The sequence below is a fragment of the Amborella trichopoda genome, chromosome 13 (assembly GCF_054954075.1).
Source record: "Amborella trichopoda isolate Santa Cruz 75 chromosome 13, AtrichopodaSantaCruz75HAP2 v2.0, whole genome shotgun sequence".
In the NCBI taxonomy this organism is placed as follows: domain Eukaryota; kingdom Viridiplantae; phylum Streptophyta; class Magnoliopsida; order Amborellales; family Amborellaceae; genus Amborella; species Amborella trichopoda.
Window position 1 is genome coordinate 9,742,098 of NC_142348.1, and position 72,089 is coordinate 9,814,186.

The 72,089-nt window shown below is 34.5% G+C and overlaps 3 protein-coding genes and 2 long non-coding RNA genes across 20 annotated transcripts; 2 read left to right on the plus strand and 3 right to left on the minus strand.

The window, feature by feature from the left end:
- Positions 1 to 4,105: 4,105 nt before the first annotated feature.
- On the plus strand, positions 4,106 to 5,049 carry LOC18432192 (thiamine-phosphate synthase). Its single transcript, XM_006842302.4, has 2 exons — positions 4,106 to 4,449; positions 4,662 to 5,049. The coding sequence occupies exons 1-2, from the start codon at positions 4,282 to 4,284 to the stop codon at positions 4,893 to 4,895; spliced, it is 402 nt and encodes a 133-aa protein (XP_006842365.2). The 5' UTR covers positions 4,106 to 4,281; the 3' UTR covers positions 4,896 to 5,049.
- A 1,590-nt stretch (positions 5,050 to 6,639) lies between these two features.
- CRS1 (maize chloroplast splicing factor-like protein) lies at positions 6,640 to 30,702 on the minus strand. 15 transcript variants are annotated; one of them, XR_016046833.1, is made up of 11 exons: positions 29,658 to 30,702; positions 29,390 to 29,562; positions 16,359 to 16,428; positions 15,163 to 16,209; positions 13,927 to 14,371; positions 13,697 to 13,831; positions 8,306 to 8,656; positions 8,032 to 8,188; positions 7,574 to 7,866; positions 7,041 to 7,100; positions 6,640 to 6,965 (listed from the first exon to the last, which is right to left on the minus strand). XR_016046833.1 is itself a non-coding variant. In XM_020665970.2 (10 exons), exons 2-10 carry the CDS (start codon positions 16,371 to 16,373, stop codon positions 6,930 to 6,932), a joined length of 2,535 nt encoding a protein of 844 aa, XP_020521629.2. In that variant the 5' UTR covers positions 16,374 to 16,428; positions 16,538 to 16,719; the 3' UTR covers positions 6,640 to 6,929. The 15 variants fall into 15 exon arrangements, 7 of the variants coding, with proteins under 7 accessions (XP_020521629.2, XP_020521627.2, XP_020521626.2 ...); XR_016046834.1 differs by lacking the exons at positions 29,390 to 29,562; positions 29,658 to 30,702 and adding an exon at positions 16,538 to 16,719; XM_020665970.2 differs by lacking the exons at positions 29,390 to 29,562; positions 29,658 to 30,702 and adding an exon at positions 16,538 to 16,719 and having other exon boundaries at positions 13,701 to 13,831.
- A 5,681-nt stretch (positions 30,703 to 36,383) lies between these two features.
- Positions 36,384 to 41,545, minus strand: LOC105420491 (uncharacterized). 2 transcript variants are annotated; one of them, XR_966603.3, is made up of 2 exons: positions 41,105 to 41,545; positions 36,384 to 36,709 (listed from the first exon to the last, which is right to left on the minus strand). It is a non-coding gene; the product is annotated as an uncharacterized LOC105420491 (long non-coding RNA). The 2 variants fall into 2 exon arrangements; XR_002280601.2 differs by having other exon boundaries at positions 36,384 to 39,769.
- Positions 41,546 to 43,752: 2,207 nt separating this feature from the next.
- LOC148779020 (uncharacterized) lies at positions 43,753 to 49,425 on the plus strand. Its single transcript, XR_016046837.1, has 3 exons — positions 43,753 to 44,245; positions 48,011 to 48,619; positions 48,716 to 49,425. It is a non-coding gene; the product is annotated as an uncharacterized LOC148779020 (long non-coding RNA).
- Positions 49,426 to 65,684: 16,259 nt separating this feature from the next.
- On the minus strand, positions 65,685 to 68,996 carry LOC18432189 (endochitinase). The gene is made up of 3 exons (XM_011624304.3): positions 68,673 to 68,996; positions 68,415 to 68,565; positions 65,685 to 66,181 (listed from the first exon to the last, which is right to left on the minus strand). The coding sequence occupies exons 1-3, from the start codon at positions 68,956 to 68,958 to the stop codon at positions 65,809 to 65,811; spliced, it is 810 nt and encodes a 269-aa protein (XP_011622606.1). The 5' UTR covers positions 68,959 to 68,996; the 3' UTR covers positions 65,685 to 65,808.
- Between the last annotated feature and the right edge of the window lie 3,093 nt (positions 68,997 to 72,089).

Here is a 72,089-nt window from a genome sequence, read left to right on the forward strand (position 1 = left end):
ATACCTTTTGTTGTATGTTCTGACGTGTGAAAATGAACCCCTTCAAAACTCATCCACCATCAATGTTCTTATATGTGGTGAACCAATCCCGATAAGGGCACATGTGATAGGAATATCCTAAATCAAGAACTCACGAGTCTTTAGAGTTATCACAATTTGTCGAGATCGACAACACATTATCTATTCCACTTACCGAGCTTCCATCAACTATATTGGTTACTTCAGAAGCTCATCTTTCTTTCTCTTTGAGTTTCCAAATCATTCTTAGCATGCCCTTTTTTCTTGCAGTAATTGCAATAAATATTATTTTTTCTTTATTTGGATTTGGATCTAGACCAGCCATGTCTTTTATGTTGCTTTCCACTTTTCTCAACAGATCTCCCTCTAGACACTAAACCATATACATGCGGTTGAGCATTATCATGTCTCTTTATCAAATCGTTAGAGAGAAGAGTAGAAGTCACATCCTCCATCTTTATGGTATCTTTTTCATAAAGCAACGTTGTGACTAGATGTTCATACGAATGAGAGAGTGAGAAAAACAAAATTATAATTTTTTTCTCATCATCCATTTTAACACCAATATTCAATAACTCACAAATAATTGTATTAAAATAATTCAGGTGTTCATGGATATATGTACCTTCATTCATCTGTAGGGTGTACAATTTTTGCTTAAAAAACAGTCAATTTGTAAGGGACTTCGTCATGTACAAACTCTCAAGCTTCAACTAAAGATTTGATGTGAATCCTCATTGACGATATTAAATAGCACTTCACTTGATAAACATAATCGAATAATGCTCATAACTCTCTCTTCTAAGTCTTCCCAGTCCTCATCAGACATGAATTCTGGTTTATTCAACTTTCTTTTTAGCGTTTTATGTAAACCTTGTTGCATTAGAAAATCCCGAACATTAATTTGCCAAATTCCAAAATTATTTTTGCCATCAAATTTTTCCACCTCAAATTTTGCTTTTGAAATTTTTACCGTAATACCGACAACCCCAAACATGGTTATGATACCACTTGTTGTGCGTGGAAGCTCTAAATCCAATAGGTTGATTTGTTGGCAAATAAAGTACGAAAAAAAAGAATCGATAAAAAATAAGCAATAAGCAACAAAAATAAAGCAGGAAATAAATAACGAGAAAAGAACATCAGGATTTATGTGGTTCGTCACAATTGTGACTACATCCACGGGCGAAGATGATTGATGTTTTTAACTACATCAACGAAAGAAAATTACAAGAAAATTTACATGAGAGAACTAGATACTCAATCTCCCACAAAGCATTATTCTTTACAATTTTCTCTCTTCAAAAGCCCCAAATATTTCTCTTTATTTTTCTTTATGCACTTTCTCTCTCTACCATATATCTCAACAATAAATCTCAATAAGAGAGGACGCAGCCAAAAGTGCATTCATCGTATGGCTACTTTTTCCACCCATGCTTTCTCTTTCTAGAAAATCATATTTATATAGAGAATAAAGCCCCAAAGACAAGTACGGCAAACCAATCTCAACTTTTTTAACTTTATAAAAAAAAAATGAACTTTATCCTTATCCATATAGACTCAAACTCTCATCTTAATCTAAATACGACTTATCCACAAACTTAGATCCCCTCATCCTAATGTAAACAAGAATTATTCACAAATTTAGATTCTAAATAATAGGGTTCTACCCAAATAAATAGGAAACCTAAATTAAAGAAAATCAATCCCTTCAAATTAAGGATTCAAGATAAATATCAACAAGATATAGGTAAAGAAAAAGGATCTTGAGAGAGAATATAAAAAGTGATAATGTTCAATTAACAACACTTTGGGACCGTTGGGATACTTGAAAATACATTTCCAAAAATGTATTTTAGTGGAAATTGCACATTTTTGGCAGTTGGATCGAAATTTTGGAACTTAAATATATATCCGCCCATTGTTGGTTTCTTCATTTCAAACTAAAAAATAAAGAACTTTGTATCATTGTTTTTACCCTCAAAAATTGATTTCCAGCTCGATTTCCCCTTATAGGGACATCCACTTTATAAAATATAATTAATTCCATAAAAACATCCCCACGAATTAGAGAGAGGAACTATATCAAATTTTACGTTTTAGAGAGGGAAAGTATATTAAAATTTTGGAAAAAAACTATTTCTAATTTCAAATAAGGAAACTATGGAAATTTTTTAGAGAGACAAATTAGCTCAATTTTTTATAGAGAGAAACTATTGCAAACTTTAAGTTTTAGGGAGAAAATATTTTAAAACTTTACTGAGAGAAACAATATCAAATTTTAGAAAGAGATGTACCAAAAAATATTTGAGAGACAGAAACTATCTCAAAAATTTTAGAGAGAAAACTATCTCAAAATTTTAAGTTTTAGAGAGAGAAAGTACTTGAAATTTTATAGAGAGAGAAATTAACTTAATTTCTTTAGTCAGAGAAACTATCTCAAATTTCAAGTTTTTATAAAGAGAAAGTACCTGAAAATCTTAGAGAGAAATTATTTCAAAATTTAAGTTTTAAAGAGAGAAAGTACAAAAAAATTTTAGATAGAGAAACTATCTCAATTTTTTTAAAAAAATAAACTATCTCAAATTTTGAGTTTAGAGAGAGAAAATATCTTAAATTTTAGAGAGAGAAATTGATCAAATATTAGAGAGGAAAACTATCTCAAATTTTAGAAAGAGAAAGTATCCCAAATTTTAAAGCAAGTACTTAGAAAGTTTTTAGAGAGAGAAAATATTTCAAAATATTTAGGGAGAGAAACTATATCGAACCTATCTCAATTTTTAAGTTTTAGAGAAAGTACTTGAAAATTATTAGAGAGAGAAAATAGTTTAAAATTTTTAGAGAGAGAAACTATCGTAAATTTTAAGTTTTAGAGAGAGAAAGTTTTGAAAAGTTTAAAGAGAGAAACTGTCTCTAATTTTCAGAGAGAGAAAATATATCAAATTTTAAGTTTTATAGATAGAGTATCTCAAAAATTTTAGAGAGAAAAACTATCTCAAAATTTTTAGAGAGAGAAACTATTTCATATTTTAAGTTTTAAAAAGCAAAGTATCTTTAAGTGTTAGAGAGACAAATTATATCAACTTTTAGAGAGAGACAGTACTTAAAATTTTTAGAGAGAGAAATTGTTTTAAATTTTAATTTTTAGAGAGAGAAAGCATTTAAACATTTTTTGGGAGAGAAACTATCTTAAAATTTTTAGAGAGATACTACTCAAATTTTAATTTTTAGAGAGAAAATATCTTGAAAATTATAAAGAGAGAAACTGCTTAAATATTTTTAAAGAGAAATTATTTCAAATATTTAAAGTGAAAAACTATCTCAAATTTAATAATAAAACACATTATAATGAATAATATATAAAAATAAAATTAACGACAAAAAAAAAAAGCATGAAAATGTTATGCATGTAGCATCCAAACAGCTGAAATCTGTTTCATAAGAAATGCTGTTCTCAAAATATATTTCAATAAAAACATATTTTTCCAGGCAATCTATTTTCATAGATCTAAACGGCTAAGCTTTTAAAGTACTTAATGGGCTTAGGAGATAAATATACGGGGCGAGAGAGATGCGATAAAAATTGTTCACGAATCCGAAGACGAATTTTCTAGAAAATAATTATAAAACATGACAATTATGGGACATCTTCATTAAAAATTTAGGGACAAATATTAGGAAGCATACTACTTATCTATGTAAAAGAGAATGTTTATCTAAAATTAAAAGGATCTTGTATGCAAAAGTTAGATAAAGGAAAAAGTTTATTAAGGTTGCAACTTTAAAATGTAGAATTAAAGATGCACATAAAAAATCTATTAGAAAAAGTTATTTTAATGTTGAATAACTTTTTAATTGATTATCTCGAGATTCAAATGTATAAATATAAAAAAATAAAATAAAATTTGAATCTAAAAAATAGTGCATCTTGCAACACATTATCTAGACCATCTATTTTCAAGATTTTTAATAGATCTACTTGATTTTAACCATTTTTGAAATTTAAAATTTTACAATTAGATGTAAAAATAGGTTTTGAGATAATCCTAAAAATATTTTAGACCAAAATATTCAGTTGTGTCCTTCATTTTCTCTCTGATGTGCTCATCTCTCTCCCCTAAACAACGCCAGCAGTGAAGTAATAAGAGAAGAATATGAAAACGCAACGCCAGCAGTGAAGTAATAAGGGAAAAGGGCGGGAGAGAGAAAGAGGGGTTGCGAGCAAGAGAAGAGAGGTGGGTTGTGGAAGTTGAGCGCAGAGAGATGTTTGCAACAGTAGTAAGGATGATGGCGAAGAAGCCCAAGCCAAAGATGAAACCCATACAACTCAAAACACCACCAGAGCAAACTCAAACAATAACCAGAGTCATATTCGACATCGTCAAAGAGCACGGCCCCCTCACCATCGCTGATACTTGGGAACACCTCAAGGCACCATTAACCCTAAATTCACTTCTTCATTTCTCTTTTTATCTTTTTTTTTTTTTTTTTTTTCTTTCCCCAAGATTTCCATTTTCACCCAGTTTCCTAATTCTTTTATCAGCACCTAATTCTATCATCAAATTTGATTCACTTTGGCATTTAAACAAACACTTCTGCAACATCATTTATTTCATTAATGGCTGGTTCATTCCACATTTCAGGAAGTGGGTCTTAGAGGTTTGGCAAGCAAACGACATATGAAGATCTTGTTGAGGTGGATGAGAGAGAGGCAGAAACTGAGGCTTATTTGCAACCACATTGGCCCCCATAAACAGTTCCTATACACCACCTGGTTCACCAACCCCAAAATTGCCATGCCCCTTCCTCCAAAGCTTCGAGGGCATAACACAGCTTCCAAACCCAAAACTGAGTCTTCAGCCTCAAAGTTGCCATGATTTCATATCACTGTAATTAGGGGTTGAGATTCTTCAGAAGGCTTTCTCCATATTTGCTTCTTGTAGTAAACTCTCATGGAATACCTAAAGTTGGTTACTTACTGTAATGAATGAAGCTATCAACTGATAAAGGAATGGTTGAAAGCTTTGACTCTTTGGATGATTTTTTTTTTTTTTTGGGGTATGTAGAAGAAGAATTTGAATGACATATTAACTCCAAAAATGAATAATAAATTAATAATTCACTAAGAAAATAATAAGTTCCTATTAAGTAAATAACTGAGGATAAATCTGATAACCAGAAGCCAGAAGTTCCCGCATAATGTACTACTCCCATATTTTGTGAAAGATTTACGAAAAATTGGCTTTAGGAAGTTTTGGAAAATAGGAAAATGGAGCTTCCTCATTTATCTTATATTAGAATAAGTTCCTTCTTCCCTTAAATCTCCCTAAGTCGTTTTCTCTCCTACCATTCCCTTTCTCTCTCTCAATCCACTCTCTAACCCTCCTCTATAGGGCAAACTTCCTATGCTTCCCCTATAATATAAAACTTATATATTTTCTTTTACCCAACCCTCCATTTTGAAATAGAGCGTTAAGATTGTCCCAATCACAATGTCATGTCTCTACACTATTTTATTTTTAATTTTTTTTTTAAACTATTTTGACATCAAATCTTGAACGTCTAATCCTCTATTATAATCGCACTAATGAAAAATATTTAAAAAATATTTCCAATAAAATAAAGGATTTTGTTAAGCTATACCAATTGTGGTATAGACCTTTAAAGTGCTTAGTTTTGAACATTTAGATACCCTTATTCTATAGTAACTTTTTATTTAAGAGTATTTTAAGTAATTAGTCAAAGGTAAACTAAAAATTCCTAATAAAAAATAATAAATAGTGGACAATGATATCACCGATATGGTACGTGACATCATCTATTGTTTTTAACTACTAATAGAATGCTACTATTTTATCATAAAAATATCCATTTTACCTTTCTAAATGACAAAATATGTCCATATTTTACAATTCAATGGTATTTTAGTGTGAAAAAAATATTGAGCACTTTAAAAGTCTACACTAACAAAACCTTAATAAAATGACCAAAATACTTTTGAAAGTTTCAAGAGGCATTTCGATTATTATATTTTATCAAAAAATTATTTTAAATATTTTTTTATAGGTGTGCCCCAATGAGAAGATGACACATACCAAATTTCATATTCATACAATTTGTATAAAAAAACTAAAACTAAAATACTTTGAGATGTTGGATCTTAAGATCAAATGATGAGTGGCTCTCTTAATCAAAATTGGACCTAGATGGTAGGAGAAATATAGATCTTCTATGCTGTAAATTGTACCCTGGATAGCAAGGGAAACATAGATCTTCTACGCTGTACGGGAAGTATAGAAACCTTTCTCCTTTTCTCTCTTTAACTCATTTCTCTCCCGTCTTCTCTCTTTAATTCTCTTTGACCGTTTCTCTCGATCCTCTGTCTCATCGTGCATTTCCCTCTAGTTATTGAACCTAATCTATCTAAAAGTTTGTTAGATCAATGTGAAGCCTGATCTCTGTACTCGAAAACTTTCAGACACATTATCAGTAAAGTATTTCGGAACTTCCATATATCAACAATTCCTAACTAAAACATTCACATTCCAGGGAATTCCCAACTTCCAGTTAACATAGCGTAGTACATACATGGCATTCCCAACTTCCAGTTAACATAGCATAGTACATACATGGCAGTGACTTATGATTTATTTATCAAATAAAATACAGGGAAACAAAATTATTTCATATTTTGCACATACACGGCAATGGTCATTGATTAAAGGCCAGGCAAGGCCACATTTTACAAAATAAATAAAATACAAATTGAATGGGGTACATATAAAAATAATGGCGCATGAATAGCCAGAAACACAAAAATCTTGGGCAATTTTCTCAGCACTTAAGAAGTTATTTCCAGTGATAATCTTCACATTATATTTACAGTGTAAAAACCCATGCATCGGAGGAGCTTATACAGCTACTTCTGCTTGTTTCTGCAATTTCTTCTGCAAGTTTCATGAGTCAGTACAAAACGTTGAGAATTTTCAGTTCTATATGTGCTAAAAGTTGAGGATGCATACCAATTGTTGCTGTAACTTCCATATCGATTGTTCTTGTTGACAAATGAAGTACTTTAGACTCTGAATAAATAAAATCCACAACATTTAGGAACAGAGCAAAAGCAGAACATATTTGCATGATGGCCTTTTTTGCTTATTTATTAGTCACATATTACCTCTTATGGTTAATAGCCAAAAGTTAATAGGTGAGAATAGAGCAACTAGTTTCTGCAAATTACCCATATAGATAAACTTGGTTGTGCATCATGGCCAAGCTACAACAATCAATTGAAATTAGTGGTATTTTAGCATTTTAATGGAAACAAGCATCATTTCGGTAGGAATAAGAAAGTAAGAGATTCAACAATTTTGAATAAACAACAGAAGGAGAAGCATATAACTCGTGTGAAACAACAAATGGTCACTTGCAAGGACTAAACAGAGTGCAAAACCATGCTACGAAGTTGTATAAAGTTCCTAATTCTGCAAGAACTATAATAAGCAAAAAACTAAACAACCACGAAGAAGAAACAAAATAAGCCAGGTGTTATTACCCCTCGTCTCTGTATTTCAATGGAACGATCAAATGCTTCCTTCTTGGACAGAAGATTATCAGGAAGCAACTTTGGTGGGCGCCTGTAATTTTTTCCTCGATATAAAATGATGGCATGTCCTTTTCTTAATTTAACAACTGCAATTAGTATACCCCCACTCTCAGTTTCAAGCATCCTTGCTGTTCTCGTGACTTCTTCTAATGTCTTCTGCATGCTAACTAATTTCACCACCTCTCTGTGCTTCCAGTGTTGATGAATGCTACCAATTACACCATCAAAGACACCACGCCGGCCTGTGAGTGAGAGAGAGAGAGAGAGAGAGAGAGAGAGCAATTGTTATTGGTGATTTTGAAGCTCGTCATATTCTGTTTAAGACCACCCTGGAACTAGCAACAATGCTTGTAAATTTGCGGAGATAATAGAGTTATTTGTTCATGGATAATAAGAAATTTCCTTACCAAGCAACAAGACCTCATCCATTTTCAAGCCAACCTTTCGAAAATTTTGAAATTCCTCTTTTGTTATTGTTTCTTGGTCTGCCTCCCCCTTTGCTGGTTGCCAAGCTGAATTGAGCTTGGCCATCTCTTTCTCTGATCTCTCCACCTTCAATTTAAGCTGTAAACCAAAGATGCACAGCAATATCGACACTTTAGAAGATGCTAACTTCAAAGCCATGTAAAAGAAAATGAAAGAAAAAAGATCAATAAAAAAACTGAAAATTTCGGAACCCACTATGGAAAGCATGTGCTCTTGTTTTCTCAATTCAATTTCCAATTTCTCCTTTGCTGCTTCCAATTTAATGTTACTCTCAGTTTGACTCTCATTAAAGGGATGGGAATGCTCCTGAATTTCCTGGAAATCTGATAATGTCCCCGTTCTGCTGGTGGTTGGTTGTGTCTCATCAGGAGAGAGGAAACCTGTAGCAGCTATTGATCGTGCATTTTCTTCATGGATTTGCAGGGTCTTGAGTGTTGTTTCTCTCTCCGCAATTGAATTTGCAACTCCTGGAGGGAGAAAATCCTTGCCTCTGTAGAGCAAGATGAAGAATTTGTTTTGAAGAAGTAGAACCCCTCCAGTTAGATGCTGTATTTATGGGCAGAAAATGCAACACTCAGTGGAGCTCTAGGAGAATAAACCCAAATAGCAAAACAGACATTGGGTATCAGATCAATAATAATATGCATGCGATTTTAGAGAAGTGAACAAATAAGGTAGTTCTTTTGGAAGTCACCCATCGAAGGCCCTGTTTCGATGCACATATACACAAATCAGCTTCTATGCACACACCTGCTTGGTATGGAGAGTATAAATGTGCTTCACAGGTTTTTATCTCAATAAGGCATGCATCTGCAATTACTGCTATTTTCAAAAAAGGTATTTTGCTTCCATTGCCAATAAGCCATCCATTTGCAGGTGGCTTCACAACACATCCATATAGGGCCCAAGTAAATATTAGATATCCTTCAAAGATCAGTAAGCCCATTGATAACAAGAGCAGGGATTTCTTTTTTGTAACCAGGAATCAATTACTGAGTATTTAAATAAACAGATCATCAAATGTCATGGAAAGTCAGCAACTATTAACACGTTAGGAGTTAGTTTTGCTACAAATGAAAGATATATACATATTTATGCCCCAATCATTGAAGAAATATTCAAGAAACCGCTATCCTTGGCATGGATTCAAGAATACTTATAGGAAATTGCATTTATAAAGCAATCCCAGGTTTAGGTCCTAAACGAGAAAACATGTGGGACATGAAAAGTTGGATGGAGAAAAACCTTGAGGGAGTAACTTTTTACATGTTTTGCTCACACAACTTGTGTTGGTAAGATACCTCGTGGCGTCATCATCATCCTCTAAGCCTTTTCCCAACTATTTGGGGTCGGACTACAAAATAGTTATTTACGAACAATTTATTTATTTCTCTTCTTCTATTACTAATTGAAAAGCAGGCTGGAAAAATGCAACAAGGAAGGTGGTCGAATCCTTGTCCAATTCCTAACCATGATATACTGAGATCCATGTGGCATCGATAGCTTGGGATATCAGCTGATTACAACATCTTTCTCCGATAGACCAGCCAGCTGGTCGATGCATATCTGTGCATGTTCTGGCTCACCAGCCATTAGGGATATAGTGGCATACTGAGGTGAAGGAGGGGAGAAACCATGGAGCTTTGTAGGCTCAACTTGCAACTTCTACTCAGTAGGTCTCTTCTAGAAAGTGACTTGGTTGTTTCACTCCCTCGAACACGGACTCGGGAGCTCTCCGATTATATCTGTGACTGGCACAATCCAATCCTACCTCTTCTATCCTGCTCCCTCAGACAGACGAGACCATTAGGAATGAAGGCATGACAGGACAACTACCAGACTACGACTACAAGCAGCTTTGCTTTGTAGATTTGATTACTCTAGCACTGCATGCCTGCTGATAGAATACAAGCACAGCAAGCCTGCTAACTCTAGCATGTGTTAATGCTAAGGAAGGGGCCATAAGAAAGATACTACTCTAATCTACTACAAAAGGCTAGGTTGGGGTAAAGAGGTATTCAGGAAACAACTTCCATTCAAGCAAAGACTGTCCAATACACAGTAATGACAAATAGAAAACCATGAGTGAAGCATTGAAGAGCATAATTGCGAAAATCTCAGAAATGAAGAGGAGAATGGTTTGTATAGCTCTACTCGTTCAGTGTGAAAAGAGTGCCCTCTACTGGCTCTCTCTGTGCTTATGCTGCTATTTGGAAAACCCTGTGCTTACACACTTCTTTCAGCTGGCTTCTTTCTGAGAGGCAAAGGGAGCTTTACCCACAGCATCCAAGACAGTTGTGAAGCAGGATATCATGTGTGATGAGCTTACTGCATCATACCGTGTTTTCTGTAGCATTTGTACATATAACCATTTTATTGGTATTCTTATTGCCATGGAAAAAAATTCTTAAATAGGCCTAGCATTTTGCAGCTGCTCCCAACTCTGACCTTGGTGGAGGCACTATGAAGATCTAAGAATATGAGTAGTACAAAATGAAAGGCTCCCATACTGCTTTTAGGACAGGGACAAAGATTCCAAACCTTACCCCTATCTATCATGGTATTCCTTGCAATGATTATATTTCTCCTGTATCCAATCAATTAATCCCCTAAACCAAATGGGGAAGTTCTTGTGTTACAAAGAGGATACTGACTTGAAATTTGAAGGTATACAGATTGGAATGAGATTTAAATAACAGAACTTGTAAAGGTGGAGATTAATAATATGACTGATTCCCAACCCATCCAACTAGGAAATATGAGGAACATTCAAAACTCACATTTGTATAACCCATCAACTAGTCCTAAAGCTGATCTCAAGAGAAATAGCAAGTAAAATAGATTTAGGAGGTGTCTCCTAAAGACTCTAGAACCCCCATTCAATATGTATGAATAACAGAATTATAATAAGTTGATGCCATCCTTGATATCTTATTACTGATTAACAATATTACAACATGCAAATAATCAAACCACCAAGAACAAAATTCTGCACAATGTAGCCAAAGAAGCAATTCAACACAAAAGAAGCATAACAAGCTGCAAAATTTCTTCTACAGAAGAAATCAATAAAAAAAGTAAAATATATGTCTCCTCTCAACTCTCTAAGACCCTAACAACATTATTTAAATAAATTTGAACCCAAAAAACGTAAGAGAAGTTCCTATAAAATCCTAACCAGCCATAAGGATTGAATCTCCACCATTCACATTTATAACCCTACTAAACAAAAGCAATTTAAATGACAAAGTAGAAACCCGAAGAAAACCTAATTTTCCGCGTGCGCCCGCACACAAACACACAAAGGCGAGTCCAAGTGGACTTGCACGAATCCTTCCCAAGCCCAAAAAGGACAAAAACAATGAAAAAATTAAAAACAATATTGAAAAATCTGAAAAAAAGAGACAACAATAGAAATTCGAAAAATGCATACCAATCAGAAAATGCATATAAAACATGAAAGAACGAAAATTTTGATTCTATTGGCTTGTAAAAAATATAAAATATGAAAAATGAAAATAAAAAAGAAATAAATCATAAACTTATAAGAATATAAAATTAAAAAATTAAAAAATATAGCGAAAAATCTGAAAAAAAGAGAAAAAAATAGAAATCTAAAAAATGCGTACCAATCAGAAAATGCATATAAAGCATTAACCAACGAAAATTTTGATGCTATTGGCTTGTAAATAATATAAAATCATATACAAAACAAATTATAAATAGATTATAATTGTAATATTAAAAAAATCAATTTATAATTAAAATTGAAAAAAATGAAACATACCCAAAATTTCGAGGCCGATTGGCATATCCTCGTATTCAGTGTTAATCAAGGCTATAAATTCTTGCAAAGCTTCCTTGTGCAGCCCCAATCGAAAAACCAATTTTGGGTTCCTATTGTGGGATCAAGGAGATCCAAGCTTTGAAAATTTTGGATATATCGTGAATCCGAAATTCAAGACTAGAAAATCCTAATTTCATTTTTTTTTTTTTGGAACAAATAGCCTATACTTGTATCAAGAACATAAACTTAGGCCTAGGGTTTGATTTTCATCGAAGATTGACCATCTATTTTAAAAAATTGAAAATATCATAATCGGGCAAAAACCTTCCATTTCTTCAACCAACAAAATTCTATGAAATCTAGTGTTTTTCCTAGAATGGAAGGCTTATAATAGGTTGATCTAGTGAAAATCTAGCCTAGGTTGAAATTTTGGATCAAAACATGGGGTGTATTTTGTCTTTTTTTTGTCTTTTTCTTTTTTTGTGGGTGGGGGGGTGTGGGGCAGATTGCCACCACACTTTTATTTTTTCTCAATGGTAAGTACTCAGGTGAGTACCGTAATGATTTGCCCAAGTACTATGGAACTTACGTGAGTCTGCCCAAGTCACACTTAAGTCCTATAGTACTTATGCGAGATAGTGCATTACTTGCCCGAGTACTGAACATGTGCACAATCCCCTGATATTGTCTGAGGAACTCACCTCAGCACCTGCCGAGTCCGAGTAACTCAGCGGAGTCCAAGTTGAACGGCTGAGTTCTTGAGCACTGCTAAAAGACCAAATCAAGCCCTAACAAATCTCGAAAATATATCCCTTAATCCCCAATTAGTCACCAGAAAAACCCAAATTTGTCCATCTCATGCCTACATCACCACTACCAATTAAAATTAAAGTTGATCTGATTACAAGTAGAGGGGAAAACTAAAAGAATTTGAAACTTGACACTTAATCGTGTGAGAGATACCCTTCATAGATAAAATGCATTGTATTAGACAGAAAGTATAAGAACAAAGTGATAAATTACTCAATACTTTCCGATGAGAGCATGTCCGAGTCCTTTAACCTTATAAAAGGCTTCCAAGCACTAATAAAGGGCGTCCACCCTATCAGTTTGACACTTGGGCTTCTCTTGCGTACATGTTTTATCCATCTTAACAGTAAGCTAGTAGCTCATGACTAAAGAAAGAGGAACTCCATAATCAAATAGAGGACCTTGCATCCTTACTGTTTGGACAGTAGGCAATTCAAATTAAATGAGTTTAAAAACCAAGCTAAAGCAGCTAAATATAGGTAGATTCCTTGTGTTATGTAAGACATGGTTCACTAGTCTAGGATAAATCAAGAATATTGTATGGATAGTATGCTGCAGTAGCAGAGACAAAGATAGCCAATTTCCAAAAGACAATGGCTCCTCTAGGAATCGTATCAATTCATTTCCTGATTGTGCCAACAAAAGACACAAGTAAACCCAATGTCATACATGACAGAGTGCTTGGCCATAGTAGTAAAATAACTGCTTTCACGAATTGAATCTAAATATTAAATACAACTCATGACGAATTACATTTGGGGTTACGTTCACAATTTTTATTTCCTCGTTGAATATAAGGGCTCAACACTCCAGAACTAATCAATTTGTTTGGTTTAGGAGAAATTAATATAAAATATGACATTATAGAAGTATATGCTTACATAAAAGTAAACTATAGCAAATTACCATCCTAGAGCATGAAACATTCTCAATTCTGTCGAATCATTTCTCAATTCTGCAAAAGAACTGGAGAAAATAATGAACCTTACTTGCCTTGAGCTCATATGCCATTTGTTGGTGATTAACATTAGGGATCCCCCACTTAATAGCTATCTTGGCTATCAAACTTTTCTCCCATAACTTCAAGATGGCAGCTGCCAGGCCTTGAAGCTTTGTATTTTTCCCTGACAATGAAGAAGGAAAAAATAAATTCGATCCAACACCAAACAATAAGGCTTTTAGCATCAGCCATAAATAGAAAGAAATAATTGTAGATTACCCAGGGCAAAGTGAGTTGGTAGATGCTTTGAAAACTTCCTTAAGTATGTCAATTCTTCATCAGTAAGCTTTGATTGCATATGAGGAGGGCAAAGCCTTAATGGAGGCCTGAAATTTGGAATTACTTCAGGAAGCAAGTCAGCATCTACAGGCAATGGTGTGGACCACCACCAATCAATAAATCGTGGTCCTAATTCATCCAGTAATCTATTAGCTTCCCTCTCAAACAGCGTTTCCTTCATTAGGCCATCTGAGCCTGCTTGATATATCATAGTGTCATCCTTGAAATTCAGAAAGCCATTTGGTGCTGATATTTTATTGTCATCAAAAAGCTCAAGAGACCAAGGATTTGTTTCAGAAGTTTTTGAAAGTGAGTGATAATTGGTTCCTCTGTACACAACTAGGGTACCTTTCTTTCTCCAAACAACCAACCCTCCAGTCTTAGTCTGCAAGAAACAACAGAACTAACGCTTATCTTCTGCCGATTATTAATATCAAGCAATTTAGGACTGAAAATAACATAGGCTTTCAGTGGCTGTTGATTAACAACTTAAGCTTTCATCTACCAAATTAGGATCCACAAGTTTTGGAGAACGCTCCAACACTCCATATATCGAAAGATCAAAACTCAAAGAATCAAAGGATTTATGCATTCTTATCCATTAAAAATTTAAAGAATAATCCAATACCAAATGAAGAGATGAGCATAGGATTTTTCCATTCTTAACTGTCTTTATAGGAAATGCTTTCCAATGTAAGGCCACCACTTAGACAGAGTCCCTACATTCATAATCTCACTAAAACACACCGTCTGATAGGATGTCCTCATAAAAGTATAATGAAAAGCATAGACATAATAGAACCTTCTCGTCATTTCAGTTAATTGAATCTCAATCTGTTCTAACCAACTTTGCTACCAAAAGAGCATGTCTTTCATTTTGACGACCTCTTGAGTTTGGTCATGTTACTTTGAGTTTGACAAAAATTCAGCTTACATTTTTGAAGGAAATCCTGTAAGTTCAAATATTCTGATCGCATAGGCACCATGTCCATGCACATCCAAAAATGCTCTAAAACTAATCATACATTGTTCCACTAAATTAAATAAAATTTTACTACTTGAACTCTGAATATGCTCTACACACAACACAGAGAGAGCTCTGATTCCTTCCCATTCATGTCTGACATAATAAAACAGTAGAAATAAAATGCATAAAACGGAGCCAGTTTAACAAACCTCCACGATTTCTGTTGCTCTATCCATGTTCCGGCATAATGGCACATCAAACTTGAGCATAGCAAGTTCCCTCTTCTTCCAAACAGCATATATTTCATTCATTACTTCTTGAGTCACACCTGCCTTCTTCACCTTAACCCATTTTGTCAATGTCCGACCTCGATCTCTCAACCTTGTTAGAAGAGGCTTGGGTAAGCTCAATTCTGCTTTAGTTGGAGTCTTTTCCTTCTTCACTCTTCGGAAAACATTCTTTTCAGCCATTGTCCATGGCAATTTGGTTTCCATAGCTTGGTCTTCACTAACAGATACTTCCTTCAATGGTAAATTAAACCCGGCCTCTATTGATTTTGTGGCCCCCTCACTAAAACTAGAATTAATTTTGCTTCGAATGTCCACTTCATCTGATAAAACAATGTGGGTTTCTTTCTTTTGCTCATTTTCTTCGTGAATCTCCTTCAGTTTTGTGATGTTTTCCATAATTAAACGCATCGCATGCTTGCTCCTTCCTCCCCGAACTCCTCCAGTAAGAGCTTTATCATCTGAATTCTTTTCATTGCTTGACTTTTTTCTACTTTTGGATAAATCCAACACATCATCAGCAGGCAATAGAAGTGGGCCTCTCATCCATGGAGCAGTAGGCATTTTAATTTCATTATGATGCCCAATCTTTCTTAGGAAGGAAAGTGTAGGTAACCCTTGTTGCCCCTTCGTCTTTTCGGGTCTTACCAAGCCATTTGCTGGGCCCTTTGATGGTGGTGAATTTCCAATTGGGTCAGATAAATTATGCATTTTTTGCCATGGGAGTTCTGAAATAGTGTCATTTTCCTTAAATGGAAGGTTCATTTCGAACTGCTTTTTAGGTATTGTTTTGAGGGGAAGCGGCACATTAACGGGAGAAGTTGGTGTGGCACCATTGAAATAAGAATCTTTGCAAGGTGGGTCTTGCAAATACTTCTGCTCACGCCGTGGAAATTCTGAACCAGAGCTACTTTCCTTGAATGGAAGTTGTTCTTCCACCAGATTATTGGGTACTTCATCAAGGGGAGGCTGCACATTACCATTTGAACACGATACTGTACCATTTTTAGCATTAATTCCACCAAAAATAGACCTAGCAACTGAACGTAAACTTTTGGGCTTTCTGAAACTGTTTTGGGATGGTAAATTTGCAGAAATGGAAATGTTCATGAGAAAACCTGGAGCGAGTCCATGCTTTGAAGGAAAGGCTTGATTGGTATCTAGAGAAACCAGTGAAGAATTCGTGGCCTGAAGAAAAATCGAAGCCATTAAAGAAAGTTTTTAGAGGATTTCACAAAGCTTTTACCTGATATTCAAGGAAAGAAGGGTGCATTCAAAACTGTATCATTTTTAGAACCTGCATCAAAGGGGTGTCTCAGAAGCCACTCCGGTAAGCCGGAACGTATACTATGATCCCGTGGGAGCATGTGGTATAGTGATTCCTCCAGCACATGACTTAAAAGATTTTTTTGTATGAAATTTTGGAAACCACCCAATAGATGATAAATTTTTTTTTTTGGAAACCACCCAATTGATGATAAATTTTTTTTTTTATATAAGGATGCTATCTTATAATGTAGAACTATGGATGCTCCTCAAAAATCTATTAGTTTTAATGTTTAAAAACCATTTGATTGATCATCTCGACATCGAGATGATGATTATGAAAAATAAAAAAAGTTAAATCTCAAAAATAGTACATTTTACAACATATTATCTACATCGTCTATTTTCAAGATTTTCATATGTTTATAGATCTATTTGATTTTAGCTATTTTTGAAATTTAAAATCTTAAAATTAGATATAAAAATAGATTTTGAGATAATCTTAAAAACATTTTACATCAAAATTATATACCATGATAAAATTTGAAGGTGCACCTTACCTCTTACCTCTACACCTACGGATGTATCCGTATGCAAACTGCACCCATAGATGATTGCATTCAAAAGAAAAAAAATTGCATCTTGATATTTTTCTAATACTTAGATCTCACCATGAAAAATTGAAAGTTTCTATTCAATTTCAATGTCTTACTTTCTTCGAGCCAACAAAAAATGTATTTTGGATTTTTTTTTTTAAAGTAATATAGGTTGAAGAAGGTTATATACTCTTAAAAGTACTTGGATTAAGTTTTGTCGAAGGATTAAATGGGCATTGAACGCCCTCGGGATCATAACCTCTTTTGGCATTTCAAAAAAAGAAAATATCGATCTCTAGACGAATCTGAGAAATGGATAGAGTACCCCCCCAATTTATACCAAAATAATCGCATCTTCCAAGCAAATGCCGAGATATCCATATCAATGTGCATAATGGACAATTTCACATCCAATAGTCAAGATTAATTATTACTACTTTGTGTCAAAGATAAATGGTTTCATTATATACATTTTCATATATGTATACAATGAGACCATTTATCTTTGATAGAAGATGGTCACAACTAATCTTGACCATTGGATGTGAAATTGAGTTGCTGCATTTATTTCATTAACCAAGCTCAAAGTTCAAATTTTTTTTTCTTGAACTTTGTGACATACCCAAGCTATCAAATTTCTCATCGGATGGTTGTAAGTAATTGTGACATTCCTATACCAAAGTTAAAGAACAAGCTTTCTATGCTTCCCCTACAGATAAAAATTCCATTCGCCCTTTTATCCAACCGTCCATTCGAAATAGAGGAATAAGATTGTCTCAATCACAATTTCATGTCTCTACACTATTTTATTTTTAATTTTTTTTTCTATAAATTATTTTGACACCAAATCTTGGTCGTCCATTCCTCTATTAAACTCGCACTAGCGAAAACTATAAAAAAAATATTTTCAATAAAGTAAAATGACCAAAATACCCTTAAAAGATTCAAGGGGTATTTTGATCATTATATTTTATCGAAAACTTATTTTTAATATTATTTATAGGTGCGCCCCAATGAGAAGATGGCACGTACTAAATTTCATATTCATATAATTTGTATAAAAAAAAACTAAAAATAAAATATTTTGAGACGTCGATCTAAGATCAAACAGTAAGTGGCTCTTTTGATCAAATTGGATGGCTGGATAGTAGGGGGAGGATAAAATTTCTATGCTATAGGGGAAGCATAAAAACTTTTTTGGTCTCATTGTATATAGTCTTATATATAAAAAAATTATCTATAGAGAGATCATTTATCTTTTGTACATGGAGTTCACAAGCATTTTCACTCATTAACTGTCAAATTGGATGGCTTAGGGTGAGTCAAAAAGTACAAGATTTTTTTAACCGCTTATTTTGAAATTTCATGGACAAGAATGATTATACCTCCATGTACATAACATAAATAGTCTCTTTATAGATAATCCCTAAAAACAATATGGGCCCTAAACAAGCAAGTTGAGGTGCACTTCAAAAATTCACTAGAAGAGGTTATTTCGATGCCCAACAATCCTGAAATTGATAATCTTGACCTCAAGATGAATGGATATGAGAAAAAATGGATTTCAAATCTTGAAAATAATGCATCATGTAATGTATTTTCTAGACCATCAATTTTCAAGATTACCAAGTGTTCATAGATCTGCTCGATCTATTCTACATTATATAAAGGGATTGCCTACAAAGAGACTATTTATAATTTGTATATGAAGGTCACAATCATTTGTGTCCCTTAAATTTCAAACTGGATGGTTGTAAGAATATCATTGAATAGACACAAAGTTCCAAAAAAATTTCTCAGACTTCGTGACTCACCCTATGCCATAAATTTGACATCTAATGAGTGGAAATGATTATGACTTCCATATACAATTAGAGATGAAAATTGTAAACAATCCCATTTTTAAAACTTTAGATTTTATAATTAGAGATGAAAATAAATTTTTTGGTCATTACAATGATTTTTAGTACTGAAACAACATCTTTCACACCAATTTAAAGATGCGACTTACTTTGATTGTACGGAGCTTAGCCTTATACAAACCACACCCATATCTATGTATCTCTATATAGGAAAATATTTATATAAAGTCAATACCTTAAAATGTAGAAATAAGGTGCAACTAAAATCCTTTGACAAATGTTGTTTTGATCTTTTTAAAACATCTAATTGATCATCTTGACAAAATTGTAAAGATATGGGGAAAAAAAGATAATTCAAGTCCTAAAAATAGCACATCTTGCAAAAAATTACCTGCACTGCCTATTTTCAAGATTTTCATGCATTTTATAGATCTAGTTGATTTGACCATTTTTTAGAGTTTAAATTATATAATTAGAGATAAAAATAGATTATGAGGCGATCCTAATAATTTTTTACACCAAAATTGCATCTTATTAAAATTTAGAGGTACGCTTTAATTTGATTGTTTAATGTATTGTACACATATTACAACTATATATATGAACAATTGTTTCATGCGGGCTGCACCGCATTTGTACAAATAGGTGGTCCATCTAAAAACAATTAAAACTAACGATCAAAATGTTTTCTTAATAGAATTATTATTTCTACTTTTCAAAATTTATTTATTTATTCATATTCATGATCTCCTCGTTAAAGATTATATATTCTCTAAAACTTAGGATCCAATTCTATTTCAAAAAACAAAGTATTAAGGGTCCCTTATTTCTACATGTTCGAGCTTAGCCGCATGCTAACCACATCATATATATATATATATATATATATATATATATATATATATATATATATATATATATATGCTGCACCACTTATGGTGTAGACCCTTAAAATGCTCAACTTTTTTAGACATTTAGATACCCTTATCCTATAGTATATTAACTTATTGTTTAGGAGTATTTTACGCATTTAGTCAAGGGTAAACTAGAAATTTCTAATAGAAACAAAAGCATTTATTAACAATAATGGACAATGACATTACTGATATGGTATGTGACATCACCCACAAGATGCAATAATTGTTTTTAACTACTAATAAAATGCCATTATTTTTTTATAAAAATTTCCATTCTATCCTTCTAAATGACCAAAAATGCCCATACTTGAAAAAATTTGTATTACAATTCAAGAGAATTTTAGTATAAAAAACTATTGAAGACTTTAAAGGTCTACACCACCAAGTGGTGTAGCCTAACAAAACTTATATATATATATATAGGAAAAAACTTCTGAGAGTGGGATCACATAATAGTGTAAGCCCAATGACCCAGATTGAATTTAAACCGATCCAATGATCACGATTATATTTCGTAATTGAATTTTGATTATTTTATACAAATCAAAATTACTTGAAATTTGGCGTGTCTATTATTTAAGAATAGTAGAATCTAATAAAAATATAAAAAAATAATTCGCATAAATTAAAATGATTAAAATACCTCTGAAAATTTTCGTGGGTATTTTGGTCAATTTATTTTATGTGAATTATTTTTTTTAATATTTTTATTAGGTGCGTCTTGATGAGAAGAGTTTATGCTCCAAATTTCATACTATTTAGATTTATATAAAAAATATTAAAATTATATTACTGATATACAGTCTTGATCGTCAGATCGGCCCAAATTCAATCTGGGCCATTAGACTTATACTATTCCATCAGTTAGTGGGCTCAACCTAGCATCTTATATATATATATATATATATATATATGAAAGATACTACAAAACGCCTATAGGCGAAAATATAGTGCATGAAGAAGATGCAGTTAATACATTAATCTATACTATAACCCTTCATTTTGTGGGAAGTACTGCTTTACTAGCAACAAGGTCTGAAGATTTATTATTCAATCTTAGGTGTCCAACACTCTCTCATTAGAAATGGTACAAGGATGTATTCTTCTCAAGACTTCTGTCAAGAGAAGACAGTAAATCAGATCATTGGAAAGAAAAGCTTATTGCTGGTTTACCACATCTCTTTGTCGAAAAGGTAAAAACCAGACTCAAGCACAAACATGGGGGACTCATTCCATATTATTTGTATACCCTAGACAAATTATCCGTAGAAATTTGTGCTGAGGGGCTCACTTTGTACACAGACCTCAAGCGTAGAAGACAATTAGATAAACAAAGAATAACGGGGAGGAAAGAGTTAGGAGATTTTTGTGAACAATTTGGATTCGATAGTTTACCCCCTTTAAAACCTTTTCATAAAAGAAAACATGAGATAGTCAAGAAAAAGAAATTTAGTCCTTACCAAAAAACCAAAGATAAATTCTCCAAAAAATTCTTAAAAGACAAACCATCCTTCAAATACAAAAGAAAGATGAAACTTCCTATTTGCTACAACTGTGGCAAAGTTGGCCATTATAAAAACAAATGCAGGAAGAGAAAATTAATTCTTTAAAATTAGACAACCATATAAAAAACAACTATTTGAGATACTCCAAATAGAAATTGAAATTTCAGACTCTTCTGAATCAGATGAAGAAGTGCTAATTGGAGAAATCAATGATGAAGATATCATTTTTAATAGCTCCGATTCAGATTCTGAAAAAGACCTAGAAAAAGAAAAAGATGATTGCCAATGTAATTATTATAAAGCAATAATAGATATGAATGGTTTGAAGATCAATACCCTTACAAAAGAAGAAGATCTAATTATAGACCTTATTGACAAAATAATAGACCCCAAAGTCAGAAAAAAAACTCTAATAAAATATATCAATATGTTAAAAACCACGTCAAGAAAACCTAACTCTTCTCTTGTCCCTACAAAAGAAGATTATAGTTTTCAAGACATTTTAAAAAAGGTACAAAATAAAACCCATAAAGAAAAAGAACCTTTAATATCTGAGCTAAGATATGAGATAAATGAAGTCAGAAATGAGTTAATCTCTCTAAAGTCAAGAGTTCGATATTTAGAACTAACCCAAGAAACAAATGGAGAAGGGAATATAGAAGAAGAATTTGATCAATTGATAACTGAGCATAATATCCCTATACCACCAGAAGTTGAAGATACCCTTCCAAAATCAAAAACTTCTAAAACTGGTATGAATATAATAGAAAAGATTCAAACTTGTGAATATATAAATTTGGTAGACAAAATAATAACTAAAAAATGGTTTACTAATATTACAATAGTAGTACAAAAGAATACAACTTCCAAACCACTGCTTAATAGATTCTTTAAATTGTATCAATGAAGGATTGGTACCAACCAAATATTTTAGTAAAACTACTCAAATTCTTAACACTGTAGATGGTAGCAAAATGCTCATAAACTATAAATTAACAGACACTGCAGTTTGTAATAATGGTGCTTGCTTCAACTTTCCATTCATAATGGTCAAAGGTTTAAGTCAACCCGTTATCTTAGGGACTCCATTTTTAAACATGTTCTATCCAATAAAGATAGATGATACAGGGATAGAAGCTGACATTGAAGGGTATAAATTTAAATTTACCTTTATTGAAAAGTCCAGAGTCCATGATATTAACAAAATCAAAGACACAATTTATTCCAAAGAAAATTTGTTATATCACTTAAAAGAGGAAATAAAATATAGAAATATAGAAGAGAAAGTGTCTCTTCCTGAGACATAAAACAAAATAAAATTTTTTAAAATGAATATGGAAAATGAAATATGTGCTGATATCCCTAATGCCTTTTGGGATAGAAAGCAACACATAGTAAAACTACCTTATAAACCAGACTTCAGAAAAGCAAAATCCCTACCAAAGCTAGACCCATTCAAATGAATAATAGATTGCTTGAAATTTGCGAAAAAGAAATACAAGACTTATTAGAGAAAAAACTTACCAAAAAAAGCTCGTCGCCATGGAGCTATTCGGCCTTTTATATAGAAAAGGCCTCTGAAATTGAAAGAGGAACTCCTAGATTGGTGATAAATTATAAACCTCTTAATAAGGTCTTAAGATGGATTAAATATCCAATTCCCAACAAAAGGGATCTCCTGGATAGACTAGTCAAATGCTTGTATATTTTCCAAATTTGACCTTAAATCCGATTACTGGCAGATTCAAATTGCCGAAGAAGATAAATATAAAACTGCCTTTAATGTCCCATTTGGGCAGTTTGAATGGAATGTTATGCCATTTGAATTAAAGAATGTACCGTCTGAATTTCAAAACATAATGAATGAAATCTTTAATCCCTATACTAAATTTATAATTGTCTATATTGACGATGTGCTTGTCTTTTCAGAAACAATTGAGCAGCATTGGAAGCATTTAAACAGTTTTATCAAAGTAATAAAAAATGCTGGCTTAGTACTCTCTGCGAGAAAAATAAATCTTTGCAAACAAAAATTAGATTTCTTGGGTATAATGTTTTTCAAGGGAGAATTATTCCAATAGACAGGGCAATCGAATTTGCGTCCAAATTCTCAAATGTAATCTTAGGTAAGACTGAATTACAAAGATTCCTTGACTGCCTAAATTATATTTCGAATTTTTACAAAGATTTAGCAATTGATGCGAAACCTCTATTTCAAAGGTTGAAAAAGAATCCTTCAGTATGGAAGGATGAACATACTAATGCTGTGAAAAAGGTTAAGATTAAAGCCAAAGAATTACCATGTCTAGCACTTTCTAGTCCTTCAGCTTTCAAAATAGTTGAAACTTGAAACAGATGCTTCGAAACAAGGTTTTGGTGCTATCCTCAAACAAAAGGTGAATAACTAGGAACAATTGGTTCGGTTTACATCCAAAACCTGGAACCCCGCTCAGCAGAATTATTCCACAGTCAAAAAATAAATACTTGCAATAGTCCATGCCATTACTAAATTCCAAAGTGATTTACTTAATCAGTCATTCCTTTTAAGGACATGTTGCAAAGCAGCTAAAGACATCATCCAGAAAGACGTTTAAAATCTCGTGTCTAAACAAATTTTTGCAAGATGACAAGGTATGCTTTCTGCTTTCGAATTTACTATTGAACATATTAATGGTAAACATAATTATCTATCAGACTTCTTGACTCGAGAATTTCTGTAGGGAGGACAAACAAGGCAAGCAATCCCAAAATCAGGCCATGGACATAGTTCCTAGCCCAGGCTTATCATTGGCATCCCTTTCAACACTAAAGTCCCTAATAAGAAAACAAATTCAAGACATTGATCTGTCCCCCTCTCAAAATCCAATATGCACTCAAACTCTTAGTGCAAAATCAATATATCTAGACACAACTTATATTCCATTGCTGGTCATTGAAAATGAACATCAGTCCAAACATTCGACTGAGATAGCTGCCTTATACCTCAGGCACCATATGCATCCAAATAATGGAGAAAAAACCAGAGAATGGTATGAGTATACTCTCATAGAAACTGAATCAGTTTTTATAATCCATCACTCAAGAAACAAGGACAACGAAATAGCCTATTTAAAATTTCAAATTAAAAAGATCATTACATACGAAGAATGGGGACTGGACCCTTTAAAACCGAGAATTCTCAAAACTAAAGGATTTAAAATCAGATCCTACCATTATTATGAATATATGAAGGGTTGTGATGAAGTCTTCACGTACCAAAATATGAAAAATTCCCACAGTTGGTACATACAGTTTAAATAACTGACCCAAATGATTTCATCAACTGGTTTAAAAACTAGTTCTCCATATGGGGATCCACAGACCAATTACTTTAAACAGAACTTCAAATTTCTCAGAGAAAATTAAGAAAAGTTCAAAAAGAAACTTTCATATATATATTTTATGGCCCTTTATCAAATCTCATGGATCCTAAAATAAGAATATCAGATCTCATTAGATGACATGGACCTTTATGATTATATCCCAGAATTACACCGCCAAATTGCCATTAAATGGTGGGATAGTTACAAAAATGATTCTTGAACTCCTAATACTATCAAAATGAAATCCATATCCCCTTCTCCACCTCTAAAAATAGATATTTCCAATTATGTAACCCTTCTTCAGCAACAACTCCCATCCATGACCAAAGATGAGCTTAAGCTCAAATATGAGAAGCTCTTGAAGTCACAGATGACAACATGTCTACCCAAAGTGAAGACCCTGAAGACTATACTCCCCTAAATGAAGACGATTATTATGGTATCAAATTTTCTTCAACATGAAGAAATTTTTGGGGGCAAGCATAACCCAAACAAGTAAAAAAAGCAACTCGTCATCATCGCTGATAAAATAATATCACCTTTACCGACAAACTGTAGCAGATTCCTCACGAGTGCGGTTACTGTATCCACCGACAATCACTGTGGTAGATTCCTCACGAGTGCGGTTACTGTAGCCACCGACCCGTCATCATCACCGACAAAATAATATCACCACCACCGACAAACTGTAGCAGATTCCTCACGAGTGTGGTTACTGTAGCCATCGACAGTCACTGTAGTAGATTCCTCATGAGTGCGGTTACTGTAGCCACCGACCATCACTATAGCAGATTCCAAACATTTGAAGTATGCAAAAGTCTATAAAAGGGAAGGACCTCGACCCATTCAGGCATCTTAGAGTTTCCTACACCTCTCTGCTCTCTGTTCTGCTCTCTGCTCTCAGCTCTCTGCTCTCTGTTCTGCTTTCTGCTCTCTGCTCTCTGTTCTGCTCTCAGCTCTCTAATCTCTAAATAATACTCTTTGTAATCTCTCTGTATATCGGGTGGTGTATCACGCCATCTGACTTAATAAAAGTGTGCTATATGTGATAGTTTTTGGGACGAGGTTCCTGCTTATATCCCGGAACAGTTAAAGCTCTTTACTAGTTTATGTATTTGCCGAATGTGAGTATGCTTCCTGTCTAAATATTGTTACTGTATTGTTTGTCTATGATCTATTATAAGGTTACTGTATACGTATGTTTCTACTTTATGATTATTTCTATTTTATTTGACTGTTTTTGTAACTATCCCACCATTTAATGGCAATTTGGCGGTGTAATTATGAGATATAATCATAACGGTCCATGTCATCTAATGAGATCTGATATTCGCATTTTAGAATCCATGGGATTTGATAAAGGGCCATAAAATGTATATGAAAGTTTCTTTTTGAACTTTTCTTATTAAAATTAGAGAATTTTCTCTGAGAAATTTGGAGTTCTGTTGGAAGTATTTGGTCTGTGGATCCCCAAATGGAGAACCAATTTTTAAACCAGTTGGGGAAATCATTTGGGTCAGTTATTTTAAACTGTATGTACTAACTGTGGGAATTTTTCATAGTTTGGTACACGAAGACTTCATCCCAAGCCTTCATATATTCATAATAATGGTAGGATCTAATTTTAAATCTTTTTGTTTTGAGAATTCTGGGTTTTAAAAGGTCCAGTCCCCATTCTTTGTATGTAATGATATTTTTAATTTGAAATTTTAAATAGGCTATTTCGTTGTCCTTGTTTCTTGAGTGATGGACAATAAAAACTGATTCAGTTTCTATGCGAATACACTTATACCATCCTTTGGTTTTTTCTCCATTATTTGGATGCATATGGTGCCTGAGGTATAAGGCAGCTATCTCAGTCAGATGTTTGGACTGATGTTCATTTTTAATGACCAGCAATGGAATATAAGTTGTGTCTAGATATATTGATTTTGCACTAAGAGTTTGAGTGCATACTGGATTTTGAGAGGGGGACATGTCAATGTCCTGAATTTGTTTTCTGCTCTCTGTTCTGCTCCCTGCTCCCTGCTCTCTGCTTTCTGCTCTCTACTCTCTGCTCTCTATTTTGCTCTCGACTCTCTACTCTATGTATAAGACTCTTTGTAATCTCTCTGTATATCGGGTCGTGTATCACACCATCTGACTTAATAAAAGTGTGCTATGTGTGATTGTTTTTGGGACGAGGTTCCTGCTTATATCTCGGAACAGTTAAAGCTCTTTACCAGTCTCTGTATTTGCCGAATGTGAGTATGCTTCCTGTCTAAATACTGTTATTGTATTGTTTGTCTATGATCTATTATAAGGTTATTGTTTTATTTCTATATGTTTTCGCTTTATGATTATTTGTGTTTTATTTGACTGTTTCAGGGGTATTTTGGTCAAATTATTTTACGAATTATTGTTTTTATATTTTTATTAAGTGCACCTCATTGAGATGTACACGTGCTCCAAATTTCAGGTAATAACGATTTGTAAAAAAAAGTAAAAAATGAAACACTATAGGAAAAAATGAACGTGTGATGAACTTTAGAAAGTGATGAAGGTAGGCAAAATCACTGTTCATTTTCGCCTATAGGCGTTGGGAAGACTTTTCCTATATATATATATATATATAGAAAAAGCTCCTGTTAGCCTATGGGCTCATGGAAAAGTGTAAGCCCAACGATCCAGATTGAATATGGACTGATCCAATGATCACAATTGTATTTTGTAATTGAAGTTTAATTTTTTTCTACAAATCCAAATTACTTGAAATTTGGAATGTCTATTTTTCAAAAATAATAGAATCTAATAAAAATATAAATAAAATAATTCGCATAAATTAAATTGATCAAAATACCCTTAAAAAGTTCTAAGGGTATTTTGGTCAATTTTATTTGATGTGAATTATTTTTTTTAATACTTTTACTAGGTGTGCCTTGATGAGAAGAGTTTATGATCCAAATTTCTTACTATTTGGACCTATATAAAAAAATATTAAAATTATATTATCAATATATAATCTTGATCGTCAGATCGGCCCAGATGCAATCTGGTTCATTGGGCTTATACTATTTCATCAGCTAGTGGGCTCACTTTAGCATCTTCATATATATATATATATATATATATATATATATATATATATATATATATATATATATATATATATATATAACACTACGCAATGCTTATAGGAAAAAATGAACAGTGATTTTACCTACTTCCATCATCGTCCAAAGTTCATCGCGCGGTCACGATTGTTTGGTAGTGTTTTATTTTTCATTTTTTTTTTACAAATTAAAATGATTTGAAATTTGGAGCGTGTATTCATAAAAAATAGAGGAATCCTCAAAAATTATAAAACAAATATTTTACATGAAAAAATTGACCAACATACCCCTCATATTCAGGGGTATTTTGGTCAATTTATTTTTCACTAATAATTTGTTTTTATATTTTTATTAGATGCGCCTCAGTAAGATGTACATACCCTCCAAATTTCAGATCATTCCGATTTGTAAAAAAAATAAATGAAACTTTTCCTTAAACAATTGTGACCGCGCGATGAAATTTGAACGATGATGATGGTAGACAAAATCACTATTCATTTTTGCCTATAGGCATTGGAAAAGCTTTTCCAATATATATAGATATATATATATATATATATATATATATATATATATATATATATATATATATATATATATATATGGGTGCAGTTTGTATAGAGCCTAGGCTCTCTAAACAATCAAATTAGAGCCTACCATCAAATAGTGTTTAGAAACGTGGTTTCAATATTGGAAATCTATGTGATAGCCTTAAAATATATTTTCATATTTATTTATAAAGTTTAAAGATTCAAAAAAAGAAACTTGAAAATCTTGAAAATTGATAGTCCAAAAATGTTAAAAAATACACTATTTCCAAAACTTGAGATCCATTTTTTTCTCATGTCCATACATTTTGATGTCAAGATGATCATTTGAACATATTTTGGCATTAAAACAACCTCTTATGGTGCAATTTTTCAGGTAGACTCAAATTTGATTGTTTAGAGCCGCCGCTCTATATAAACTTTTACCCACATATATATATATATATGGAAAATGCTTGCATACGCCTATTCGCGTATAAAAGATTGGTGCGCCCAACGGTTGTGATTCGTTCAATGAGAGAGAATGGTGATGCCTCTTGTATTAAGTCATCTCACTTGACAAAGAACTTGACATTCGCATGACTGTCTCGTAGGCTACCTCCCATCTTACTCCCTCTCTCTCTCTCTCAGCTCCCTCACAGCAGACTTGTAGGCCTCTGTATCTCTTGTTGACATGTATGGCTATAAATCCTTACATGTCTTAGCCTACATTTGTGAGAATTTCAAATATCCATCGGTTATATCCATATGAATTTAACCTTTCGTCCAACTGTCGTATCCGTATCCATATGAAGGTAGTCTTTCAAAAGCCTATTGGAGATCAAAAAACCCTTTCCTTTATGAGAGATCCTATTGGAGATCAAAAAACCCTTTCCTTTATGAGAGATCTATCGGAAAAATACAATGGTACCTTTTCTTTTCCAATAAAAATAGAATAGGTGTATATCTCCGAGGGATAAAAATTAGGATTATACGATCATATGCCTTAAGGTAACCCTTACCTGATCCCGGGTTTTGATCTTATACTCGCTCCATAAAATTTCACCAACAATCTTACCGGAGCAACCAGGGCTTGTTTTCTATGGCGTTTTGCGTACACGACTTTCTGCCAACCATGGTTACAACGAGAGGCGTCCTACAAGGCGGCGGATTCGAAGGCGGCGGCAGAGGCCTCCTCCATGATGAGGAAGGTTTAGAGAGAAAAAAAAATTAAGGATATAGAGAAAAAGAGGGATTCTGAATTCATCAAAGACAGAGACTGGTGCTTACTGTGTCAAAAACAGTTGATCGAATTCCTCGCTGTTCAAGAGTAAGAGCGCATATGAGACCAGTCATCCCACCCCCAATAATGGCCACATGGGGTTCATCTGAGAGAGGAGCCGTGAATACAACCTGCTCTTGAGAGAACGATTTCTTCAAAATTGACCTTCTCGATATTCCATACGGAGTCCCTTTACCAATTCGACCCCTTGCTCTTCCCCCCCCCATTTCTACTGCTATTGGGTTTTCTCGTGCTTTCTCTTTCCTCCATGAATATGGAAATGTAGCTGTTTCTTCCTCTTCCTCTGTGAGAGACGCGGTCTGGTTTTATGGAAAATGGGCGTCTCTTGGAGATGTGCTCAACAGGCCATGCAAACCCAAGTGTAGATATCATTATTGAACTCTGGTAAGAAGTAGTTATGAGTGGTGAAAGAAGATTACGGTCTCTTCTTGAGTGTGAAAAATGGTTAGCGCCCAGTTGTGAGGACTCTATCTTCTTCACCAGAGTGAGAGAGAGAGAGTGAGGAGAGTATGTTCTTCACCAGAGATTTTGCGAGACGGATTTGTGCCTACAAGAGCGAGAGGAAGAACGATTAAGGGGGAATACCCAAAATTAAGGTCTTCAACACAGCATTTGCGTCTTCCACAACAAGAGGGCTTTCGATTCCTGCAACTTCACTGAAGCAACTGTTCTCGATCAAGGTTATTCAGGTTCTTTCACGTTGCTTGCCTCGCACCCTGGCATCTTCTACTTCGCCTGCAACAAATCTATGGAGGGCGCCTTTTCCCACTGCCTGGCAGGCCAAAAAGTTGCCATAACCGTCCATCCACCCATGGCCCTTCATTTCTCCGGCGACATCCCCCCTCTCCTCAAGCCCGGAAATGATTTTTTCCAGCTCCGGAAAACTCGGGAGTGCCTGAATCCAGCGGTAGGATGCCGTTCATCACTAGCACGCCTGCGGCATCCTTGCCCACTTCAAGCGCTCCATGCCAGTTACGAATTACAAAGCAGAGTATACAAACACAATAGATGGGCTCCCTACGGTGGTCCCACGTCAGGTTCACTAAGCAATTTCACATGAAAAACAAGTGGCTTTGAGCTCAAATCCCCAGATCAGATCTTCCATCAAATTGGATGGTCGAGATTCAAGGGCATTTTGATATGGGCCATTCACGGGCTGAAAATCATTTATTTTATTTTATTTTTCTTGAAATTGGCCTGGAAAGAAAAGTTTTTTTTTCTAAAGGTTTGGGTTTATGAAACTCCCTTGCGGTGAGGGTCGCCCTGGCCGGCCCGGATCACCTCTCAAGGTAAGTGTTTTTGGATCAGGCCAAAACAAAATAAAATAAAATAAAAACAAGGAGAAAAAAGGCTTTGGCAGGGGCAGAACCGGGCTAGCACCGGCCCTAATCCAACCATACATTTTGTGGCCTAAGCCCTACTATTTCTAGGACGGACCGGAGGAGCGGCAGGACTGATTGCCAGCCTTGCCATCGTGTTTGAATTGCAGACAAAATGCACAATTGGTCTCGCAGGACGGATAGTAATTTTATTTTATTTTCAAGATTGGGAATAAAAAGCAAAGGGTCTTTCCATTACTTGTGTGCCGTATAAACAATGCCCAAAGTGGATGCTTTATTGGATTTTATTCCATCTGTTTTTTTTCTTTCTTTCTTTTGGGTGTTAGATGGGCCAACCACGTGTTTAGTAGTCCACCCATGTTCTCGATTTTCGCATGCCAAGCATTTTTTGTTGTTAAAATAAAATAAACTCTTTTGCAACATACCATTTGAAGGGATGCTAAGTTGTTAGCCATTTTTTTGAAGGTCAAATCCCTTACAGGCTAGCCCTACCAAAAATAGGCGTGAAAAAAAATGAACTCTTTTGCCTCACGCCATTTGAAGGGATGCTAAGTTATGAGTCATTTTTTTGAGGGTCCAATCCCTTACAAGCTAGCCCTATTAAAAATAGGCGTATGTCGCTCTAAGTGGCGAGCAATGATATTCTTTTTATGGTTTAAAACAATATTCAAAACAATGGTACTTAACATTTCATGTCGTCATTCTACATATGGTATATGAAGTAAATAGATTGGACCATTGTATGTATGTCTTGAAGAGTGGGAGATAATTATCAATACTCTCATTATATGTAGATGATATCCTAATCGCTGGAAATGACTAAGAAATGATTGATAAAACTAAGTCATGGCTTTCTTCTCAGTTTGAGACGAAGGATATGAGAGAAGCATCTTATGTTATACGCATAAAAATACGTAGAGATAAAAAATAAAAAATTGTTGTTCTTCAGTCAAGAGAGATATCTTGACTCTGTTTTAAAAAAATTTAAAATGAAAAATTGTAAGACATTGTATACTAGGAGATATTGTCTAGTAGAAGGACAAGAAAAGCCCCACGGTCCCTATGCACAAGCTATTAGTAGCTTGGTATATACAGTAAGATGTACAAGACCAGATTTGAGTTTTGTCGTAGGACTTGTTATTAAATATCAAAGTAATCCAGGTATAGCTAATTGGAAAGCAGTCAAGGTACATTAAAGGAACAAAGCATTTAAAATTATATATTCATGCAAATAAGCTTGAAATTATAGGTGCAGATTTTGATGAGGATAAGGACGATAGTAAGTTCACTTCATGACATATTTTCTTCTTTAGAAGGGCAACTGTTTTTTGGTCTAACAATAAACAAGGGTGTGTAGCAAGGTACACATAGGAAGCATAATATATTATATGTAGCACTGCTTGTAACTTTGTCGTCTGGATAAAACACTTCATAGATGACTTGAGGCTGCAAATAATCGACGCATCGATCCAAATATTTTGTGATAATCAAGCTGCAATTAAAGTAATTCAAAGCGGAGCAAATAGCTCCAAATGAAGACATAGATGTCCAATATCACTGCATTCATGATGTAGTTGAGAAAGGTGAAATAACTGTTAGTTACTTGCCCTCATCAGATATGATCGCTGATGCATTAACAAGATGTTTGAGCGTTAAACTATTGTCTAAACACGTTAGCTTAATGAGACTTAAAATGTTTAGCGTGAAAATCCTCATGATAGACCAGCTTAATGGACTTAAAATGTTTAAGTCGGAGAATTTTTCATGAGTGAGAAATCCGCATTAGCATGAAAATCCTCAAAAGTTGGAGTATGCATGTGACTTATTAAGGTCATACTCAAAAGTAGGAGTATGCACGTGACTTATTAAGGTCATACTCAAAAGTAGGAGTATGCATGTGACTTATTATGGTCGGCCGTCATAGCCAAGTGGGAGATGTTGACATGTATGACTATAAGGCCTTACGTGTCTTAGCCTACATTTACGGGAATTCCATATATCCCAACAGTCATATCGTTCATATCCATATGAATGTAACCTTTTGTCCAACAGTCATATCCATATGAACATAACCCTTCAAAAACCCATTGGAGATCAGGGAAACCTTTCGTTTCTCAGAGACCCGTTGGAGAAACACAACGGCACCCCGTCTTTCCCTATAAAATGGGAAGCCAGCGAGAGGATGTGAATAACAATGAATAGGCGTACATCTCTCTAAAAGGCGAAAGAATAAAAATCCAGGTTCTGCAATCACCAGCCTCACGGCACTTCTTCTCTGATATCGGGTTTTGATCTTATACACACTCCATAAAATTTCACCAACATCTCTACCAAACGCAAGCCCCTCTCTCTCTCTTTCAGCTCCCTCCTCGCAGCAAATTCACAGGCTTATCTCTCTCTACCAAACGATAAGGCCTCTCTCTCTCTCAACTCCCTCCTCGCAGCAAATTCGCAGGCTTATCTCTCTCTACCAAATGACAAGGCCTCTCTCTCTCTCTCAACTCATCTCTCTCTCTACGCAACATGGCCTCTCTCTCTCTCAACTCATCCTCTCTCTCTCTCTCTCTCTTTCTCTCTCTTTACGCAACATGGCCTCTCTCTCAGCTTATCCCCTCTCTCTCTCTCTCTCTCTCTCTCTCTCTCTACGTGATAGGAGGAAGCCGTGAAAACAGGAGGAAGCCGTGCCCCTTCGCTAAGCTTCATTGTTAACTGGCTTTTCTTCTCTCTCGATCATAACATTTCGATTTGCCTTCTACTTTCAAGGTATTTTTGATTCATGGCGTCTACTTCTGTCGGTTATTCTGGAATTGTAGATTTATCTATCAATACCATAGGGTCATGCTACAATTTTGCTTGTTTTATGTTATTTTGATCTACCTCTTCTAATGGAAACTGTTCTGGTTTAGAAAATCGATACAATCTTTTGTGTAAAAAGTTAAGGTTTCAATGTTATTTTTCCCTTTTGGATTCTTGCATGTTGTTTGTATGTTGTTATGATTGGATATGTTATTTTGATCTACCTCTTCTAATGGAAACTATTCTAGTTAAGAAAATCGATACAATATTTTGTATAGAGAGTTAGGGTTTCAATGTTATTTTCCCCTTCCCTCTCTACAACCAAATTGTTTTGTTTTTTTTTTTTGTTGGTTTTCTGGCACACATGCACATATGTAATTTACAGATAAGGTGCATTGCAAATTAAGATTCGACTATGAGGATGAGGACCCAAAATAAGATTCAACTCTGAACCATCAATTCTATTCTAAGACCTGATCTACCAATTTTAAAAGCTGAAAATCTAAATTGCTACCAATTTTAAAATCTGAATTGCTACTAAGTTCCAGTTCCCAGTGAGCACTATTTGAGGCTTAAAACAATTGAATTTTCCTTCCAAGGTTTGTGTCCAGTTATAGTTTTCATTTATTTCATCAAATAATTTGCATATGGATAGGCATTTGTTAATTCACATAAAAGTCAAATTTATTGACCTAAATAACTGTAAGAACAATTTTTCAGAGCCTGGGTTAAGGCAGATACCTTAGCTCAATTTGTCAATGTTTTAGGAGTATTGATAGACAGACAAAACCTCCTCAAGCTGTTTCCTAAATACTTTGGTGCCTGTTATATTTTTTTGATAGGTAATTTCAAATCTTTTTAGCTCATCTTCTACCTTCCAATCCTCTTTTTTTTTTTCTTTTTTTTTTTTCTTTTTTTAAACTGTTAACCTGTATTAAGAGTAGAAGTAGAGAATGTACAACAGCTGCCCTCACTGAGCTCAAAAGCCACCAAGAAGAGTGGCAAACCTAAAAGCTATACTTGCAGGATTACAATTATTCCTAGAGTTTATTGTGCAAGCATGATCAAAACAAACTTAAATAATTGAGCTTTGTTGTGTAGAATGAACAAAACAAACTAAAATAATGGCAAGGGAGTAGTTGTTCTTTGTGCCTTTGAATCGGTTAGTGAATAGTGATGGAAATGAATACATCAACTATGTTGGTTCATGGGGGCTTACAAATATTGGCCATGCATTTGCCAAGTTGTTTTCTTTCTACTATTGTTTTTACCATATTCGAAGAAAAAGACACACTGGCTCAATATGTGGTTTTGATTAGAAACCTTATTGATTCATGCCTTCTTGGTAATGTAATAACTCTGGGTTGGATGAGGCAGAATCCTAAAGTAGGGTTACTCCTTTTGCCGTATTTTTATTTCCATGGTTCCATTTGTTGATTGGTTTAATTCTTTTGCTTGTGCAGATGAAGTCGATAAATATTTGCATATTTTGCTTTGTATTTGTAATTTGTCATGATATTTGCATTTTCAATGTACTCTGCTCATTGATATATTTGCAATATGTTATGATGTGCTTGAAGTACATAGTTATTTAGTCCTTTACAATGTGATTCTAATGCGATTGTTGTAGGCCATAACAATGGCGTCTCATTCTACAAGTAATCGATGATATACAACTTGACAATACCCTAAGTGTAGTATATATTATGCTACGAAAGCATCGGCAGGCCAATATAACCCAAGCAGGATGTACTATTAGTATCCATTATATCGGTTCTTCCAATGATGTGATGAATATGTTACCGCCATGCAAAATGTCAATATAAGCCATCGCAATACACAATAGTGGAATCCAATGAATGAATAAGAAGAATTGTCATGATCAATCAAGAAATAAATGTTATCTATGATACGATACTCAATGCCATAGGGTGTTTGCAACAATTCTTATTTGGTGCCTTTGGGCGTTTGCAACAATTTTTGTATTTTTTGTGTATAATAAATGTGTGCTTGCTTGTACTAATCTTTTTTATTTTTGTAGCCCTTATTCGAAACATGTGATAGTTTTTTGGAGTTGCATTCTTACTAATGTAATTATTCCCATTGTGGAATTCAACTCGTTCTAAATGCCAATGTTCCAACAACTCTCTTATTCCGATAATTGTCTTAAAGAGAGAGAGAGAGAGAGAGAGAGAGAGAGAGAGAGAGAGAGAGAGAGAGGGCGGTGGGGTGAATTATTCATTGAAACACTGCCATCATCTCATTTCTATGTCGACTCTAAGATTCCTAAATTAGCAGATTAAACATGTTCCCCACATGAACTGAAAAGGCAAAAACAAATCCCATTTTACGCCAAGACACATCATTTTTTTCCACCAAAATTGAGTCGAAGTCTCAACTGATGTAAGCACAAACTCACCATGCCAAAGAGTAAACCAAATAATCTAAGCAATGGTTTTCAAAATAGATTTCAACCAGCGATCGATGCACCTCAGTTTTCTATCAGAACATGCAAATACAAGAAAAGTGAAAATACGATCCATATTTTCCAATTAGCTCCTAACAGAATTCCAGCTAGAAGAATCACACATTTCGAATTAATTCTCAATTTTTTCAAGAAACTAATCACACAAATTTCAAATCCAATACTAAAAAATAGAACAAATGTACAGTTAATATTGAAAGAAGAAAAACAATGAAATCAATTGTGAATAGGAAAAGAACAAAGTGTAAAAAAATTTATATATTAACATGGATAAATGAATGAGGCCATGCTATTGTTCGTTAGATCTAGAATGACTCTAGGACTAATATAACCTAATATAAAATTTAGGAGATACTCACCACCCAAGTGAAGCAAGCATATACTTCTTTGGCGGCGATGGCTCAATAATACAAAGATCCTAAGGAAAACAAATTCCAAGTGATTGTTAGTAGTCCATTCACTTTTGTCAAGTGCCCAAATTGGCTTTGCATTAAAAATTTTGTACCATTGATCAATACTATATAAGGATTTTATTCTAATGATCAATTACAATGTCTGGTTCAACAAAATTTAAAATACTCATAAAAGCAAGCCTCCCAAAACAAACCGAACCATTTCAAGGCAAAATTACAAAAGGTCCATTTAAAATCTTGATTGCATTCTACAAAAGATCCTACCATATGTATCAATCCAAAAACCATACAAGAAGATAATAAATGACAAACTTTTTTCCAGAAACCCATTGTTTAGGGTGTTGAGTTCTACACCATAAGTTACAAATTTGCATACCTCATTCACCAATCAAAAGAAAGAACAAATTATTAAAGTAACATCAATTCATCAAAGAATAGCATAATTGCGCCTGCTAAAGTATATCTCAAACACATAAGCATGAAAATTTGAATGCAATAAAATTTCTTACAATGCAAATTCAATGCAACAAATACTTGTTTACTGATTACAATGCAAAACTAAAATTTCATACCATTACTCATCGTGTTCCACATTCTCACTTGACCCATCTGTGCATCTTATATTGATATTTAACCTAAATGAATAAAACCCATTTCAAATATTTATAACTAAGGAATTCATATTACCATCACAAAAAGTACGAAAGAAGGAGTAATAGTCCATTCATACTTTAAGTGTGTGACAGCTAGACAATGCTTTCTGTCATGTCCACACCCTTTGCGCACTTTCGAGTAACTTCCTTCTCTTTCACTTTGTCTACCTCTATCTCAGCCCGAGTTACATATCTATCATTGGTAGGTCTCCCCGTTGTTCGTGTCCGGGGGGGGGACTCAAGGATGTTACGATGTGCATGTCCCTCAACCTCAGCACGGTTGCTATTGCTGGCATTCATATTCTTAGTACGAGTGTTGCAAGGGGTTTTAATAGCACCAGGTGGTAATACCACACCCCCACTCTTGGCCTCAACCTTTGCAAGTGTACTTGTTATTTCTAACATTATAAATGCATGAAGTTTTACCTTTTATGAAGCATACTCTGCTAGTACTCTAGTGGCTTGACAAACCTCATTAAAACGAATGGAACCGGGTAGATCAGAAGTACCTTCAATTTGTTTCCTGTTGGCATCAACTACAACACCTTGCATCACATTTTTCGTCCACCTCTTCATTATGTAATGCGAAGGGATTTCAAAATTATTTCTCACCATCAACAACCTAATCCCATGCCTACAAATAATGCTTAGCCTCTCATACATGTGGCAAGTACAATAAAAATTTTGGTCGTGACTATTGAACTCTACAGTGTTGGTCCTTGTTCCAGTTTCCCGTTTTAATACCTTGAAGATTGCAACTGTCATTCTCTTCAATAATTTTACTCATGTAATTGATGCCTTCTGTAACTTCTTCCCCAAACAACTTCATAACTTTGTATGTATATAACTTCAAAGTGTGAGCCTCGATGTCACACGTAGTCCTAAAAAAAGGCATAGATGTGATGTTCTTTAAGTAATTTTCTCTCATCTTAAGAAGTTTTTTATCATGCACTTTTAGAGTAGTTTTCCAACGATGTGCGCAAGCTTGTATTGGAATTCATGTAATTTTTGAAGTGCTTATTCATTTCTTCGCTTCTTTGAGTCGATGATATACTGGCTGTGAATGCATCTGCCACGTATGCATCAATCCATTGCTTTTGACATCTGTACAATCTATTGAGCCATTCATTCTCTTGAAGATTATATTTCTCAATTAGAGATTTTTGTTCTGACTCAAATTCTTCATTGGTTTCACTCATTATACAATTCCTGAAGTGGTCTAGAAAAGATGGACTCTTTCGCAAGACATGACACAAATTTTCTTTGACATTTGAAAGTATGTGCTACTTACAATAATGATGTCTGCTTTTATTCATAACTTGTCTCATTGTAGTGGTTATTGCAGGATCCTGATTGGTGATAATTACTCCCGATTGACGTCCACCCATTGCCTCTAGCCAATTTTCAAATACCCATACAAATGACTCCACATTCTCATCAAATATAAGTGCAAACCCAAAAAATGTTGTGCTAAGGTGGTGATTCACTCCAAGTATGGGAGCAAAGGGCATGCCAAAAGAGTTTCTCTTATATGTGATATCAAAAGTGAACACATCTGAGAAGTAGTTGCAGAACACCCTTGACATGGCATCTACCCATAATAGGCTGACAATATGATTTTCTTCATCTAATTTTACCTTATAGAAAAAAGATGGATTCGATCTTTTTATATCGATTAACCATTCCATCGTACGGTTCCCATCTTCTCCTCTGAATTTTCTTCTCTTCAATGATAATTGGTTTTCAATGTCTTTTTGTAAGCAAGGGATATTATCAACCCCTCCAGACTGCTCTAAAAATATATCATAGATATTCCGAGACTTTACTACAGCGGAGCTCATTGAGTTTATCATTGTCTTTGTCGCATCCGATATTGTTCGGTGCGATCAAATGAGTCGGGCTTTTCTTGGAGATATAAAGTCGTGATTGTGATCCTTAACAAACATTGTGACAACCCACTCATTATTGGCATTTATGCTTACGCACATCTTTGCTACACATCCACACCTTGACTAAGGGAATTTTTTTGTAGGTAACACTTCTTTCGCCATACAGAAACCTTCCTTGGAACATATAAAATCCCTAACAGTTCTCTTTCCATCCTTATTGTTATGAGTAGTTCCCTTTCTGACACCAAACCCATGCACCAATGCAAAAGCCTTGTAAAACTCAAATACATCATTTTCAGTACCGAATTTTATTCCTATGTGAGGTTTCTCTATTTCTGACCCCTTGGACGACAACGCATGTTCCCTGTTTTTGGGATTTGTGAACTTATTGTGGGGCGGAGTTGCAACCAACGGAACTTGCTCCATGGGCTCTACAGTATCCCCCATGTTGTCATCCTCTGGCCATGTGGGGGATGCCACACTTTTTGAAATGGTGAGGTCCATCTCAGGTACTAACATTACCCTACACAAAAAACATTTTATTTATCAATTAATGACTTCAACACTTCATATATTTTTTAATAATTGACTTGACAATTTATGTATCTTTTTTTTTGTTCGTTAGGTTTAGTTGGTTATCAAGGCTTATTACATACTTCTCTATGTGTTTCAACATAGCTAATAATACATTAGGAGACATGATTATGAGCAGAGTATCACACTTTTCATGCACCAAATTTATCAACAATCAAATGAGAATAAATGGTATGCTTCTACTATACAAATCATGCAAATCGTGACATAAAAAATTCATACAAACTTCAAACTATCATGCCAACCGATCATAAAAAAATTTTCATCATTGAGAAAGCAACACAAGTGATTCAATTGCTGACATAAAAAAATTCATCCAAACTTTAAACTATCATGCCAAAATATTCATCACGGTGAAGAGCAAGAATTTCAGCAATCTGAGATAAAAAGAAAAAGGAAAACCTCTCACAAAGCTACATTGATTACAATGGCTATAATGGCTCTGTGCATAGGCAATTGAACCCAAAATTAATTGCAACTTACAATGGAATTACGTCAAATTTGTGAAATGTTCAAAATTTTCTCAAACTACGTCAAGACAAGGAATCTGGTTTAGGGAGGATGTAGACAACCTAATTGCAAGGAAGGATTAGTAGTGGGCCCGTTTTCATCAATCCTAAGGTAAATATTCATTCTGATAAAGTCATCTTTATTGACTCAAGAAAAATAAAAATGGTGCATTTATCTAACAAAAATATGATACACAAGGTAACATAGTTAACTATATATATAAAAAAAAAAGGATACACCAGATATCAAAAAAAGATAAGACTAGGCCAAATATCCAGTTCATTTCCTTCCTTGCATGTGGTCATACTTGGGAAATAGTTGGGCAACATATATGACTTATTTAAGGTTTTATTTTTGGGGAAAGTATAAATTCATACTTCCCAATGCTTAAAAAATGCAGAGACAGCCAGTCGTAGGTGCCTGGAAGGGATATAGTGTATGTGTACATGCCCGGGGGGCAAATTTTTGAATTCTGTTCTCTACAATAATACAACCGAACAAAATATCTTACTCAATAGAAGTCATCATAAGCCAAGCTATTAGTTGATAGCAACTCAAATTTATCCAGCACCGACTAATTAATAGAACATAGGAATCACTTCTCCTCTCAAAAACACTAATAACAATAATAAATCACACTACTTGAGGAACTATATCACATATCATAGAAATCATAAAACCTATTGATTGAAGAACCATATCACATATCACAAAATCATAAAAACTATTGAACATCTCACAGAACTCAGCAAACCTGTTATAAAGCCCTTCGTGTAGAGAGAGACTCTTCTCTTAATGGTAGCCTGTGATAACGGACTTTTCCCTTTTTCCTTTTATCAGGGATTTTTCAGATTTCTCAGTTTTTCCAATCTAGGTGAAACCCAATCCAAGGAGAGAAAGCCCATTTTTCTTTTTATCTCAGATTTTAGAGAGAGAGAGAGATTTCTCAGAGAGAAAGCCCTTTGCGTAGAGAGAGAGTAGATCTGCTGCGAGGAGGGAGCTGAGAGAGAGAGAGGGGCTTGCGTTTGGTAGAGAGAGAGGCGCCTGCGACTCTGCTACGAGGAGAGAACTGAGAGAGAGTGAGGGGCTTGCGTTTGGTAGAGAGAGAGGCCCGTGAGTCTGCTGCGAGGAGGGAGCTGAGAGAGATAGGGTAAGATGGGAGGTAGCCTGCGAGAGAGGCCTGCAAATGCCAGGTTCTCTATCGATTGAGATGATTGAAAAAAAGAGGTATCACCGTTCTCATTCGTTGAACGGATCACAACCACTTGCCGTTTCAATTTCTTATACGCGAGGCGTAAACAAGTATTTTCCATATATATATATATATATATATAAAAAGAAAGAGCGATGGTTTGCATAACGTTTTCTATATAGAGATATAATAGATATAGATATTGGCAATTCAGGAAAAATCGAATCTAAACGGTTAACTAGACATGGGTCGATAGCAGTTCAACTGACCAAATCAGTAAACCGGCAAGTGCAATTGGCGCAAGTCTCGACTGGTAAAAATGATATTAAAAAATAAACAAATAAAAAATAAAATTAGTGTAATCTGAAAAGTATATTTAAAGCATGATTAAACATAGCACATCCAAATGCAGTTGAAAATTAAGGAAAAAATGGATTTTAAAGAATCAATTTATACATGGAGGTATTTTTTAATTCTTTAAAAAGATGAAAAAATATAAAAATGAATATTAATAGCCAAAACAATTTCCAATATTTGCCAAAATATGAAAAACATAAAAAAAATGTATTACAAACAAAATCCCTTACTTTTTAGGATTTTATATTATTTTTCAAATTTCTTTTTAAAATATCGGGCCGGTTCACCAAAACTACCCGAAATCAGAATTGGTTAGTGATCGATTCCGATCTAATGGGACAGTTAGATTGTAAACCGCCTGATTTTTCCTCTACTGAATGCGGGCTAATGGCATTTATTTGGATGATGTGGTCATTTTGGTGTAAATTGGACGTGTAGTCGTTTTGTGTTTCATCGAACCCTCGCGAAGAGAAGACACAGTAGTTTGCCTTATGTTAGGCTCAAGAAGGAGTTTATATTAAGCCGCACCTCAAACTTCACTGGAAGACGTTATTTCGAAGCTAAAAAATCTTCAAATTTCTCATCTCGACTTAAGATATACGGATATGAAAATTGATCGATTTCAAGTATTAAAAATAGTACATTTTGTAATGTATTTTCTGTACCATTTTTCAAGATTTTCAAGTGTTCATAGGTATGCTTTATCTATATGATTTTTGAAGTATTAAATTTTATAATTAGAGATAAAAACAATTTTTTAAGCCATCACAAAGATTTCTAGTACCAAAAAGAATACCTTTCAACAATATTTGACCATACATCTTACTTTGATTGTATAGGGCCTCAGCCTTATATTGTTTAGCGCCTCAGCCTTACCCAAACCACACCCTTCGAAAAAGTACATACATTTATTAGAAAAGTTGAAATTTTCTCTTTTAATTCTAAGGCTGTTTATAGTTGGGAAAATATAAATTGAAATTTTACAAGTCCATATTTATCTTTACAGTAATGAACCCATACCCATGTGTATAGGACCTCAAAGGATCAGATAACTTTTCTAGAGACTTGTACCAAATTTAATAATAATCCTTTGAAATCCTACATACATAGGTGTGAAAGGGTCTCATACGATCATTACTCTTATCTTTAATAGCAACATATTAATTTTCTTATATAATCTTTTTGTTTTTTCTCATTGTATAGAACCTTGTGTATAGCTGTTTTATTCTTTCTCATTGTATTGAACCTTGTCTATAGATTTCCTCTTACCTGCTTGATAAGTAGATCTCTTTTCACATTAGCAAAGAAACAATGACTTTACAAACGTGTAGAATGTTTTATTTAAGTAAGGGAAAAACTGGCATAGGCCCACTAGTGCACAGTTACATGAGCACAAATTTGGGCCGAACTGATGGTCAAAACTTTATTTCGTATTTTAATTTAAATTTTTTTATATAAATCCAAATCACATGAAATTTTAGATGTTTATTTTTCTCATTAAAGCGCACCTAATAAAAATATTAAAAAATAATCCGCAATATATAAATTGATCAAAATACCTTTGCAAATTTTATGGGTATTTTGATCAATTTATTTATTACAAAATACTTTTTTTTGATATTTTTATTAAATTTTGGGAAAATTATTAATACCCCCCAATTGGTACTTTCTAAACACTCTACCCCACCTTAATTTTTTCTCACTAAAATTTTATAAAATTGACTTTTATGACTAATACCACCCAACCTCAAAAAAAAAAAAAAAAAAAAAAAAAAAAAAAAACAAGTTTACCCTCCCTCCTTTTTAACCTCCTATTTTACCTTTTTTCACATCTCACGCGTTTTTACCCTGCGGCTTCCTCTCTCTCAACAGCACCTGCGGTGATCTCCCCTTTCCCTCTCTCATGGTGATTTCCCATTTTCTCTCATCTATCTCTCCTCACGTCCTTCTCCTACCTGCAGTATATCCTTCATCACGGTGAAAAAATCCCCTGCATGCATTATCTCCTCTATCATGGTGAAAGAGTCCCCACTCCTCGAGGCCCACTCAATCTCTCTCATGACCTACCAAGGTCCCACTTACCACTTTTTACCTATTTTTTTCTCAATCACTCACTCTACGAAGGCCCACTCACTCACTCTCTCCCGCAAAGAACCCATTTTTTATCTCTCTCTTTCTCTACAATCCAATCTCTCTCTACAATCAAAGGCGTCACTGCCTATATGAATTTTTTATGTCCCTCTCTCTCTACAATCGAAGGCCCACAAGTATCTACAAAAGTCCCACAGAGCACATCTATCTCGAAACAAGCCCCATCACAGGTCGAGCTTGATTTTTGAGGCCCAGGTATGAAAAAATATTTCAATTAAATATTTAGAAATATTTTTTACCTAATATTAATGTTGTAACTTCAAGTTTAGGGTTAAAGATATCCACATTGTCTGTATTTGATTTGTTATAAAATTGAAGGAATTGATAGGTAATTCTTAAGGTGTATTGATTTTTTTAAAAATTGTTATGGATATTGTCAGTGTGTCTTTATTGTCATTTTAAGGTATGGCTGTTATTGGTGGTACTCATTTTTGGGGTTTTTTTTTTACTGTATTTTGTCGATCTTATAGATGTTGATGCATATTATTTCTTTTGTTGAAATATAGTAGCAATTCTTGTTTACAATAATCTTTTATTTGCGTAGCTCTTGTTACAATTTAATTTGTCAATAAGAATTGAAGGAATGGATTGATAATGGCTTAAGATGTATAGAGTTTTGTTCTTAATTTATTATGGATTTGTCGTTGTGTCTGTATTTGTCATTTTAACGTATGGATGTGATTGATGGTAATAATGTTTTCCTTATTTTTACTGTATTTTGTTGAATTTATATATGATCATCCATCATCTTTATTTTGTTAAAATTTAGTACAAAATTCTTGTTACAAAAAGCTTTCTTAAAATTTGTCGAGCTATTTTTAATGTATGGATGTCATTGATAGTAATAATTTTTAGGTTATTTTCACTGCATTTTGTTGAACTTGTAAATGATGACTCATCATCTTTTCTTTGTTAAAATTTAGTACCAATTCTTGTTACAAAAAGCTTTATGAATAAGCATAGGGCAAGTTCAAGGCTAGTATATTGGTGGTGAAGTTACTACAAATATTGTGCAAGACAAAAGAAAATGGGTGATAACAGATTAATTTATTGCATTTTTTATGGAGAACTCCGAACAAGTGGCGATGAGACTTTAGATTATATCGATGGTGATGCATTTACCTTTTTCACTCATTGTAGAACTAAGTTAGATGAAATGCGAAAATACGTAGCAGAGCGTTTCTCACTTGACATGCACTTGCTATCACTAAGGTATTTTGTCTCAGGAAATAGAAAATTTATGGTAAACCTATTTATAGATGATGATATTGTTAGGATGTTGAACGCCCATGAAGGCGAGAATCAAGTGCTCGTGTATGTATTTCATAGGAGTGAACATAGGGATGGAAGTACTTCAAATAATACTATGGCAATCGAAGAGGTCAGACCCCAAGAACCCTCTAATGTTTTAGTATCTAGCTCTAAACAAAACAATGCACCAAGGTTTCTTAGCACATGGGAGGATGCACTTGTTGGGGTAGGACAACAGTTCGAATCTTTAGAAGATTTAGCCCTTAGCAAGTTTGCTATGAAAAATCATTTCACATATCGTATTGTTAAAAATGAGGGGTATCGCATAAGGGAAAAATGCAAGGGTGATGGATGCAAATGGGAGATATATTGTGCGAAGCTTGATAAGACGAATGTTTTTCAAATCAAAACATGGACAAAGGACCACTCATGCAATTTAGGGATAAGCAATGATGTACAGAGAAGAGCGTCACGAAAATTTGTTGTATTCTTAATCAAAGATAAATTAAGTGATACTGCACATTACAAGGCTAGAGAAATCATGATTGATTAATCTCGATATTATGGGTTAGAAGTACCTTATTAGAAGGCCTGGCGAGGAAAAGAAACAGTCATCAAAGACATACATGGTTCGCAAGAGGAACCAATTACTAGCATAAGTAAACCGCATGATGGAGACGAATCCTGGTAGTTATGCGACAAGACAAGTATGATCAGAAGGTAGATTTCGTCGATTGTTCCTAAGCTTTCATGGGTCAATACATGGCTTTAAAAATGGATGTCGTCTACTTTTATTTCTCAATAGGACATTACCAACGCCTCGATACCTAGGGACTCTACTTGCTGTAAACTCACTCGATGGGGATGGTCAAATGTTTCCCTTTGCATTCGCAATTGTGGATGTCGAAAGTACCGATAACTAGTTATGGTTTATGGAATCTTTAAAAATTACTATTGGGACGGACTGTGAAATCACTTTTTTGTCAGATAAACACCCTGGATTAGTTGATACAGTTTGTCAAGTTTTTTATAATGCTCATCATACCTTCTGTGAGCATCATTTAGCGGCGAATTTCAAAAAGGAATGCAAACACATACCTAATGACGTTAAGAAGGCAGTTGTATGTAACTATATCGAAGCATGTAGAGCATATACACAGCAAGAGTATTTTGATAAGATGGTGGAAATTAGATCACTTTCTGAGGATCCTTTCAAGTGGTTTATAGAAGCGTCACCAAATCGTTGGGCCACATCACAGTTCAGAGGTAATTGATATTACCAAGTAACAACTAATGTGGCTGAGTCATATAATAAGTGGACTCTAAAAGTGCGAGATATGCTAATTCTCCACTGTGTTGACTTGATTAGGAGACAAATCATGGAACTAATGGCCACTCGTAGTTTGAAAGCTGAAACCTGAAGTACAACACTTACCCCGAAAGCTCAAAACGAATTAAAAAAAATCATTAAGGAATCCCTTTTAGCGAGGGTAACTGTGACATCAAATGGAGCAGTGTATGAAGCAAAGGGTGATCGCATGAATTATGCGGTAAATATTATTGCATGAGAATGTGAATGCTGGGGTTGGCAAATAACAAGTTTGCCTTGTACGCATGCTTGTAAAGCCCTTCAAGTAATGAATAGGGACCTTGTTGACGATTGTAAAAAATATTTCACAGTTGCAAAATTTTGTGAAACATATTCTGTAGCTATCATGCCAGTTACCTTGATCGACTTGTCTGGGCGTAGGCTATGTGGACAGCTTCCTCCAAAAGAAGTAAGAGTGCTTTCACCTCGCTCAAGACGCTCCCATGACCAACCTTAAAAGAAGCACATCGAGTCGAAAGAAGTACCAGTGCTGCGAAGGAACTGGTTATAACAGAGCAACATGTAAAGCACCCACTAGAAGGCATGTGGTTGTACTTTTTTTTTTATTTGGTTTTTTTTAATTTGTAGCAACCATTTTTTGGGAAATACTGAAATTTGTTCTATTTATGTAAATTTTGCGCTTGTGGGGCACGTATATTATATTCATTATTATCTATTGTTACCCATTTGGGGCACATTTATTATTATTATTATTATTATATATATATATATATATATTTCAAGGTTGGATAGGGAAGGTTGGATAGGGACATGATGGTTTGTGAATTGTTTTTCTTTTAATATCATTTCTACATTATAGGATCAAAGAGAATTTTATGTATGTTATTATTTATCTATATTTAACAATATTATATTAATTCAAAAGGTTGAGTAGCAGAGAGACTGAAAATTTTAGTATATAATTGCTTAATCTACCATTTAGTATACAATGACAAGTGCACCAGATTGCTTTAGTGTGTGTTGCTGTTTGCTGTGTGTTCTTTCCGTACCATGCTTTTATGTTCTTGTTTCTTTCTTTCTTACTTTTGAGTGTGCTTCTCTCTCTTTCTCTCTTGTGAGTGTCATGGGGTGTTTTCTTTCTTTCTATATGAAAAGTGGGTTTGGATTGAAGCCTTGAACTTACACTCTCAAGGTTTTTCCATATGAATGAAATGTGATGAATTAAAGGAAAAGTGTGTGTAAAAGTAGTTTTTCATGAGTAGGTGTGTCTTATACCATGTAACTTGATTCATGAGCTATTATTTTCTCAATTTATTTAGGAAATGGTTCATTGTTTGTGTTTTCTTCCTATCTATAGTTAAAGGAGTTTGCATATACAGATGCTCCTTATTGATTGCTGATTTGGGTTGGAAGGACATATGACTTGTGGTCCAATGATTTGGCATCAACCATCCTATTGTTGATAGACTTCTTATTTTTGATATACTTCTTATTGCTGCATCAAGATTTGGCATCAACCATCATATCCTCTTAATTGATGTGATGTGCACATGTAAGACTCTAATAATATAAATAGATTTAACGATCCAAGACCTAGAACTATCAAGAGGAACAAGGGACCCATCCACTTCGTTCGATCAAATGGAAAAGGTACGATAGTCCATTTACTATACTTCATGATTTACATTTATTAGAACTTCATTTCAGAGGAAAAAAAATGTCTGTATTAATGAATCAACTAAGACCCTAGGAAAATGGGAGCTAGATCCACGACAGGTACCTTTAGTCGAGAAGACCAAATTGAGCTCATTGATTGACATTGGGGTCTCCAGTATTGATTGTAGTTTATTGAGGGCCTTCATGGGGAAATGATGCAAGGTGACAAGTACTGCACGTTTGACTGTTGGTGAGATGACTCTAACCTTGTACGACATCTGACATATATTGAGGATATCTGTGACAAGAGAGCCTATAACGAGAGGAGATTGGTATATTATTTCATTAATATATTTTAGTTTTTATTGATTTAAATTAATTTTCTATTCAAAGCAGTTATTTATATTATTTTTATTGTCAACTTGTAGCAATTAACCTGTACAGGGATGCTACAAGTTGCACTTAGTGGTGAATTATTAGCAGGGGAATCGAGACTTTTGGTACATGTGACGCACGACTTGTTAATGCAACACACTCCTATAGATAATGCCGAGGATATGGTGGAGGGAGATGGTGGATGTGAGGACGAGGAGACAAATGGTGGAGATGACGATAATGAGAGCGAGACTAATGAGGAAAGTGAGACTGCTGAGGAATGCAAGACTGAAGAGGGAGATGGTGGAGATGAGGACAGAGAGAGCGAGACTGATGAGGAAGATGAGAGGAGAACGAAAAGCAAAAATGATAAGGAAAGAGAGATTGAGATTGATGAGGAAAATGAAATGAGAACAAAGAGAAAAAATGATAAGGGCAAGGGTATTGTAAGTTGGCCAAAGAAATAGTTGAGGCCAAGAACGTGAACGTTGATGTACTTTTTTGGAACAAATGTGAATATAAAAGTATGAACCTTTTTTGAGACAGAAGTTAAGTATCGAGATTGAAATTGATGTTAAGTTATTTTTGTACCATTGAAGCTACTCTATCATAGTTGCTAATTAATGAAATGTTCATTTTTTTGTTGTCATTATGTTAATGGAATCAATACCCTTTTAAGTTCTTTTTGTTGTCATTATGTTAATGGAATCAATACCTTTTAAGTTATTTTTGTTGTCATTATGTTAATGGAACCTGCGTTGAAACTTGGTCAAGCATATGCCAATGTATTCTTTATGAATGAGTTTATAAAGATTGATATGGTTGCATAAGAATTTCATCTTTGCATAAGCATATGCCAATGTATTCTTTCTTTGATCATTGTATAAGCACTTCAACTTCATTTTGATCAAGTTTTATTGCCTTTTGGCCTTTGCATTTGAGCACATAACAACCTCAACTGTGGGCTCTCTCCTGTTAGAGTGGTAAGAGTTATATCTGAATTGGCTTCATTGGCCCCTTGACATGACTTCCCCTAACTTGGTAAGAGTTATATCTTACTCTTGTTCTTTTAATTATCTCTCTTGCTTCTATTTTTCTTTTTTTATGTGTTGAGTAGTGGTTGCAGAGGATGAGGAAAAAGGCTCTATTGGCTGCTCCAGAGAAGATCAAAGAAGATTATATTCTTGTATATGGAGTTTTCATCATATTTTTTGCTTTAATGAGTTCATGTTTTTTTCTTTTTCCTATTATATGTCAAAAGGATTGCATACAGATTTATAATGAAAGTTGGAAGCTATGAACAAATCTTTAGGGCATGCTATGATTGTGACATGAAAATCCAGGGACTGTGCATGATTTTGTAACACATGATTGACCTTCAAATGGTGCCTGAATTGCCTCAAATCACTACCATTAGAAATGTCTCTGAGTCTATTTTAATCTTCATGTTTGGGTTCAATTGAATTTCTGAATAATTTGAAAGTTATACTTCATTTTATGCACCTATGTCACTGTTGACAGACTCTGTAAATTTTTAAAAATATCACTATAGTTGTATTGAGGTTTTGTTTGACCAAATGAAGTCCAAATGACTCATACCATAGCCATTTGAAAGATACACGAGTTTACTATGAATTTCATGTTTTAACCTTATCCAAATTCTGTATAATGTAAGAGTTGTATTTCAAAGTATGTGGATATGTCACTGTTGACAGATTGCAGAAAACTCAGAATTTTTGTTCCTATTTTCATAAGTTTTAAATGATCGAATTAAGTTCAATTTCCTTCAAACTACTATCATTTGAAATTTATATGTGTCCTTTTCAATTCACATGTTGAAAGAATTTTGAAATTATTTCTAAATCAAGAGTTATACATTAAATTATGAGAATACGTCACTGATGACCAAACTCAACAATTTCCAGAACTATTGCTTCTGTTACCTTAAGCTTTTGATGGACCAAATGAGGTCCAAATACTCTCAAATTACTATCATATGAAAGCTAAGAATCTTAATTTGAAAGTTTGTTTTGGAATTATATTGAAATCTCGTATAAAATTGATGTTTATATCCCTGTTTATGAAACAAACCCCAATATGACATTTCAGAATCTCAAGATTCTATATTAACCCTGAATTGGTCATGCTCAATTAAGCTTCATACTTTTTGTGATTGAGGGAGGCTCATACTCACTCTGAAAGAGCAATTGAAATGAAGTTAAATTTCCCTCATAAGTTGGATGTTATGTCTCACATTGTACATGCATATTTCTGATAAGAGTTACAATGAATTCTTAGTTGTTGCGTAGATCATCCATTTGCTATGCACCAATATGTGGAACATGGATTGATTCTTTTACAAGATGATTGAAGTTCTATTATAAGATACTGAAATGGCACAATAGAGAGAGAGAAAGAGAGAGAGAGATGGAGATTTTACATAATTGAGGTACTCTAAAGAGAGAAAATGGAGATTTCACACAATAGAGGTATCTTTGAGAGAGATTTCACATAGCACATGTTTTTTAGAGAGAGAAAGAAGGTTGTTTGGTGAAAGAAACCCAATATTTATAGCAAACAAAGATGAAGGAACAAACCAAGAACTTGGAGCATTTTTCATGGATCCGGCATTTTTTTAACTGACTCCGGAGATCATAGTCCGACATTTATGAAACGTGCCCCAGCAAAACTGAAAATCACTCCGGCATTTTCTGAAAGCACTCTGCAGATTAGTTCACTGTAAAAAAGCAGTCTGGCACTTGTGAAAAGCACTTTGGCAAAATTAAAACTCACTGCAGCGTTTCTTGAATCCACTCTGGAGATTGATTCACTGTTAATAGGCAGTCCGAAATCTAAAAAAGGTGCACCGGCAAAACTAAGACGCACTCCGACGTTTTCTGAATGCACTCCGGAGAATGTTCACTGTTAAATAAGCACTTCGGCGACATTAGAAAGCATTCCGGTATTTGCTGAAGGCACTCCAGAGATTAGTTCACTATAAAAAAGCAGACCGGCAGCTGTAAAAAGTACTTCAGCTTTTCTTGAACCCACTTCGGAGATTGATTCACTATTAATAGCCAGTCCGAAATCTAAAAAACGCGCACCGGCAAAACTAAGAAGCACTCTGGCATTTTTTGAATGCACTCCGGAGAATGTTCACTGTTAAATAACCACTCTGACATCAGTAAAATGCACTCCGGCATTTTTTGCAAAACACATCGGCGATTATTCACTGTTAATATGCAGTCCGGCGAATTGTTTACTGTATAATAGTGCACTCCGACACTTGTGAAGATCACCCCGGAGAATACTTCACTGTTAAATAGGCAGTCCGGCATCCGTAAAACGCGCTCCGACATATTTGGAAAACACTCCGGCAATTGATGAACTTGCTTCGACGAATAGTTGACTAAAATTGACACTCTGACACATGTGGAAAGCACTCCGACAAATAGGTCTATAACAGTCTGGCCCATGATGAAGCCACTCCAACGCTTCATTCATATCAGTCTGGCACTTAGCTTCTTGGACGAAAGGCCAATCCAGCAATTCACTACCTCAATTCGAGGAATAGCTTATTGGAATCACGGGCACCCGGCATATGAGGAAAGCAGACCGGCCGTTTGCTTCTTAGAATCCCAACCACTCCGGCGTTTGTCCGCCTCGATCTGGCGAAAACGTCACTGGAATTGTGGGTTATCCGGCATGTGAAGAACATCGAATGGGTAGTTTCCTCCCTGAAAATTTTTCAGTCCGGCTATTCATCATATCACTTCGGCGATATGTTTCCTGGATACACAGGCACTTCAGTTTGGCGTTTGAGATATTCGATCCGGCATATTATTTCTCATAAGCACTACGGCGAATAATAACCACAGTCCGGTGTTAATGAAAATTGGGGACGTTCAAGATACGGGAAGGGGTATTTTTGGTATAAATAAATAAACCTTTTTTAGTTGGGGAGGTTTTAGTAAGGAAAGTTGGTTTTTTTAAAAAAGGAGTAAAGAAAGATTAGGGTGGGGTACAAGGTCTAAAAAGCTCATTTTGGGGGTATTAGTAATTTTCCCTTAAATTTTTCTATTTTTTAAGAACACATGCCCAAAATTTTAAGTAATTTGGATTCGTAAAAAAATTAAAATTCAATTACGAAACAGAATCGTAGCCGTTAGATCGTCTCAGATTGAATCTGGGCCGTTGGGCTCATATGTAATTGTGAGCTAATAGACTTACACCAGCTTTTTTTCTTTAAGTAATCGACTCAAAGTTCTCATGATATTTTATTGTTGTTGTGATCTATTACATTTATTCATAGACTTTAAAGCTTTTGGATTGAAAGAAACTCCTATATTCCATGTTTGATGTTAAATGATTTTAGACACACGTATGTTGCAGTTGTTATCTAACTAGTGTAAGGTGAATAAAAAACAACTTTGAAAAGTTTTAAATGAAAAAAAATCTACTTGGTGTTAGGTGGGAGTGAAACTAAGTGTGTAGTGTAGTCCACATAACTACTGCACACATATCCCAATCTCGTCTTTTGATTCTCCTCGGAATAACATGCACTCTTGACTTGAAATCACATGACGACTTTAGAATAACATGTTTCTATTATGATAAACCTTCATTCATTAGGGTTTTATGTTATATTTTCCCCTTATTTGTTTGATGTATGAGAACCAATTCAAAAACCTAAAAAAATTAGGAGATGTTAATTTGAAAAACTGATAAAAGTTTGGTTAGTAAACTACGTATATACACAATTTTTTTTGGGTCATCGTAGGAGATTGAAATGGTATATTAATTTAAATTAAATGGTACATTAATATTAAATTTTTATTAATTTTTAAAAATTTTCAATATAAAAAAACCTTCTACCACACTCCCAAATTCTTTGGGTTTACTTTTGAAAGTCATATTATAAAAGCTATTTAGCCATTCTCGAAGGAAAATGACGCTACTTCCCAAGAGAAAAGAGATGGAAAAACGATAGAGACTGAGAAGAAATAAGTAGAAATTACAAATTGAATAGACGCCATCTCTAACGGAAAGGAGATAGAGAAATCGCGCATTCTCTAAAGGAAATGACGCCATCCTCTAAAGCGGAAGGAGATAGAGAAATCGCCATTCTTTAAGGGAAATGACCCTACGCAAAGGAGATAGGAAAAGAGAATAGAAAAGTGAAATTACATATTAGAGACAAAGGAGATAGAGAAAGAGAATAGAGAAATAAAATTACACATTTATGTGTATCATATGAGATTGAGAAAGAGAATAGAGAAATGAAATTACACATTTATGGGTATCATATGAGATATTCTTCTATGACATACTCCTCATTTACTCCCTCGAGTAGAACAACTAATTTTAAAATTGGATTGAAGATCAGAGACTCCAAAAACCAATTCTATTCAATGAATCGGCTGTTCGAATCACTGTTTAATTGTTTAGAAAAAAATGTAAACTGGAAAAAAAAAAAAATATATGAAAAAATAATGAAACAGCTCAAATCCCGTTTTACCGTAAAGAATCATCGTTTTATTTTGCAAAACTGCTTGTTCCTTTCTAGATTAGATGTTTTCTTATTTATAGAGTCAGAATGGGTCACTGATTCCCGAAGGTCAGACTGAGCGATTTAGCAAACTGTCATTTTTAAAATCACTCGATAAAACCGAACTTAGGATAATTGTTTGTTTAGAAAAAAATGTGAACTAAAAAAAAAACATGTGAAAAAATAATGAAACAGCCCAAATCCCATTTTACCTTAAAGAATAATCATTTTATTATGCGGAACCTGTTTCCTCATGTTTTTTTATTTATACGCAGAATTGGAATGGGTTACTGATTCCCGAAGGTGAGACTGGGGCGATTTTGCCAACGTGACATTTTTAAAATCACTCGATAAAACCGAACCTATGATTTATTTTAGGATATTCTAGGATTTGTTTTAGGATATTCTAGATTTTGAGGATATCATATAGATTCACCTCAACAAAAAATTTCCTAATTGCACCATTGAAGCCCTTGAAGTAACTAATATCTCAAGATTGAATAGAAACTTTCGAAAGTGAGATCTATGAGTTAGAATGCTCAAATTTCACTTTGTTTTAAACAATAATCATCTAGTAATTATAAGGTGGTTACAAAAATTTTAGATTGAAAAAATACTCTCAATCATCTTACCAAATAGGGTGGCAATGGACGTGACTAGATGTAACAATCCTAAAATTTCAAAAAAAAAAAAAAAAGGAGAAAATATGTTTATAAATAGGTGATGTTCTGTTTGAGTATGATGGTCCTTGGAGACCATCACTGTTTTCAAAAACTTTTGCTTTGAATTAACTTTTGCTTTGCATTTACTTTTTTCCTTTCCCCGCTTTTGCCTCGTGCTGCTTGCAGCTGGCAGCGTCCTTTAGCGGACGTGGTTTTCGTACGATAAACGTTTGCTTTTAACGCGACACCTCAGGTAAGAGGTAGAGCGTAAGAAAATAATATAATAATACGTTATAAGAAAAGAAAATAATATAATAATACGTTATAAGAATTTAAATAGGGGATGTGAGCACTCCCACCCTAAAACAAAACTTTGAGATCTCTCTCTGGTCGAAACACAGTGAACTTCTCTCTCGAACCGAAAATTTTTATCGGAAGCTCCCTCTCAAATAATTGTGGGTAAGTGGCATCGTCTTTCTGAAAAATAGTCTATTTTTAATAAATAGTGATATTTCCATCTAGGATCTTTATTTTATCAGTTTTGTATGTAAGTGACCTCATTGTCTTGAAAAATAATCCATTCTTTTTAAAAATAAAATGAAATAATTATTTATGCTTATTATCATGAATTATAGGCGCGATAAATTTTATGGGCACGTGACCTCATTATCTTGAAAAATAAGCTTTTTAATAAAAATTGTGATATTTTATCTATGTTAGAAATTTTGAATGCTGTAAATTAGAAAAATAAATTTATTTATTTTTCTTGTCTATTGTTAGAAATAAATGTGATATTTCTGCTTTTAGTAAAACTGTGATATTTCTTTCTACTGTTTTGAATATTTAGACATTGTAAAATTCATGTGCAAATGACTGCCTTATTATTTAAAAATTGACATTTTTGCAATTGATTATAGTATTATTGTGAAATGTTTATTTGTGAATTGATATTCCATAAATTGTGATAATTCCGTATTCTTGAATTTTTATAAGAGTTTTTCTATACATATTAAATTGGCAATTATGCTAGAATGCGTTTACAAACTGCTACCTTTCTAAATTTGAGCCCAAAATATTTGATTGGTTATTTTTGAAATGTTATAGAGAGTGACTGTTATTAATGGTTTAAGTGAAATTCATATTAATGGTTTCAGTGATATGTTGAGTACATGATATTGCTGCTTTCAAATGTTTAAAGAGATTTAGAAATAATTTAAGTATGCAAGTGGACTCATCCGGTTCCCCGGTGAGGTATAAGTGGACCTATCTGGGACGCCGGTAGGGTTTAAGTGGACTCATCCGGTACGTCGGTGAGGTATAAGTGGACCTGCAGGGATTAAGTGGACCTATCTGGGACACCGATAAGGATTAAGTGGACCCATCAGGACGTTGATGGGGTATATATGTGACCTACTTGGGACGCCAGTAGGGTATTTTGTGAAATCCTTTGAATTATGTACTGTCGTAAAAAGTGTTATAAGCATTTCAATTACTCGGATTATACTTAATTATGCAATTATTGAAAGTGAAATTGTTGATGCATTTCTATTAATAGATCTCATTTTGAAAAATATTGATATCTTTCAATCATGATTATTTTTAGGATTATGATGATCACTTAATGAGTAGCCAAACTCATCAAACTATGGTAAACATTTTTTCAGGATAACTACGGATTCATTTTGAGTGCTAGTCAAGATCAACCTTAGAAGATACTGTTGTTGTGCTAGCTTTCTTTACTTACTATGTAAGACCTCGCCACTGTAAATTTGTCCTATCAATAGATGTATATATGTTTTGTCTGTCACATCTCAGGAATAACAGTACTGTAAATTCTTGGGGTGTGACAATTATGGTATCAGAGCAATAGGTTTAAGATCCTTAGGAAATTTTAAAAAAAAAAATATACTTAAAAATCACATTTATTGTGTGTACAGACCGGGATAAAGTCAAGATCCAGAATAGCTGAAGCCAATATGGAAGGAATTCACAAAGCCTTGGAAAATATGGTTGCTTTAATGCAACATCAGATGGAAAACAACAATCCACCCAAGCAGTTAGTTACAGGAAATGGTGGGAGCAATATCGAACAATTTAAGAAATTAAACCCACCTTCTTTTAAGGGTGCTGTAAACCCACTGGAAGCCGAGGGATGGATTATGCAATTGGAAAAAATATTCGAGGTTATGGAATGTCCTGATGATAGGAAGGTGGCCTTGGCAGTTTTTATGTTAGAAGGTGAGGCACAACACTGGTGGCGAATGGCAAAAGGAGTATTGGTCAAAGAAAATAAAACCTTGACTTGGGAAGTATTTCTAGAGGCATTTAATGAAAAATATTTCCCAGATTTTATTCGAAACCAAAAAGAAATAGAATTTCTAGAATTAATCAAAAGAAATAAGACAGTAGCACAGTACGAGGCCAAGTTTACTGAATTGGCCAGGTTTGCACCGCATATGATTAATAATGAGGCAAGAAAGGTGAAGAAATTTGAAAGGGGTCTCAGGCCAGCTATTAGAAACAGAATATCAGTCTTGAAATTAAGAACTTATGCTGAAATAGTGGATCGTGCCTAAATTGTCGAAAAAGATTTTGAAGATTACCAAAAGACAAAAAATCAGAACAGTCATGTTAGACCTACATCATCTAATCGACAACAGTTTGAAAGGCCAAACAAGAAGCCAAGGCCCTCGCCATTTCAAAACCCAATAGAACCATGTAGAAAATGTGGGAAAAATCATGGATCAAGCCCTTATTATTGGAATACCGGAGCCTGTTTTAAATGTGGAAAATTGGGACACCAGATTAAACAATGTCCTAGCTTACAGACACAATAGCTTCCAAAGTAGGGAGAGATAGCTCCGAAGCCTCAGATGAAGGGAAGAGTATTTGCGATTACCAAGCAAGACGCTCAGGCCTCAAAATCAGTGATCCAAGGTACTCTTACTATCTTCCAAAAAGTAGCTCATGTTTTGATTGATCCTGGATCTACTCATTCATTTGTGTCACAACACTTCGCATGCCACTTAAAGGTAGAACCAGAACAATTAGAATACATTCTAGAGGTAGCCACACCGATGGGAGATTCAATTAACACCAATATAATGTACAAATCATATGTAATAAAGATAGAAGAAAAGGAACTGTTGGTTGATTTAGTACTCCTGGAAATTCAAGATTTTGATGTAATCTTAGGCATGGATTGGCTCTCTGCATACCATGCAAGTATTGATTGTTATAAGAAAATTGTTACCTTTAGTATTCCGAATCAACCAGTATTTTACTTCAATGGTGTCAAAGAAGACTCCCCATCATATTTAATCTCTTGTATTCGAGCTAATCGCCTCCTTCGAAAAGGGTGTCAAGGCTTTCTTGCCTATATCAAAGAAGATAAGAAGGAAGAAATAAATTTGGATACCACTCCGGTTATCCGAGAATTTCCCGACGTTTTTCCTGAAGAATTGCCAGGATTACCGCCTGACAGGGAAATTGAATTCTGCATTGAATTATTGCCAGGGGTAGCACCAATTTCTAAGGCACCTTACAGAATGGCTCCTGCAAAACTTAAAGAACTGAAACAACAATTGGAAGAATTATTAGATAAAGGTTTTATCATGCCCAATGTGTCACCTTGGGGTGCTCCAGTACTGTTTGTCAAAAAGAGAGATGGGACTATGAGATTGTGTATTGATTATAGACAGTTGAACCAAGTGACAGTGAAAAATAAGTATCCATTACCTAGGATTGATGATTTATTTGATCAATTACAAGGATCACAAGTGTTTTCAAAAATTGATCTTAGATCTGGATACTATCAGCTTAAGATTAAAGGTGAAGATATACTCAAGACAGCTTTCAGAACAAGGTATGGCCATTATGAATTTTTAGTCATGCCTTTTGGATTAACCAATGCACCAGCTGCATTTATGGATTTGATGAATCGGATCTTTAAGCCCTTTTTGGATAAATTTATTGTGGTATTCATCGATGATATTTTAATTTATTCCAAGAATCAGAAGGAACATGAGCAACATGTAAGAATGGTATTGCAAATATTAAGAGAGAAGAAATTGTATGCCAAACTTAGTAAATGTGAATTTTGGCTTGAACAAGTGACATTTTTAGGACACGTCACATCAAAGGAAGGTCTATCAGTTGATCCTTCAAAGGTTGAAGCCGTTGTTAATTGGAAACAACCAAGTAATGTGACTGAAGTTCGAAGCTTTTTGGGATTGATAGGATATTACAGGAAATTTGTAGAAGGATTTTCTCGAATCGCAATCCCATTGACTCGATTGACACAGAAAAATGTCAAATTTGAGTGGACAAGTGAATGTGAGGAGAGTTTTCAAGAACTAAAAGTTCGATTAACTTCAGCACCTATTTTAACTATTCCTGAGGGGAGTGGGGGATTTGTGATTTATAGTGATGCTTCACATAAAGGTTTGGGCTGTGTATTAATGCAATATGGGAAAGTAGTGGCATATGCATCCAGACAGTTGAAAGAATATGAGAAAAAATATCCAATTTATGATTTGGAGCTAGCTGCAATAGTATTCGCTTTGAAAATATGGAGGCATTATCTATATGGTGAGCAATTTGTAATATACACGGATCATAAGAGTTTGAAATACCTTTTCTCTCAGAAGGATTTAAATATGCGGTAGATAAGATGGATGGATTTCTTAAAAGATTATGATTGTACAATCCATTATCATTCAGGAAAAGCTAACGTTGTGGCCGACGCTCTAATTAGAAAATCTACGGGAGTCTTAGCTCATCTAATGATCCAAGAAATGCGATTGTTAGAGGAAATAGTGGATTGGCATCCAACTCCGTCCATTAATGGTGTGGTAAGTATGATTGCCAACATTAAGGCGGAACCCCAATTAATCCAACTGATTCGATTGGCACAAAAGAAAGACCCTCAGCTTATAACAGTTATAGAAGAGGTGAAGCAAGGAAAAGAGAGATGAATTCTCTATATGTAGTGAGGATTTGCTAAGATTCAAAGGCCGGGTTTGTGTCCCGAATGATGAGAGTGTAAAGAAAGCTATCTTAGAAGAAGCACATCATTCTCGTTATACGATACATCCCGAAAGTATTAAAATGTATCAGGACCTGAAGAAAACCTTTTGGTGGAATAATATGAAAAAAGAGGTAGCACTATTTGTGTCTAAATGCCTAACATGCCAGCAAGTAAAAGCTGAACATCAAAGGCCCGCTGGGTTGTTGCAGCCTTTACTGGTGCCAGAATGGAAATGGGAGCACATCTCTATGGATTTTGTCTCTGGCTTGCCTAGAACAAATTCAGGACATGATAGCATTTGGGTCATTGTGGACCGGTTAACCAAAGCTGCCCACTTTCTACCGATTCGCACGACGTACACTTTGGATCGACTGGCTCAGTTGTACATTAAAGAAATAGTGCGGTTGCATGGAGTTCCTGTCAGTATTGTATCGGACAGGGATACTCGGTTTACTTCTAAATTTTGGGCTAGACTACAGTCAGCCATGGGGACGAGACTCACCTTTAGTACTGCCTTTCACCCCCAAACTGATGGACAATCGGAGAGGACCATCCAAACCTTGGAAGATATGCTGAGGGCCTATGTTATTGACCTTACAGGAAGCTGGGATGACCATTTACCCCTGATTGAGTTTGCTTATAATAATAGCTTCCAAGCCAGTATTCAGATGGCACCATATGAAGCCCTGTATGGAAGAAAATGCAGGTCACCCATATGTTGGGACGAGGTTGGTGAAAGAAAGCTTTTGGGGCCAGAAATTGTCTAGATAACCACAGATAAAATAGCATTAATTCGTGAAAGGCTCAGGACAGCTCAGTGTCGGCAAAAGAGTTATGCCGATAACCGAAGGAGAGATCTTGAATTTCAGGAAGGTGATCGAGTTTTCCTAAAAATCTCACCAATAAAGGGCATTATGAGATTCGGCAAGAAAGGAAAGTTGAGCCCACGTTACATCGGACCATTTGAAATCCTGGAAAGAATCGGAGGTGTCGCTTATAGACTTGCCTTACCACCCGAATTGGCAAATGTCCATAATGTCTTTCATGTATCTTCACTACGAAAATATCAGCCCGACCCGTCCCATATCTTAAAATATGAACCTTTACCGATCAGGAAGGACCTATCCTTCATTGAGCAGCCAATTTTGATACTGGATAAAAGGGTGCAAGTGTTGCGTAACAAGGAGATTCCTTTAGTCCGTGTATTATGGCAGTACCATTCAAGAGAAGAGTCGACTTGGGAACGAGAAAACGAAATCAGAGAAAAATACCCCTATCTTTTTCAATAATCAGGTACACAAATTTAGAGGACTAAATTTCTTTAAGGAGGGAAGAATGTAACAATCCTAAAATTTCAAAAAAAAAAAAAAAGGAGAAAATATGTTTATAAATAGGTGATGTTCTGTTTGAGTATGATGGTCCTTAGGGACCATCACTGTTTTCAAAAACTTTTGCTTTGAATTAACTTTTGCTTTGCTGCAGCTGGCAGCGTCCTTTAGCGGACGTGGTTTTCGTACGATAAACGTTTGCTTTTAACGCGACACCTCAGGTAAGAGGTAGAGCGTAAGAAAATAATATAATAATACGTTATAAGAATTTAAATAGGGGATGTGAGCACTCCCACCCTAAAACAAAACTTTGAGATCTCTCTCTGGTCGAAACACAGTGAACTTCTCTCTCGAACCGAAAATTTTTATCGGAAGCTCCCTCTCAAATAATTGTGGGTAAGTGACATCGTCTTTCTGAAAAATAGTCTATTTTTAATAAATAGTGATATTTCCGTCTAGGATCTTTATTTTATCAGTTTTGTGTGTAAGTGACCTCATTGTCTCAAAAAATAATCCATTCTTTTTAAAAATAAAATGAAATAATTATTTCTGCTTATTATCATGAATTATAGGCGCGATAAATTTTATGGGCACGTGACCTCATTATCTTGAAAAATAATCTTTTTAATAAAAATTGTGATATTTTATCTATGTTAGAAATTTTGAATGCTGTAAATTAGAAAAATAAATTTATTTATTTTTCTTGTCTATTGTTAGAAATAAATGTGATATTTCTGCTTTTAGTAAAATTGTGATATTTCTTTCTACTGTTTTGAATATTTAGACATTGTAAAATTCATGTGCAAATGACTGCCTTATTATTTAAAAATTGACATTTTTGCAATTGATTATAGTATTATTGTGAAATGTTTATTTGTGAATTGATATTCCATAAATTGTGATAATTCCGTATTCTTGAATTTTTATAAGAGTTTTTCTATACATATTAAATTGGCAATTATGCTAGAATGCGTTTACAAACTGCTACCTTTCTAAATTTGAGCCCAAAATATTTGATTGGTTATTTTTGAAATGTTATAGAGAGTGACTGTTATTAATGGTTTAAGTGAAATTCATATTAATGGTTTCAGTGATATGTTGAGTACATGATATTGCTGCTTCAAATGTTTAAAGAGATTTAGAAATAATTTAAGTATGCAAGTGGACTCATCCGGTTCCCCGGTGAGGTATAAGTGGACCTATCTGGGACACCGGTAGGGTTTAAGTGGACTCATCCGGTATGCCGATGAGGTATAAGTGGACCTGCAGGGATTAATTGGACCTATCTGGGACGCCGATAAGGATTAAGTGGACCCATCAGGACGCTGATGGGGTATATATGTGACCTACTTGGGACGCCAGTAGGGTATTTTGTGAAATCCTTTGAATTATGTACTGTCGTTAAAAGTGTTATAATCATTTCAATTACTCGGATTATACTTAATTATGCAATTATTGAAAGTAAAATTGTTGATGCATTTCTATTAATAGATCTCATTTTGAAAAATATTGATATCTTTCAATCATGATTATTTTTAGGCTTATGATGATCACTTACTGAGTAGCCAAACTCATCAAACTATGGTAAACATTTTTTCAGGATAACTACGGATTCATTTTGAGTGCTAGTCAAGATCAACCTTGGAAGATACTGTTGTTGTGCTAGCTTTCTTTACTTACTATGTAAGACCTCGCCACTGTAAATTTGTCCTATCAATAGATGTATATATGTTTTGTCTGTCACATCTCAAGAATAACAGTACTGTAAATTCTTGGGGTGTGACACTAGACTTGGGACCCATGGGTAGACCCAACCTAGAGTCCGGAGATAGGTTCAATTTTTGGACCCAATGGGTCGGGTCCCCGTCTAAAATCTGGACTATTCGGGTCCGGTTCCAGTCTGATCTGTACCCGTAAACCGCTTTGTAGATAAAAACACTTTACTTTAAACCTTATTCTTTTGTGTATTATGGATCCTATACAATAAGAACTCGTATTTATTTTTCACTAGTAAATGAAAAATTAGATGGCTTAAAATCTGATGGCAAGTGATTGTGACCTTGGTTACCAATAATATGGGTATAAGATGGTAAAAAAAGGGGAAAAAAAAAATGCTCATAATCATAGGGTGGCAATGGACCAGACCTGGGATCCGACAAGTAGACCTCGGGACCCGATGGGTACGGGTATAGATCCAATTTTTAGACCCGACGGGTTATGGTTCAAAACTTAAACCCAAAAACTATTCAAATCCGGGTCTACGTCCAGCTAAAGCCAGCCTGTACCCGGCCAGTTATCACTCCTAAGAGGGATTTTAGGAGATGGATGAGATTACCAATTTCCAATTTCCAATTTCCAATAGACATAAGATGGAAAAAAACATGTAGAAGTGAGGGAAATTTGTATGGAAGGGGTTCGATGAAAAGAAAGCTAAAAAAACCTTATGCCTCCTGATACGAAAAGAAAATGAGGGTTTCACGTGAAATCCCATTCATTTGGGGTTACTCTTGATATTCGGCTGCATCGTCGATTTTGGCCAATCCAGATTACCTGATTCTGCCGATTTGGATTTGTAAGCAAAGCAGATGGCTTGTCTGCGCTGATTATCTGTGTTTTAAAATGTGGAGAGTCATCGTCGGTTCTCGCAGAGGTGAAGGGGCCGAGTCTTATCTGCGCCGATGATCTGGGTTTTAAAACGTGGAAACTCATCGCGGCCTCACGCACAGGTGGAGGGGCCGGGTTAGAGCGAGCAGCAAAAGCCACACAAAAAGACAGGACAGATGATTTGGTCTCAAGCACTAACTTTGGCTAGATTGTTTACGTTATTTGGATTTGGGTGCTGTTTGTATAAAGCCCAAGCTCTAAACCATCAAAGTAAAGCGCACTCTCAAATAGTATCAAGAATTGTATTTTCAATATTAAAAAATTTTATAGTAGCTTTAATAATATATTTTCATCACTAATTATAAAATTAAAAGCTTTAAAAATAGTGTAGTCGAGTAGATCTATGAAAACTTGGAAATCTTGAAAATTAACGATTCAAAAACGCATTACAAGATGCACTATTTTCAAATCTTGAATTTTTTATTTTTTCTTATGCCTATGTGTCTTGATGTCATAATGATTCATTTATGGATATTTGGGTATCAAAACAACCTTTTCTAGTGAAATTTTTGAGGTTACACTATAATTTGATTGTTCAAAGCCTAGTACTTACATAAATTTTTTCCTTTGGGTTTAAACCTAGTCTAGTAAGATAATATTGTTTTTGGATTTGAGATAGTAAGGTAACATGGGCCAATAATTTTTTCCTTATTTCTTGTTGGGGGCCATGATATAGAATTGAGTGGTTTACATTCAAACCCTAAAATTTTAGGTTAGGTAAAACACAAAATGCTTCGCTTATAGACAGAAATTACAAAGGTCGGTCAACCGTTGTTTTTTTTTTATTTTTTTCAAAATTGCCTCTTGATCAATCCGAATTTTGACTTTTTGTTTTTATTTTTTAAAATTTTTCGTTAGTAAGCTTGTGCCCCAAGCTTCAAGGTACTAGCCTATTGACAAAAAAAATAAATAATAATAATAAGTTCAAAATTTGAGTTGGCTGAAGCATAATTTTCTTTTAAAAAAATTAATGGGTTAGCTACTATCTTTGTAATTTTCACTTATAAATGGAGTATTTTGTATTTTTCTAAAGCAGAAGATTTACTTACCGTAAGTACATCACCTTTTATAATTGGAAATACGTAGGCAGGTAGGTCCCTTGTAGACGAAAGTGGAGATGAGAGATTTAGGAAGTTGTTAGAATAAGTAGGTACTTGCGGTGTTGGACTAGTCTGGTGAGCCAACCGGACGAGCCTGAGTATCTTGAATTTGGTGAGCTTGGGGATATAAAAAAATTTAGTAATATATATATATGTCTTTTATCATTTTGGCAAAAACTATAAAGTATTATGGCTGTGAGTACTTATTTATACATTTGTCTGTCTTTTAAGATTATTTCTAAAATGACCCCAGTCACATTTTTTCTTTTTTTTTAAATCCATTTCTTTTACGAATTTTTAACTATCATTTAATTGTATTTTATATAATTTTATTTTAAATATATTTTCATAATTTTCGGGATTTTTATTGTATTTTTTTATTTTTTTAACATTGTTTACCTTGCCCTGCCCGACTTGGGCAGAGTAGAACTTGGCTTGAGTTACTCGGCTACTCCAGCTCAGCCCATGGCCGAGTTCCTTCCACAAGTCGTGGTTTCCAACACTCTGTACTTGTACCCTTTTATTGGACTAATGAAGTTAATCTCTCTCTTAGGTGTTCCTTTATGCAGGCTATTGTTTTGGTTTTGTGTTCTAACATGGTAAGGAAACACAGCAAGATAATCATCCGTGAAGGTTATAGGCCGTGTGATCCTTCGTAATGGTGTTGGTCATTAATTCAAGACATAAACCATTAGAGTTAACTGAGTTAAGGCCTTTATTTCCTTATTATTTCTTGCAGATCCATTACTACAGTGAGCAAAGTCTGATCTTTATTCTAACTATTGGAAGGCCTCTGGTTGTAGCTGATCTTTATTCTAGCGATTAAAAGGCTTCTGGTTGTAGCAGTCGAGGTTGTTTCCATAGGGAACTCCAAGGAGGTCACAGTAACGCTTGTAGAAGCCAATGCGGTCAGCCACTGCGGAATTACTGCCACTGCCACATTCCAAGCCACCATTGATAATGTTGGTGATGACACCGTAGCCAGGGAGCCGGCCGGCCGAGCGGTCTGCTGCTGACGGTGTCCATCGATCGGTGATCACATCGTGGGCAGAGGGCTTGGGCGATTGTGGAGTCATCCAAAACCAAAACGCCGTCTTGAAGGAGATGACAGCATTGGTGGCGACTATGTCCGGGTTGTTGATGCCATCAAAGCCAATTGCTTTCCCTGCTGGCCCGTAGTTATAGTTGCTGCACCACACAGAAGAACAGTACCACCCATAAGTTGTGAACCTAATGATCTGTGCCATGCACGAGCTACACTTTTCATTGAAGATGCTACAAATGAATTAGGAAAAATCTGAAACATAATTCAAGCTACACAAGGACGTTAACAAGATATGGACACATATTAAGCCAAATTTTACTTAGGAAAAGATAAAAGCAACTAAGAAAGAGGGGGACAGATTGGTTGGGAGTCTAAAACTAATATATTGTTGAAATTAAATCGGTTATGTTTCCATGGTCATAGCAAAGTTTTTATTTTTTATTTTTATTTTTTTATTGTTATTTATGTGTGTGGGGAAGACGAGCACGCACTCATTTTTTGAAGTAGTCCATTTTTAAATCCATTAATAAAAATGGAGGTCAACTTTTTAACTGAAGCTTAAGTGGTACTACCACAACTCCCAAGGTCAGAGCAATTTAAGAGCTCTCTTATTTAAAATACCATTATCAGACAGCTCATTTTTTAGTTTTCTCGCAACCTCTATCACCGCCGATCCTCGCCTCATCTTTCCCACCTTTCATTGCCACTCCTAAACACAAAAGAACCCCTCTCCATGAAAACCCAATCGGAGAATTCCTGAGAGAGAAGAGGAAACCCAATCCGCCATTGATGAGAAAGAAAATCTGTTGCAGAAGTGGGGAAATATGAATGTGCGAGCGTTGTGGCAGTGGTGGAGAGAGATATTCGCAGATGGTGGGGGGTGTTGCAATTTGAGAATCGTGAGGAAATGGCCTTTCTCTCATTTAAGGGAGAAAAAGTGGAGGCGAGTAAGAGGAAAGGGGGGTTTTGGGTTGGATGCATATCTGAAGCCAGAGAAGGTGAAAGTAGAGAGAGAAAGAGAGAGAGAGTAACCATAGAACGAAGTAGAGAGAGAGCATTGCTTTTAACCAAAAATCAGATAAAAAAAAAATCAAGATCATTTGATTAGGCCTGAAAATCAAGAAAGAAGCTTCCTTAGCGAGATGTAGCAGGATGCGAAGCTTTGTTAACGGTGGATTTCAGCAACGCCTCTTCAATGGTGGATTTTGAAGAGATGTAGAAGAATAACAAGCTTCATCATTTATGGAATTTAGCAGAGGAGCAGGGCAACAAACTTCATCATAGTTAAATTTTTGAAAAATAAATAACTTCTTCAATGGTGGATGTAGAGAAATAAATAAATAAATAAAAATGAACCTTGGATCTATGAAACGGTTGTTACCTCCTTATGGTCTTCTATGGGTTCAAATATGTGGCTTTGATTTCTTGTAGTCTAGAAAGTTGTCCGGTAATTCAAACACCGTACAATTGTTCGGCATTCTGTTTATCGTTTGAAATGTAAAAATCTTATATGCCCGGTTTACCGGATAAGGGGTAACTTGAATCGTTTAAAATTAAAAACCCTACCTGTCTAAAAAAAATGGGTGCTGCTTGTAATTTGAAACAAATGTAATCCCATCTGATAATTGACCTGCTCCCAATATGGTCCCCAAGTAAATTTCTCTAAACTAGGAGATGCCTTGGAAAGGAAAGACTACATCTTTTTATCTCCCATGTATACCACTAAAAAGCAAGTGGGAAAGAACCCTGTGAAACAAGGGCTTACTATTGAAGCTACTTGAGTAAAAAGGTAAGAGATCTTCAATTAAGATTTTCAATTAAATAGAACAATTTATGGATACCTCGAAAATGAATTTTGCAGTAGAGATTCTACCCCAATACTTTTAATATCATGTTCATAACCCCGTCACTCTTATTTCTTACTTTTACCTGTCAAAAAGTAAACTAAACTATCATTCCCTCCCTTACTCCCTAACCATTAAATCTCCCTCTACTAACCCTCTCTCTCTACTGGCCCTCTCTCTCTCTCAGCATAAAAGACAACCGTATTTCATCGTCTCTTCAAGGGAAGGTTCAAAGCACGTCGGTGCCCAAGCTATTTTATGATGTCAGACGTTCTCTTTTTTTAAATACGTTAGTGGCGGCTATTTAAACCCTGTCTTTCGGTTTTCGGTGAGAATGAAGTTCGAGACTTCAATGACAGAAGTCATCTTTTTTAAATACGTTTAGTGGCTATTTAAACCTTGAAAATGAAGTTTGAGACTTCATTGACTGGGCTCATTAATATCCCTATCCCATTATCTGATGTGGGATTCTTCTATAAGAATTTCATCTGGATTTTGAGTAAAAAATACATGGAGAGAGCGAGAGGATTACTGTGTGATTTGGATGGGTCCTCGGCCGTAATATTTTTTCCCGGCAGCACAAGGCCACTGAGCACTAGCCGTACAGTAATCACCTCCTCCTTGCTCATTCACAAAGCAGTAGCCCCAAGCGTAGGGGCCATCAGGTGCGCTTGGCCATCCACCTACACATTCCAAATTGCGTTTATTTACGCCAAAACTGAAGAACAAAGAACACTGACGAAAAACGAAATGCAACAAGAAGACAGAGAGGTAGAGGAGATATACATACCAGTGGTCTCCTTTGAGGTCTGAGCAAGAAAAGCGGCGATCTCTCTCTTTCGGGTAGTCGTGTCGCCGGTAGTTCCAAAGGCCGGATACGAATTGGCAGCAGTAATGAAAGCGTTGTAGGTATAAAAGCGTCCTCCAGGGCAATTAGCATCTTTCATATGCTTAAGCATATTATTAAACAGAGACTCTGGTATAAGAGAAGCAACTTGTGCAAAGACGACGGGGCCTTGCTGCCCCACAATCAACCATACTACCAACAAGGTAAGAGATGCATAAGAACCAGCCATCTTTCTTATTTTTTCCACCTTATTCTTTCTTGCTGCTCATAAAATGCAGTGGAGCTGAGGCTTTATATAGAGATCAGACTCGGCACCGGATGCATAGAGAGAGAGAGGGGTGTCGGCAAACTTTCTATGAGTTCATCCGGACAAGACTTGACTTGGTGGGTCTTTGGATCTAGATTTTGGGTGAAGCCAAACAAAAGCAAATTTAATGCTTTCCGTATCAGTATTTAGGGAACCAAGCACTCTTAAATTGTGTTCAAAAAATCGAATACAGGCGAAGGGCTGGTTCCGAGTAACCGGTAAACCAGCCCATTCAACCAGCAAGTCCAATATAGTCAAAAAAGTGTTTAAAAAAGGTACAAAAATAATTTTAAAAATACCAAAAAGTATATTTAAGGCATTATTAAACGAAGTACATTCAAATGAAATTGAAAATACATTCAAATGAAATTGAAAATCAGTAAAAATAATAATATCGATTTTAAAAAATTGATTTATACCTAAAGGGTATTTTTGAAAATTTTCAAAATTGGAAAAATGCAAAAATAATCTTCGCCAAAAATGATAAAAAAAAACATTAGAAAATACTTTACTATCAAATCTCTTATTTCTTGAGATTTTATATATTTTTTATTCTTTTTTTAAAATACTCGACCAGACCATCAAAAACCATTCCCATTTGACCCGCGGGTTCTGATTTGAACCGGCCGAGTTTGCCAATGGTATCTTAATTGGCCTTCTTTTGAACGACTTTGAACTTTGAAGGCGAAGTCAATTCTCTTTCCCACAATCCCCCGTTTTCATTGCCCAATGGTTTAAGTAGAATCAACTATTTCACCAACCCAAAAACCAACGAGTACTAGTACTATGTTCCGGTAGGAGCATATTGTTAATTTACTCCCCATCTCAATACACCTATTAAGAGGAACGTTTTAGTCCAAAATTTTGGAAATCATTGAAAAATTACTAAATGATTATTTTTAATAAAAAAATTGAATTTTGAGTATTGTGAGATCTAGCTTTTAAAAAATTTGGACAGTTTCTTTACAATCTTAAATTTTAGTTTTTTTTAATATATAAAGAATTTATTTCGAAAATTGGTTTTGCATAAATTATTTTATGGGTTAGAAATTACCTTCTCAAAATTTGAGGTCTAAAAATTATCTCTACCATGTAACTATACTCCCAAGATAGTAGAATATCTTTTGGAAAAAAACACAACGGAATGCTCCTCGAAAGGAGTTTACATTGCGCGTGCATGGGGCCATGTGCAACTTGTGAGTGATCTGACGTCACAGGGCTTTGACGTGTTCCTCACGGTAACGTGCTTGTAACGGAATAAGTCACGGTCTGACCACCCCAATTAATGCAGCCATTATTCTTTATTATTATTATTATTAAGGTGCGGCTCCTACAAGGTTGCCACCTTAATCAATCTATTTAAGGCGTACTTCTAAATTTTATCATAATATGTAATTTTGTTGGAAAAATTTCTTAAGATTATCTTAAAATCTATTTTCATATGTAATTAGAAGATTTTAAACCTCAAAAATATTTAAAATCAAGAAGATCTATAAACATATGAAAATATTGAAAATTGACGGCCTAGTTAATGTGTTGCAAGATGCACTATTTGTGAGACTCAAAAACTTTTTTTTCATATTCATACATCTCGATGTCCAGATGATCAAATAGAGGGGTTTTCAACATTAAAACAACATTTCCCATAGTTTTTTGAGGTGCATTTGTACTTTTATATTTTAAGGTTCCATCCTTATATAAACTTTTCTCTTAATTTTATTATTATTATTATTATTATTATTATTATTATTATTATTATTATTATTACTATTATTATTATTATTATTATTATTATTATTATTATTATTATTACTATTATTATTTTTAGAATTGACCGTTTGCATTTTTTTTTTCTTCAAAATTTATCATATGTCCGGTATTTCTAATATCAGAATAAATAGGAAATTCAACAAGTTTTCAGCCATTTCTATTAGGACAATGTTTCTATGTGATCAGCTAAATATTGTAGAAATGCGGGTTTGGTAATAAATATATATTTTTATTATAATTTGATCCTAAGTTATAGAGAATATATAATCTTTAACAAGGAGATCATGAATATGACAAAAAATAATTGAAAACTAGATATAATCATTATATTAAAAAAACATTTGAACAATTGGTTACAATTATTTTTAGACGGACCACCTATTTACATCAATCTTTAAGATGGATACGATCTCATATTATAGAAATGCGGTACAACCTGCATGAGAAAATTTTCCGGGACCTATCAGGTACTACCAAAACTGAAATACACGTTGTTTCGTATTACCAATCGTATTACCAATTCCAGGCAACTCAACTTTTGCATTAGAAACACTCGATCTATTATAGGCAATTATTATTATTGAAAAGGTGCGGTTTGTATAGAACCTAGGCTCTAAACCATTAAATTAAAACCTACCTTCAAATAGTATCGAGAAATGTAGTTTCAATAATGTAAATCTTTGTGATAGCTTTAAAATATATTTTCATATTTATTTATAAAGTTTAAAGCTTCAAAAATAGTATAAATTGACACATCTATGAAAACTTGAAAATCTTGAAAATTGACGGTCCAAAAATACGTTGCAAAATACACAATTTCCAAAACTTGCAATACATTTTTTTCTCATGTCCATGCATCTTGATGTCGAGATGATTAATTTGAAGATATTAGGGCATCAAAACAACATCTTCTAGTAAAAAATTTTAGGTAGGCTCAAATTTGATTGTTTAGAGCCTCGGCTCTATGTAAACTTTTCCCTTATTTAAATTCTTATTATTCAGTTTGTATAATAGAATTTATGTGATGTGAATAATTTTATTTATTCTTATTTGATTTCTTTTCAAAATATTTTCTTTTATTTTTTATTTGACCTTTTATTTTTTATTTTTAAATTGCTATTCTATATTTTCTAATTTATTTAGATTTCTACTCTACCAATCATTATATATATATATATATATATATATATATATATATATATATATATATATATATATATATATATATATATATATATATATATATATATATATATATATATATATATATATATATATATATA

Excerpts from the sequence above, each read along its gene's own strand:
- LOC18432189 (XM_011624304.3), bottom strand. The coding sequence starts at position 68,958 with ATGGCTGGTTCTTATGCATCTCTTACCTTGTTGGTAGTATGGTTGATT. Across the intron at positions 68,566-68,672 it reads GACCTCAAAGGAGACCACTG|GTGGATGGCCAAGCGCACCT; the intron begins GTATGTATATCT and ends TGGAATGTGTAG. Across the intron at positions 66,182-68,414 it reads GGACCCATCCAAATCACACA|CAACTATAACTACGGGCCAG; the intron begins GTAATCCTCTCG and ends TGTGTGGTGCAG.
- CRS1 (XM_020665964.2), bottom strand. The coding sequence starts at position 16,449 with ATGGCTTCGATTTTTCTTCAGGCCACGAATTCTTCACTGGTTTCTCTA. Across the intron at positions 14,372-15,162 it reads GAGCAACAGAAATCGTGGAG|ACTAAGACTGGAGGGTTGGT; the intron begins GTTTGTTAAACT and ends TGTTTCTTGCAG. Across the intron at positions 8,189-8,305 it reads AAGAGCACATGCTTTCCATA|CTTAAATTGAAGGTGGAGAG; the intron begins GTGGGTTCCGAA and ends TTTGGTTTACAG.
- LOC18432192 (XM_006842302.4), top strand. The coding sequence starts at position 4,282 with ATGTTTGCAACAGTAGTAAGGATGATGGCGAAGAAGCCCAAGCCAAAG. Across the intron at positions 4,450-4,661 it reads ATACTTGGGAACACCTCAAG|GAAGTGGGTCTTAGAGGTTT; the intron begins GCACCATTAACC and ends TCCACATTTCAG.